At 32.4% G+C, this 60,948-nt stretch overlaps 1 protein-coding gene across 1 annotated transcript; it reads left to right on the plus strand.

Annotated features, from left to right (window-relative positions):
* Positions 1–21,976: 21,976 nt before the first annotated feature.
* Positions 21,977–56,425, plus strand: LOC142323244 (uncharacterized). The gene is made up of 2 exons (XM_075362626.1): positions 21,977–24,659; positions 56,216–56,425. Exon 1 carries the CDS (start codon positions 22,514–22,516, stop codon positions 24,647–24,649), a length of 2,136 nt encoding a protein of 711 aa, XP_075218741.1. The 5' UTR covers positions 21,977–22,513; the 3' UTR covers positions 24,650–24,659; positions 56,216–56,425.
* The last annotated feature ends 4,523 nt before the right edge of the window (positions 56,426–60,948 follow it).

Consider the following 60,948-nt stretch of genomic DNA (forward strand, 5'->3'; position numbering starts at 1 on the left):
GGATTAGCCTGTGGGTCTATCTACTTTTGTCAGTGGCATTCCACCTCGTCTGTCAATCATTCATCATGACCTCAAAAGATTTAAGGCCAAGGATTGGGATATTTTAATTTCCGGTCTGGACGACGACCCTTGAGGGGGGGGGGGTGCATATAAAATAGTAATGTATAGGTTCGGACGACCAGTCTCCCTTCTTCGGCGAGAATGCGCAGTCTATGATAGTTAAAATTATTAAAATCATAATGACCTAACTCTGGTATAGGTACAAAAGTTATTCAGGATTTTCACACACTGATTAATCAAATCTTTCTGTAAGATACATGCAATAAAAATTACTTGCACCTACTTTTCAAAAAATATGACCTTTGACAAAAAATATTAGCCATAGAGCACCTGTTACATATTTGCAATGAAGATATCTCTTACGAAGTTGATAAAGACTGTCCTCTGCCAAGTAGCAGAAATTCTGAAATTTTGTGTTCTTTTATCTAGAAAAATGAGAGTGAGCTTAATCAGTCACAATGATGATTAGTGATATGGAGGAAATCTAATCACAAGAAATAGATGCATAAATTATTTATTGATAATTTTGCTTACTGTGAATACTTAAAGCAAAAAATAATAAAATAAAAACTGCAATTAATGCTGTAAGGAAAACCCCAAAAAATTTATTCATTAAGACTCTAGGATATTAATGTATAAATTAATGTTGTAACAGAACCTGTGTTATGTTTGTAATGGTAATCTATGATTGTAATGGAGGTAATAAAAAGGATTTTAAAAAAATATTCTGTAGAAAGAACTATCATAATCATATCAAATTCTGTTTTACTGTATTTATGTAATTTCAGTGAACTGATAGTGTAGTCAGTCGCTGCTTACCAACTCTAAATAGTTTTTAAAAATGATTTTTGTCTGGTTTATTAAGAATGTAAAATCTCGCTACAAAAAATTCCTCTGCAGGAGTTTATTCATGTTATTTGCTGACCAGCAACTTTGTGTCAAACTAGGCTGAAGACAAACAATACTTTGGCAGTTTATACTGGGTGGTCCATTTAAATTGAGCACATCTATATCTCAAAAACTACACATTTTAGGAAAAAATATTTTCCGTTAAAGGTTTTCCAATTCAAGGGGAAAATACGTTCACAACCCATGTTGTCCTTGATAAGGTCAAATAAAGGGCATTTCAAGGTCAACTTAATTTTTTTTAATAGAAACCTATATTTTTTATTGCAGAATCGAATTCTTTGCAAAACAATTTAAAATTTCATTCCAGATCTTTTTTTCTAAGATTGATTTTTTTTTTAGTTATTCATCTTCAAAAATGCTGTAGGCCAATAAATTTCTATTTTTAGTTTCATTAGGTCTGGCCCAGCTGAGGAGTTACAGACAGCTGATGTTAAATTTTAAATAAAAGAAAATTAAATTTTAAATAAAAAACAATCAATGCTAACAATAATGAAGAAGAAGAAAAAGAAGTTGAGCATGTAAATACCAGGAAACTTTTTAAAATAGCCTAAAAGAGAAGTTCAAGTTGCAAATGACATTTGTCTAAGTGAACTTATTGTCAATGTCTTCAATTAATTTTTTGATTACTTTGTTATTCGTTAACTTTTAATAAATATTAATTTAATTAGTTTTTATTTATAGGAGATTATGGAATAATTTACAACTAAAGAAAAAAGCTGAGGTAATTTTACTTTACGGGAATGTCACCGAAATGTCGATCTTTGTGTGATTACGATTCCCAGGTAGAAATACTCGTGCTTCTGTGTACAGAATTATAAAACAGTTTAATGGTGCTGGAAGTGTGGGGGCCAAAAATTGGAACCGTCAGAATACTGTGACAGCAGAAAACAGTGTAGAAGAATTTCGCGTGACTCTCGAGATATCAAAAACCAGTGTTCTGAGAATATTAAAACGCCTAAAATTCCATCCGTACCATATTTCACTGCATCAGGAATTGCATGATTCGATGGAAATTTGAAATATGCAGATTTTCTAGAGAACCAGTTACCTTACTGCTTTACAACTTCGACGTCACTTTGGAGACGGGCAACTTGCTGCGAAGTAGAAGTAGTTTCTGACTGGTCCGAGGCCAGATTGAGCGATCATAGGCTTATAACCTACGAGATCGTTAACGGAGGCGGTCTAAGAGCTCCAGATTCGGGTCGCTATAACCTAAGGAGTCTGGATCAGCATAGGCTTCGGCGCGAGTGCGCAGCTGCCTTGCAGGGGATAGAATGACGCATTGAGCACAGAGAGGAAGTGGAAGTGATGGCTGAACAATTTGTCCGGGCTATCAAGACTGGCTGCGATAGGGTCCTATGGCGGCCTCGGCCAATGGACGGACACTTAGGTACTGGCCAATCCACTGATCGGGGAGTGCCTGGAGTCGTCATGACCACTGCTTCCGGGTAGCCATCTGTTAAACGCAGGCGGAAACCCGGCAAAAAGTGGCGGTCCTCTAACCTTAGTGTGCTGCGCGCAAGAGTTAGGTCCGCTAAGAAAAGATACCAGCGTCCACCCTAACGGGGATTATTGTTGATGACGTGCGCGCTGAGCGTCTGCGGATCTACCGGCGCGCCCATAATGAGTATGTTCATGCCATCAAGGAAGCCAGACACAAGTTATGGCAAGACTCCATGCACGAGTTGCAGCGCAACCCCCGGCAGTTTTCCCCCGGAAGCTTCCCGACTTGTTGGAAAGTGGCTTTGGTGAGGGTGCTCTTAAACCAGGAAAGGATCCTAGTGAGATTGACAGTTATTGACCCATCAGCCTCTTGCCGGTAACCGGCAAGTTGCTTGAAAGGCTGATTGTGGAACGGCTATGGGAAAGCATTGAGATGAACTGTTTTTTTAAATTGAGGCCGGTATGGCTTCACGAAAGGGGTTGGCAACGAGAATTGCATGTTAAATGCTCTTGCCGAGGTGGAAAGCGCCGACTGTAAATATATTTTGGCAATTTTTATAGACATACAGGCAGAATTTCCTTCCTTGTGTTGGAGTTCTGTCCTCTATGAGTTGGAATATCGCAATGTTCCCGTAGCCCTGCAGGCCGTAGTACGTGACTACTTGTCTAATCGTACGGCTCTGTTTAAAGATGTGTACCTAGCTCTGGAAAAATCCGTCACCAGGGGAAGCACGCAGGGTTCCGTTTTAGGTCCCCTGCTGTGGAACCTGGTATTTGACGGATTTCTGGGATTGAAATTCCCAGAAGGGGTCACAGCCCAGGCTTTCGACGTCGACTGTCTCATTTTAGTTCGTGGTAATTCACGACCGCAGCTGGAAGATTGAGCGCAAGTCACCTTGTCATCCGCGGTGGGCTGGATGGATATGCAAAATTTAAAGATTTTTGTGCCCAAGACGAAGTTTATGCTTCTCAAGGGTGCAGACAAATTATCGTACAGTCGGAACCCCCACATTAAGTATAAAGGCTGTGTAATAAGCCGAGTTACAGTTCATAAGTACCTAGGTGTTTTGTTTGATGAGAATTTACTGTTTAGCAACCACATTAAAGTGATGCACAAACTTAGGAGTATTGCTCGGAAAGACTATGGGTTGTCGGGCCGTCAAATGTACATGGTGTACCGAGGTGTCTTTGAAAGCATGACCTTTTACGCGGCGTTCGTTTGGGCGCATAGGTTGAATATGAATAGAGAATTTCTTCAAAATTTAAGGAGTCCCCAGTCCAGAACCTTAATAGTATGCACTGGTATTTTTTTTAACAACCTCCTATGAGGCTACCATTGTATTGGGAAAGGCTCTTCCAATCGATTTAGTGGTGAAAGTTCGGGCAGCCATGTGGAAATTGCGAAGAGGTCGAGAGGCCGAGGTGTTTAGGATGCGATTTTGAGCCGGGCCAGTACCGGAGCGGAATGGTGATCACAATGCAACGGATATAAATTTCATTCAATTACCCATCTCTCGCCTGCAGATGAGGCTGCAGAGCCTCGCGATGGATGCATGGCAGCTGGAATGGCACACCACCTCTAAGGGAAGATCCCTGTACAAGTTTATACCATCTGCTGATGGTATGCCTCGAGCTCGTTTTAAGTGCAACGCCTGCCCAGGTGCTCACCAACCATGTTAATTTGAACAAATATCTGTCTTGGTTCCTTTTGGCAGCTGATGAGCTTTGAGGAGGTCCAGTCAAATGAACACCTGATGTTTGACCACCAATTAAGGCTTCAAGCACTTTAAAATGGTGGACAGGTAGTTGCTACCATTCAGCGACCTAGGCATGGCAGCGAATTACTGTCTAGAGCTCTAGACTAAGTAAATTTTAATTTTTGGATGTCATATATATTTTTAGTAGTTGATGGGGTGCGCTACCCACTTTAATAAATATATGACAAATGAGCGGTTGGGACATGTAACCCGGTGGTGTATGGCACCGGCTTAGTCCGCTTCCGCTGTTAGGTAAGCTCTAGGAGCTATTTAGGACACTGGTCGCTAAACTGTTTTGACATCAGTCTTATTCAGTGGCAGGAGAAATGCCAAGCAAACCAAAATCTAACTGCAAAGACACCACAAATGCAGATCAAGACCTGGTGTACAAATTTGAAACGGCCATTTAGGAAGTTAAAACGCTGCAAAAGATAAGTTATCCTGAAACGAGCAAAATTGTTAGTAGTAGAACATCTCGATTGATAGCGATTTATGCAGAAGCAACTGCTGCCCCTTTGTCATCCAAAGTTAATGTGGAGCAAGTTGCTTACTATGCTTGCATCCAGTCTTATAACGATGATAGAGAAAATCATTGACACCAGGATTGAATCAAGTCAGCAAAAGGAAACAATTAAACGCATGAAGACTCATTCCCAGATGGCCATGGACATGGTTGACAACAGGATCGAATCTTCTCAATGGAAAGTAGCAGAAAAACCTGCAATGACAGAATCACCAATCGATGTTGTATATAAGGATAAGGAGACATCTGAAAAAGCCAAAAACATCACTCTTTCGACCAGTAATAAGGCAAAGGAGGGTGTGGCAAGAGTACAGAAAAAGTCTGAGATTAGTGCAATGGAAGTGCTATTATTAACAGAGAAAGTAAAGAGTGGATGTAAAGAGTATAGAACCTGCACCTATGGAACTTGCAAAAGCCTAGAGAACATGTAAGGATAGCGTGAGTACTTCAGCTGCCCATACTATACCTCTGATGATTGAATCATGTACTTCTGCCACTGAAAGTGTACCATTGGAAATGATTCAATAACAACTATGTTAACCGATTCATCTAAGATGTCATCATCTGATGTCAGCTGCAGAACATCACTGGTATCTGAAAGGGAGGAAGATGTCATGTCCGAGGCCTCAGACACTTTATCATCAGAAGTAGAGGCCGTAAGGAGAATGTAAATAAGATGCAAGAAAAGATGGCCGAAAGGAAAGCCCAGGAGGTAAACAAATGTGATATGTTTAAGATTCAAGATTATTAGTGATTGTTTTTCAGTATTTGAGTGTAAAATCGACAATGCATTATTTCATTGGAACTGCGAAATAAATTAAGTGTTACTTTCTTTCTTTTTTTTTGAAGTGGAAGGGCTGATGACCAAAGTAGTCAATGCCCCTAAAATCTCACAAAAAAAAAATAATGTAAATAATAATGCCTCGGACAAATTCAACCCCATGTCCATGCAATAAATCTACTCAGATGTCCGGGGCAGGCATATATCTCCACATTATACTATGAAGCGAGTTAAATCGTGCAAGGCAGAATGCCAAAGATTGTGTCTTATGCACAGGTTGCAACTGCTCCTGCAGCTCCATCTAAACCAGAAGACATAGTCTCTCAACTGGCTTTTTTGGTTAGTATGATCAAATGCATAATCAATAAAAAATTGAAGAGTCGACCATGACGCGAAAGTAGTCCACAACCAACAATAAAGGAAACCAGATGTCTGTAAATCAAAGATCATTAAAGAACTTAGCAAAGAACCTTTGACCACTCAAAAAAGAAAAGAATGTTAAGCCAAAGAAGTCAGAATGGGATATAACAAGAGTGAAAGTTGAATTATAGGAGATTCCCTCTCAGGGAACTACAAAGCCTGACGTAAAGGTGCTAGAAGAAAAGGATTCTGAAAGACCAATGATAGAGCCTTTGAAAGCATGGAGGCCTTTAAATGAAAGGGCGAGCACTTCGGCCACCCCTCATGCATTAGCGGGGAGTGCGTTGAGTCTTAACTCAGATGCACTGCTGGTTGCACCATCTGCGCTGGTGTCAGATACCAGCAGTAAGGCATCCTCCATAATTTACTGTGGAGGATTAGAAGATTTCATCTCCAAGGTCTCAGGTACCTTGGAATTTGACATTGAAGCTTTCAGGAAGATGGAAAAAAGAAGAAGAAAGGATAGCCTAAGGGCAAACCTAGGTAATAGGCAATATGAACTTGAAGAGTTTTATGAGATTATGATTAATTTAATGTAATGATGAGTTTTTAATAACTATGAGACTTTTATTTATTTTGATAGAATTGATGTTTCAATAGAAAAGTTCTGTATTTTTAAGTGGCAAGGGACCTTTATACCCTTGTCATGTTTTGTTTCATTTTGGAGTTTTAATAACTTTTGACAAGTCTATTATTAGATTATCTGTTTTGACAAAACTACTCTGCTGACTATGTTGCTAGCGATATATTGGGAAAGGAAAATAAATATTTTATTTTTTCTGTTTTGATCTGGAAAGGGGCTAATGACACAGTAGTAAATGCCCCTAAAACTTCAATAAAAAAAATAATAAGTTAAGTAAGAGGATACATACTTGACATACACAGAAACATGTGTGATTCAAAGTTACAATGATGGTCCTACTGAAAGAGCTAAATTGTTTTAATACTACATTCTGTTGGTAGGATTTAAAAATGTCTACTCATCTATGATGTAATCTTCTGCCAGTTCATAACAAAATGTGAATAGAATATAAACCAATGTATAGATTATAAAACAGTTACAAATAATCAGACAGAAATTAAGTTTATATTTAAAACTTTAAACTTTTAATCAATGAACCAAACCAAATCTATTAAATACACAGTTTGAAATTTTGGTTCAGTTTGTAATTTAAAAAGTTTATAGCTTTAAATAATTATCATCACTGACTACCATGTACAAATAATGGTAAATTACATGTCAAATAATTAAGAACTTAATTTCAATATTGCAGTATAATAACAGAGTAGAATTGATTGTTAAAAATAATAATACTATATGAGCTTAGTTTCTTAAACATTTAAAAATTTTATATTAATCAAATTATTACTGTTCCACTAGTAGTATTAAGTATTAATTTTTAATGACAAATTGAACCAATTTTTTTTTAATATAATATTTTCAAAACTCATATCCTAATTCTATTTGCTTTTATGGCCATCTTCTGTGGCTGTTGGTATTTATTATCTTCCACTCTGGTCTCATTTGGTGTTTTACAGGTCGTTTATTATTTTAGTTAGGCAGATATTTATTATAGAATATGAGGAAAAAGTGGGTTGAATGAATCACTGTTGTGTGTTTGTGTATTTCATAATGCTCACATGTATTCAAATAACATCCTTTTTTGTAAGTATTGAAAATTAAAGTTGTTGTTAATGTTAGTGGATTTGTGAGTTGCTTCTGTGAAGTGGGTCTCGATTGGTATAGAGTAGATTGGTGTAGAGTGGATTTGGTAAGAGTACTTTTACGTATTCTTTGTGCTGATATGACGATGTTTCCCATTTATCCATTCTGGAACTGAATGGATGTTGAAGTAGTTTAATTAATATATTTCAGGTGCAGAATGTTTGGTAATTCTGTTTTGTGTGATATGGTTTGCATTGTTTTTGTTTTGACTGTATCCAGCTTTTTATTGAGCTATTTTTTCTGAGTTCTTAGTACATTAATAAGGTGTATTTTTAGTTTTAATTATTTTTATTTCATTTTTGTTTCTTTTACATAGGAGTGAGTCAATGAGTAAATTGTATCCATTTGCTACATTAGTAATTAGTTTTGAGTTATTTATGATATTCAGATTATATGGTCATATTAAATAATTTGTGGATTATGCTTTTATAAGTTGAGTTTCTGTGAAGGTGGGTGTTTTGAGGAGTTGTGAATAAATGTGTTAATCATTGTTGGTTTTCCATATTGAAAAGCTGTATTTTGAAAATTTAATAAGTGTATAAATACTCATACTACTAATGCAAGTGATTTGATTCTTTCTTAATTCTTTACTATCCTGGTCCTTTCTGAGGACACATCTATGCATATACTTTGGTTAATTATTCCATCACTTATGTCAAGAAACCCATCAAATAGGCATTTTGTAATTGTTCAAAGCCCTACTCAATCATTGAAAACTATTTAGACCATTGAAAAATAAATAAATAAAACTAAATTAAGCCCTAGCAGCTTATGACTAATATATTAAATTAAAATTTATTTTTATTGATTTTTTCTAGTTGATCCCAGTGAAAAGTTTCATAATTGTCTATGGACAATTAAAAATTATAATAAAAAGATTAAGAGCTGAGAAATTGTAATATGTTTAAGGCAAAAATTTACTTAGTCTTAATAATTTTAAATTAAATGTTTTAATCTCAGTGTAAGTCATTTGAAATTGAATGTTTTAATCTAACATAAAAAAAAATTGTATGTGGTACCTGGAAGTTTTATAGTAGTTGTATGGCCATGATGATTACAACAATAAGCATAAAATTAATTAGGGCCAAGAATTTACAAGAAGGATACAACCTCTGTTATAGAGCTTAGATAACAATAGCCAAATGAAGGTAGCATTAATAAAGTTTTGTTAAAATTTTTTGGGATAAATGGAGTAGAAAAGTAAAATATGAGTGAGAAATGAATGGAATATGATTGGAAAGGTAAATTTGATGGAAATGAATTTCTAATGAAGATGCAATGAATCTAATGAAGATGAATCTAGTGTAGATGTTTTTTTATAGTGATGTGACAGCAACATGTGAGGATTGTTGATTTGAAAAGAAAAATTAAAGTGAAAAGCATAATTGGAAAGTGTTGACTGGAAGCAGGGGATTTGATATGGACATTTAGTGAGGGTCTTTTATTCAGGAAAGTTTTTCAAGGTCTCTAGTATGAAGTTCGAAGAGGTCAGAATAAACAGAGTTTGTGTATCAGTATAAAAAAGATAAATTTATATAAATACATATACTTAGAGAATATAATGCAAGAAACAATCTATACAGTTGCAAATACTTATAATAAATAAAAATGATAATAATTAACATTTTATAATTATGAAAAATTGCCTGAAGAAGCTGTCATAGTAGCAAAGCAAGTTTCAGTTTAATGTAATAACTGCATAGTGATTACTTTCCATGGTTAAATGAAGCCTTCATATTCCATCTGGAAGGTTCTAGGTTTGAACCCCAGTTAGGCTTATCATTATTCTACCCAAATGCCTTGAGATTATGGTGGATTATTAACAAATTGTAAAAACCAGAAATGAGGTGGTTTATGGTGACTTAATCATCTACCAAAAAAAGTTATTATTAGAATATATATGATAGGGAACTTTATACATCGTCGTAACTGTAAAATTTGTACATTAATTGAATTTCAAAATATTGCACACACAGAAAATAATATAAAGCAAATTCTGCTTATTAATAATTAAATTAGTTATCCATAACAAAACTTCTGTAAACTAACTCTTGAAGCAGTCTTATCATGAATTATTCATGGTAAAAATATACAGTAAGTATTATTTATAGTGACATCAGATATAATGACATATCGTATATAGTGACCAAAAACTTGTCTCTTGGTTGATTTGGTATGCTGTTAATACATAAATACAATATGTACGTTGTTTATAATTACATTGGTTGTAGTGACATATTGGTTATTATGACTTATTTTTTCTACTGCAATGCAACATTTTATCGCTTATGATGGACAGAAGTGATTCACAGTAATGTAGTAGGCCTATGAAAGGGTATCGGAAGAGAAGGGGCTATCTGACAAGAAGGATCCTCAACCCAAGGTATACATCCTGGACCTTACTGGAGATAAACAGACTCCCTTCGCGACTCATGTTTGTGGGGTCTGCCCTGGGGCGAGGCTGAAGCTTAACAAGAGTGCTTTAGCCCCTGGTTTTGTCATTCGTAAATTTCAGTTTGTAGAAGGAAAGTTGAAAACAAGAATGGCTTGACAGGGAATGTATGAGAGCAAGATCTCATATTTTTAGTTTATTGAATTGATTTAGAAAAAATAATAGCAATGTTATTGGACAAAATTATTTATGTGAAAGAAATAATTATAAATTACTATGTAAGCAGAAGAATAATATATATACAAAAAATGTTATATCAGAAATTGGTAAGAGATTAAGTAATGTGAGTGAGTTCTGCAATGTGTAATGAGTTTAAAATTAGAAAATTTAGGTGTGATGCAACAATTAAAGCAGTAGAATGGTCGGACCATTTTAATAGTTTACTTAACTCAAACAGATCAGTAGATCATATTCAGTATGTGATGCCATTAAACATTGATGACGATTTAGACCAGGAAGTTAGATTTGAGGAATTGTTATTTGTATTGAGAAAGTTGAAGGGTAATAAAGCCCCTGATTACATGCCTTGTAAATTTTATACGAATGTTCCTAATGAGTTCTTAAATAAACTGTTAGCTTTTTATAATAATATTTTAAACAGTGAAGATGTTCTACAGATATTATTCTTAATAGATTAATGACTTTGTAGATAAAAATAGGATTTTAAATGAATATCAGGTGGGCTTTAGAAGGAGTTATTCCACAATAGATAAGATTTTTGATTTACTTTGTACAATAAGGCTAAAGTTAATATGTCCAAATAGTAAAGTTTACTGTTTTTACATTGATTTTAAGGTTGCATTTTACTCTATAGACCAGGAGGCACTTTTCTGTGAATTACACAACTTTGGAATTCTAATAAATGTATTAATTTATTATGTGGTTTGTATAGAAGTACTTCATCACATGTGTGGTGTAATGGTGGGAGGTTGTCAGAGGGGTTTAAAGCCTTCAATGGATTGAAACAAGGTTGCCTGTTGTCACCAATTTTATTTCTTTTGAATATAAATGATATGTATGAAGAGTTAGGAGGGGTTTTTGCATAGATAATTTAAATATTTAAATTATAAATATTTAAATATTTCTAAATATTTATGTATACAGATGTTATTGTGATCATGTCTTCACGTCTGGTAGTGCTCCAAAAAATGATTACTAACCTAGAAAAGTATTTTCGGTTGGTGGAATCTAACAGTTAATTTAGATAAATCGAAAATAATGGTATTTAGAGAGGGAGGAAGGTTAAAGATCTCAGAAAAGTGGAAGTATGATGGTAAGTCAGTTCAAGTTGTAAGCATTTACAGGTATCTGGGACTAACATTGACACCTTTGCTTTCATTTAATCATCATTGTAGAGAGATCTACAATGGCTAAATTTATAATGAACAGATTATGAAATAATTTTCTAAGATAGAATGAGAAGCCAGTTTCTGTGAAATGGGCAGTATTTGAATTAATGCATATGTGGTGTACAGGTTTGGGGTTACAGGGCATGTGAGACTTTGGAGACTTTTCAGTGGTACCTTTTAAAGAAATTCTTTGTCATACCGAGAAATACTCTGAACTACATCATGTATTTAGATTCAACAATACATTTAATGTGGTAATATGCATTGAATCTACATTTGAATTATATTCTGAAGATTTTACAATTTTCAGAACATCGACTACTACCTTATAAATTGGCGAATGCAACTATTAGGCAAAAGGGTAGTTGGTTTCGGGATTGAATTGAGTTAGCTGAAAGGTACAGAATTAGACACCAGGTGCATAGAAGTCTAATGGTGGAAGATTCAGCTTGAACAGGTCTGTGGAAAAATAAGGGATATTACTTGACTCCATTGATTGAAAAAACGAGCACATCACAGTTTCATTATGTGAATTCAAGTCTGAATAAGAATCAGGAAGATGAAATCATACATAACTGAAAAGTATGAGTATCGGTTTATAAATATAATATTTATTATTAAAACAGGGCAACTTTGATTGAATAATGAGCTCAGTAAAGAGGAAAGACAACATATATGTTCTCTTTGTAACTCAGGAGAGATGGAGGATGTCAGACACTAGGTAGGTAGATCTCTCTGTAGTTATCTGAGTTTGACAGAGATAAAAGCAGTGTGGTTTGGGAAGGTTAGATTGTTAGATTTGTCTTCCCAAATCAGCTGATTTGGAAGTCGAGAGTTACAGCGTTCAAGTCCTAGTAAAAAGCCAGATATTTTTACATGGATATGAATACTAGATCGTGGATATCGTTGTTCTTTGGTGGTTGGGTTTTCAATTAACCACACATCTCAGGAATGGTCGAACTGAGAATGTACAAGATTACACTTCATTTACACTCATACATATCATCCTCATTCATCCTCTGAAGAATTATCTAAACGGTAGTTACCGGAGGCTAAACAGAAAATAAAAAAAAAAAAAAAAGATTGTTAGATTTGGGAAGGTTAGATTGAACACGGATGAAGTAATTGAATATCGACTGTTGAGCCTCATCAACAACATGGGGAAAGTCGTGGAAAGAATATTAGCTTCACGAATAGTAAACGATCTTAATGCCGGGGCAGGTATTCAGGCTAACCAATGCGGATTCTAGAAAGGCCAATCAACACTTCAGGAGCTGTCTTGGGTTGTAAGTTGGGCTGCTGAAGTAAAGCAAGGAACCTGGTGGACTAGGGGAATACCCCTCTTGATATCATTAGATGTACACAACGCATTTGGCTCCGTGCCTTGGATTGTGATAATGTCCGCTCTCGAGAACAAGGGCATAAGTGAATATTTACGCAGGCAAGTGCGGGAGTATTTGTTGGAACGCTGGAATATGGCGGATACGCAGGATGGGCGTATAAGGTTTCAATCTTTTGGTGGAGTTCCGCAAGGGTCGGTGCTGAGACCTTTACTCTGGGTCCTGGCATACGACGGAGTGCTTGGTTGCGATTGCTAGAGGGCACGGAGATTCTAGCGTATATCGATGACCTCGCCATTCTGGTCAGGCATGGATGGCATTTTCACATACGCTACAAATCATTCATCTCATCCTCTGAAGCACTACCTAACGGTGATCCCAGAGGTTAAACAAACAAAACAAAAAAAAAAAAAAGAAAAGAAAGGTAAAACCCATAAACCTGCAGATAGAGGACCAAAGAATACAGGCTAGTAATAAAGTAAATTACTTAGGGTTGTTGATTGACAAGGAATGCAAATCTAAGAATCATATACAAGCGAGTTGTACAAAAACTGAGAATACAATTAAAGCACTGAGAGTGTTGATGACATCGCAGCGAGCTCCAAGAGCTTCGAAGCGGCGATTAATTGTGTCGGCAGCTGTATCCCCGTTGCTGTATGCTGCCGCAGTTTGGGAAGCAGCGCTCAAGATAAAACGTAATCTGATCAGATTGCAGCGTGCACACAGGAGATCCCTGCTGGGAATAGCGTCGGATTACCGCAAGTATCATACGAGGCGCTGTGTATCATTATTTCTGTACCCCCAATAGGTGGCAGAGAAAACAGATATATACAGAGGTGTAAGTAAGACTGAGGCCCGAGAAAAATCTGTGAATAACTGGTGTGAAATGTGGAAAACACAAAAGTATATGTATACTTTTTTATGCGCTCCGTGTGCTTACAACGTATGCTGTATACGGTATTAAGAGGCTTGGTTTTTCAGATAGGCACCTTTCTTCAGATCGGACTTTCTATATAACCAACAAATAAGACAAAGACTCCCGGATAGATTACAGGGAGAGCTGTATCCTCTAAATCGCATAAACATGATTTTTATGATACCTAGATGTTGAATAAATCCGTACCAAACGGATATTAAGCGGAAACACACAAAACATGATCTGGGACGAAGGGTCGAAGATAAAGGACAAGGGTTAGAAAAAGGGAGTAGAGAAAAAGAGACTTTCACAGCAAAGCACTGTCCGAAGGAGGGCTTCAAGGCTTCATCAGATACCGAAAAGCCAACGTATATGAAAGCAAGCTGTAGCTTACTTAAAGGAAAAATGCTGCTTAGATTTTATTCAAAATTCATAGATTTTTAATTTTCAGAATCCTACTCCCATGTTTTAATCGTTGGAGCTATCCGTTACTTAGGTGATACGGTTTACTTCCTTATGCACGACCCGATATTTAATATCACTAATCAGGATTTATTATTTCCGAATTCGTATCGCTAAGAGGGGTTCATAATAACCGCTCTAAATTTCTAGTTCAAAGGTCGACTGTTTACACCCGTCTCAGAAACAGTAAAATAATTTAAATAACTGATCGTTTCTGAGTCGAATGAGCTCCATCGGTCGGAAACCATCACCCATGGGAAAATACAATTGCGGTCAAACATGAGACCGCCTGTATGGGTGTATCGAGTACGACTGTAGGGAATCGAACGATCCTCCTTGCTCCTTGTCAAAGCTCCTGCTCCGGACCGCAGGTCGATCGATCGGAGTACTGCGATCAGAGACGATCTGTCTGTAGACCGATAATTTTCTTCCTACTCTCTCTTCTTTTGTTATCCTTTTTTAGATGAGTTCGATGGAAGTCGAATCGTCTGTAGTCCTGATTCCGTTTGTGATGACATACCGACATCATCTTGTAGTCAGAAACCAGTCGAGCTATCACTCTGCCGGCAGGGCAGCTGTTTCCTTATCGGTGCTCAGGAGGGTAGTGACCCCTCTGTACCTATTGAAGCGACGAAGGATTCTGTTTGCTATTTGGGGATCGGACAAAAATCAGCCCAGCAGTCGAAGTGTGTACTAGGTAAAACTAGGCATCCTGCTTATCATAACATCTGGCTAATCTACCCCTTTACTGCTTTTTCAAGTAGATACCACGGTTTCTTCTTCTTCTTCGGTTAGCGACCCGCAGGTTGGTTTGTAGTGATTCTCCAGAGTTCTCTATCTAGTGCTAGTCCTTTAAGTTGTTTATACGATTATCAACCAAAATCTTGAATCATTTGACCAGTATATTCCAGCACCATCCGGGACCAGAAAAGGATAAAAATGTAGGGACAGTAGGGGGAAATTATTGGTCTACAGAGAGACCGATCGATCGCAGTATACCGATCCATCGATCTGTGGTCCGGAACAGGAGCTATGACAAGGAGTAAGGAGGATCGTTCGATTCCCTACAGTTGTACCCGATACACCGATACAGGTGGCCTCATGTTTGACCGCATTTATATTTTCCCGTCGGTGATGGTCATCCTCTACAACTCTTCCCCTCCGAATAACCTTCCACAATACTTAGTAACAAGCAGTCGTGCCTAAACACACGTCCAATGCGGTAATTTCTTCTCTTCCTCGTGTGATCGATCAAATATGTGGTTTTCCGATCTCTTTTCAAAACTTCTTCGTCGCTTACTTTCTCTGTCCACGATATCTTCAGCACGCTTCGGTAGCACCATAACTCAAAGGCTTCAAGCCTCCTTCTTTCCGTCTTTCCCAGTGACCGAGACTAACTTCTGTATAATAGTACGCTCCACACGTAAGATTTTAATGACTCTTTCCTTAATTTAGATTAATATTATTTGATGTCAACGATTTCTTTTTCATATTGAAAGCTGATTTTGCTTGATTTGCCCTACTGATTACATCCTTCCTGCTACGGCCATAAGGGTGTAAAATTTTAAGGTTTAGGAAAAGTTGAATTTTATTAACGTGTAACTCTTTGAAATCTATAAGTAGCTTCAACGATAAGAGTAATAATCACAGTGTTTTGTATTTATTCTATTTTGGTCCTGCCGCAAGGCCCTCGCTGAAAGCTGAGAAAAATTTGCTTTACATTTTGAAATGTTGTAATTCTTATGAATCGATTCTTTCGTTCATTTATTAATTAAATTCATAATTTAAAATCCCACTTGTTCATTAGTTACCCTTATTTCTATTTTATTGATAGTTTACAATACTAATATGTTTATGAACTTATAATTAAATAAGCGCTTACGAAACCACAATACTCTTTGAATTTTTATTCGGGTGTTAATAGTAATAATATTAGTATGTTTTATAACGTTAAGCGATTACATAACACACGATTAATAAAAATAGTTAAAAGATGCTGCTTTTTCTCAGTGATTATTTCGCTGAAGAAGGGCCCGAGTCGTAATATGAAAGACCATGTACTGATCCTACATCTCTTTTTACGTAAAATTTTAGATTACTTTAAGAAAAACTATTATTAATCTGTTATCCTGCGTTAATTTAAATTACACAAACCTTTTATGTTTTTTTAAGTCGTTCATCAGTTTTCTATTTCCTACATCTCATACATTTTTTATCTCTATAGAAATTCTCCCGATAGAATAATGTAGTTAGTAGATAAAAGATTAAATTGAATTTGAAACTGATCTCAGACGCTACTAAAATAAGAAGAAGGACGTAAAACAAGACTATACGAGTATAATCGATGTTAGGTAGATAGATGTCTACGGAAGGAAACATGGATCTTATTTCTCACCGGTGTAGTCGAGACAGAACGAACTACTTGGCAGGTGATTCAACCCCTACTCTTTAATTTCAAGGTCATTGTAATATAGACGCCTCAGCTACCCTGGAGCTTTGTGCTCAGATGTAGCGTAGTTTATACAGTTTATTTAACTAGAGGGGATAGCGTTTCTCGTTAAGAATTTGTCAGACAAGATCCGGTATTTTTTTCACTGACGCCGATCCATCAGACAGGGTCAAGGGCATCCACAACTAATAGATCGATCCCTGCTCTCATCGTTTCCCGATACCTAAAAGATAGTTTACCGATAATATTTTAAAATCGATTTTTATGTCGGGTCGAGAATCACATTTAATCATCAAAATGTAGGGTGCATGCTGTTTGTTCAATTACTTACTTCTGTAATTATTTTATATTACGCTGAAAAGTACGGAATATATCTATACGCCAGGCGTACGGTACAATTTTTCTGTGACGGTATTATCGTGTCTTTCCCGAGCGCTGTATAACTAGGGTTATTTCGAGTCGATTCAGTTTTCATTTACGATATTGATCGTTTTGTTTTTAAGACGTTAACTTTTTTACAGATACATATTTAATGTTTTTAAACGATAGGATGAAAGTTTTATTAAAATTGTTATTTTTTTTATTACTTATGTATCAGATCGAGAGAGTAGAATAATCAAAAGCAATCTTAAACCGGCTGAATAATATATAAAGTAAAAAAAATTCGGCCTAGAAGAATTTGAGTTTTATTATATCACATTATATTTGAAATATTAACGAATATTATCATATTTGAAAATATTTATGATGCAATAGTTTGTTTATTTTAGAAACTTTTTGACATAGAGACGGATAGCAAATTTTTTGCGAGCTCTTATCCACACACTTCTGTGATGAATAATTACTAAGAACTTTTTCAATAACCGTTATCAACTATCTATTGCCAAAGATAATTCTGTCCTCTACTGTGAATTTATGAGAATATTTTTTACAACAGTTTTACAGAATATGTCAGAAGTTTTACGTACGACTAGACATTCTTGACAGCCAAGCTTCCGAAATGGAAGTAACACTTCCATTTCGGAAGCTGCTGAAAGTGATCCGAAGACTCAGATCGATATCAAAAAAAATATCGATATAATTTAATAAAATATAAAAAATTTATAGTGTGAATTAAATTAGTAAAACTGAAACGATAGAATTTAAATGTTAAGTATCGGCTCAAACTGAACTTTCATAAAATTTTAAGCGATTTTAATACTTTACGTTCAAATCTAACTGTAGTAGTAAATAGTACTAAACGTATTATTTTCCATATACTAAAGAAACTCCTTTAGTATTCGGCATTATTTTTTTATATCCTGTACATTAAATTTTCATCGAATTATACTGAATTATAACATTGGTGTAAGCGAATCTTTTTTTAATTTAATTTTTTTTATTCATAAAAAAATAATGTATTTTTTATAAATAATAAATCTTTTAACCCTTAAACGCAGATTCGTTTGTTGCAGTGTTTCATAGATATTATTTGTTTATGTAGAAAGTAAAGTATTAATACTCATTTATATTTATTTTTTATTGTTGTTTATAAGTTTTGTATTTATATTTACCATAACTAATTCCCCTACATCTTCTGATGATCGTTTAGCGATCGAAATGCGTATCTAGTTTTAGAATTTTACTTGTCTGTAAACGGTTTTTGAGCGTTTTCTATTTTCGATTCTATTCTGATAACTGTTCAGGATACGTTTTTATTTGTATTCAAGCCTCGTTAGCCGCAAGCTATGGCACTAATTGATACAGAGCTTTCCTAGTTACGGAAGAGGGTTGTAGATGTAACTCTCTTAGGATGGGCCTCTAAGCCTCCATTACCACCAAAAGAGACTCGTCTCACGTCTCACGTCTAAGCCTATTCGCAAGTCTGTCGACTTATTACGACGACTAAACCGTTGACAATACGGCCCTCAGAGATGACTTTTATTTTATCAATCGATGAATTTTGGAGATAATACCGAATTACGGATAGTAATCGGTCTTACAAATCGTTTTGTCTTTTTTGTTATATCGATTATTACATTTCATATAATTTCAGTAATCTTCTTGGATACTACTAAAAGGACAGAGCCCCTTGATGTTTGTTCTTATTTTGATAATATCGTTTCTCTGTTTAAAATCTTTTAAAGACATTTAATGAAAAGAAAAGAGATAATCGTGACACCCGAATTACAATTTCACTTCATTTTCAGTCGTATCGAGTGCCAAATAAGAAGGGTTGAGGTCGTTAGGAATGGTTTAAGGCGAAAGGAAGGTATTTCTACCTATTCCTTGATACTGGCAATTGTTATAATAAAAGCGTCGACTTAAAAGAACAGTTCTCTCAAAAGAACTGTTGCAAATAGGTCCTTCTAAATATCATTAAAAACCCTTTACGCTATAATATTTTTTTTTGTTTTGTCGTATACCATTTTGTTGATATTGATCCGTTATTAATGAGGTAAAATGTTTATTTCGTGAAAAAACGAAGATAAACCTGGACGTTATACACTGTATACGATTAATCGTACCGTTAATTATCAATTAACACACATACCCGCACGCGTGCACAAACATTCACGGGATACGAATATTAACTGCTTAATCGCTGAATGAATTCAAAATTTCTATTAAATAATTAAACAAAAGATACTTTTATCGTGTAAACGAAATAAGTTGTGAGTAAGGATATTAATTTGCGATCGAAGAAAATGTTTCATACAGATTAAGGAAGCGAGCGAGCTTATGTAATAATAATTCAAAAAACGAGTGATGTAGTGCGATGCGATACAGATCTTATTTTAACGAGTTCTCAATAAATCTATGTCGTTTTCTCTATCTTTATCGCTGGGGTTATTGATTTTTCTTATATAGTCGTTCGGCCGGTTCGATGCAGTTTTATTCTCTAGTTAACCTATGCGGTAATAATTTTATTTAATTAGGAAAATACACCGAACTGTACCGACGCATCAGAAAACATCGACTAGAACTGTCGAAGGGTCCGTCGTTAAGTTACAATTATAAGTCTAGATTATCGGTTAATTATCTGCGTAGATATGAAGCTAAAAGGAAAGCTGAGAGAAGCTAAGCGGGATGTCAGATTAAATTTAAAATTAGAAATCGCTACATAAATCATAATTGTAATAAAATTTGTTTTCTTCATTATATCGCTTCTGATTTTGACATATCTAACTTATTTAAATTTTACTAAATATGTTTATTTTTCTAAAAAGTGTAGTTTAGTAAGTTAAAAATTAGATTACATCTCTTGTGGGAATCTGCTTAACGGTTCACGGTTCACCCATTATTATTTTCACTCGTCTTACAATTCTGTGCTGTCCTTTTGCTCTCTCTGTACCGACTTTTTATTTCTAAAGTAAAACAATTTTTGTTGCGGCATACGTTCAGGCCGGTCTATGTAAAATCATCGATCGGTCTGTTCCGAAGGGATGTAGGGCGAAACGGGGGCTCATGAAGCCCAGAGGGGTCGTTTTCACTATCTACTACCGCTTTCATAGGATGTAGGTAGTACATCGAGGTCTATTTTTAGGAAGGAGTCGAAAAAATCTTTTTTTAATTCTCCGAAGCTAGACAGTGCTTTTTTATCTCCTAATCTTTTTCCTTATCCTCGATTCTTTATCCTCCGTTTTCAGTTCTACGGATACAGCTCTTTTTACCTTATATATATATATATATATATATATATATATATATATATATATATATGTGTGTGTGTGTGTGTGTGTGTGTGTGTGTGTGTGTGTGTGTGTGTGTGTGTGTGTTTGTGTGAATGCAGTTAGAAGTTTAGGTTAATCTAGCTTAGGAATTTAGGCTAAATATTATTTATTAAGTTTTTGTAGTTGTAGTTTAGGAGTATTTAAAATAAGACGACAGTACAAAGCGGAATGTAGACTCCACTTAGAACGGTGGATAATATATTACGGATAACTATTAATTTATTCACCGACACATTTTTTTTGACATCTGGTGTCGTCTATTTAGGGCATTAGGGATACAAATTACAATCGTTTCCAGGTGTAGCGTATTCAGTACTCATAGAGGTGTATTATATTACAGTACGATGGTGACGATACGATCTACATCGTTTTGAAAAAAATTCCGTTAAATTTTAAACCGGTCACGATTACTAAGTATGGACGATTTAAAACATCTGAATATTTAAAGTATTCATAAGGAGCGTTTTTTCTAATCCGACCGCTAAAGTACTTGTAAATGTAAGGAAACGTTTTCCGATCTAAACAGAGTTTATATCTACATACCGTACTTAATTTCATATTTTGTTGTTATTACTTTACTTTTAAAAAAGAGTAATTCGAAGCGGTGTGCCGTAAATCGGTAACTGCCTCCTTTCTTAATTTTTATTGTAAAAAAATTAATTAATTGTTATAATTTTTATAAGTTTTTTAATATTATTTAAGGATTCCGAATTTGAGAATTTAAATCGAAAATAATAACACTTTTACTTTTTCTACGTTTCCTTATACTTCGGAAAACCACGTGCCGTAGTTACACCACCGACCAAAATTTGTACGGCATAAGTTCAGGGTATTATAATATAAAAGAAAAGACGCGATTAAATTTTCGATACGGTTAAATCTCTAAATTAAAGTAATATTTTCGAAAAAAAAGATAAATAAACAAGAAAAAATAAATTCTTGCACAAAATTTAAAATAACATTATTTAGTACGAGTATTATTCTAAAGCCACTAGAAACTGGAACGTATTTCGTTAAATATATGCATAGGGAAAAAAGAAACGGCTAAATGATATTCGGTCGTTTCGTTTTATAATTTTGTCTACTTTTGATATATATATAGTAGGAAAGATACCGTGCATTTTAGGGAACCGAGCACACTTTTTAAAGCGTAAAATAACAATTTAGCCTGTGGAAATTATTTTATAGATTTGCATTTTAAAATCCTTTTTTAGATTTGGTAAATACTAAATTAAAGCGTTTCGATACGTATTAAAAATATTAATAACCGTAATAATTATTTTTAAAACTATCGTATTAAATCACTGCTGTTAATGTTATTTATATGCATATATTTATTAATATCAAGTAGTTTTCAATTTGTAACGTAACGGTGATTATAACGCCATATAACGGGGCTTTGAAGATCATACATATCTGTTTCAACAGCCTGGTAGACAACGACTCGTAAAATATTTACAATTCTATCTTTTATGTACGAATAAAATTAATAAATATGAATACGTTCATCAGCTGTTAAGTTGATATTATGAAGAAACGTAGAAAAATTCCAGAACGATAATATGGTCACGATGCGTCGACGGCTGCTAGCGTAGTACACAGCGGCTACAGCGCATGCGTCTACCTGGAATATAACCGTGAAGAGAGAGTTTTAGGTGTAGTCAGGAGGGGGTACAGGTAGGTACGTAGTCGTATTCTTTCATAGAAGTTAGAGGTCACATTAGTGAGCCACTTGTTGTGTTGTTAGACAGCTTTACCTGAAGTAGTGCGACTTCGTGAAAATTAAAAAAAGTTACGTGTCGTTAAGTTTTTCAGTTATCGTAAAGTAGTTATTCGATATTTTATTAAAATAGTTTATCCAAAAGTGGTTATAAAAAGTAGTTGTTACGGTGTCGGGAGTCCGGATGCTCCAACAGGCCAGTTCAAGATGGCCTCATTACACACGGACATAAAACTCATCGGAGTGTGTGACTCTCGAGCGGTTAGAAAAAAATATTTTTAGAAGAATTTGTGTTGTGATCGTTGTGTAATCGAAGTAAATGTTTTATTTATAAGAAAAAACTGAGTAAGTAGATATTTTATTTAACTCTAATGTAATGTGTAGGAATGCAGTGACTTATTATGTTAGTTTACCTTGAAGTCGTTAAAAAAAATTATTTTAATAATTTTAATGTTCTAAAATAAGAACGATAACGTTATCGCATATCTACAAAATGGCAGCTACAAGGAGTGGAGGAGGATTAGGAGGTGGCGGAGGGGGAGATTCCACTCCTATTTGTCGTTGCAGAGTTTTGTATCTAGGTTCGGCAGTACCGCACGTTACAAAAGACGGTTTACAAGGTATACAAGAGCCGTTAAGAGAACTTTATCCCGAACAAGGCGCTATAGGAGCGAGGGGTATCGATTCGTGGTTAAGCGTTTGGAGTAACGGACTGCTACTCGAAAACGTGGATGAGAATCATAAAAAGGTTACTAGATTTTTTCCCATAGACACACTACACTATTGTGCGGCGGTCCGTTACGTATTGGTTCCTGAAAAGTCATCGGTGTCGTCTTCATCGCAACCGCGATTTCTTCCCCTGGATTCACCCTTTGCCCGTTCACCGAATCCGAGCCATCCTCCCTTGTTCGCGGCTATTTTACGAAGAACAACGGGTATCAAAGTTCTTGAATGTCATACTTTTATTTGTAAAAGGGAAATGGCCGCTAACGCTTTAGTTCGTTGTTGTTTCCACGCGTACGCCGATTCGTCGTACGCGAGGCATATAGATTCCGGCGGCGGGAATCCTAATAGCGTTTACGGTACGTCGCGTAATTATAATCGACAGGCTCCTTCATCGAGTATCGAAAAAGTCGAAGGCTGGAATAGAATTACGAGCGGTAGCGTGCTTACTCTAAGCAGCACGATACAAACGGCTGACCAGGCCGATCGTGCGGCGGTCGAAGCGGATGTCGAAAGCGAAAATTTAGTCGATGATTTATCTATTTATAACGGAGATGAAAATCATAAAATATGGGCGGGCAGTACGAGAGATATTTCTTCAACAGAAAGAGATTACGTATACGGTGAATGCGGTGGAAGTACGATGCGCAGCACTCGTTCGACAAGACCGCGGCAAGTTATGAACGCCCCGCCGCCGCCACCGCCACCCGTTAAAGAAGAAAAGAAAAAGGCTAATAAAGAGAAGTCGAGAAAGAAAAAAGGGACGGGTCGCAGAGAAGAAATGTATCCTTCGTTAAACGGAACTTTAATGAGACCGAGTACATCTCAAGGATTGGTAAACGGTATGAGATCACAGAGTTCGATGAGCGGTACGATGATGAAAGGACATCCTCCGAGTCACATATATTCAAACAGTACCATCTTACGCCCTGCTTCATCTCATCACGGTTACCACCCTCCGCCGCCACCACCACCGCCTGTGATCATGGTACCCGCAACGCTACCGCATCCTCGAAATTTCTCTCACCATCCTCCTAAAGGCAGCATTATGGTTCCGGTACGTCCTCATATGATGCCTCCAAACTTTGTGCCTTTACCTCCGCATCCTATGTACTTACAACCCGGAATGAAACCTCCAAAACATTACCAGATCGCGATGGAAGAACCTATTTACATGCCGTCGACCCGACCTCTAAGCCCGGTAGCATCCTATCAACCGAGTCATTTTCCTCACGAAGCGTATTTAATGCAGCAGTACGCTACCCTTGATGTTCACGCGAAGAAAAAAGATAAGTACGATAAGAAATCCATTGCCGTATCGTTAAACGGAGATTGCGGTGGTGACGACGATGACGATGACGAAGGAGAATCTCCATTTAATACAGAGGCTTATCGTAAAAAGGGGAAAGATTATAAAAAGGGTAAAGGTAGGGCGCAGAGTATAAACGGCGACATACACCGTGATGAAGATGAATCTCCATTTAATTCGCGAATTTATCGAAAGAAAAATAAAGAACTGAAAAACGGTAGAAAATCATCAGGTGATAACGACGGTCAAGATGAAGACGGCGAATCTCCTTTTAATACTGGAATTTACCGTCGAAAAGGTCATTTAAACGAAAGAGCATTTTCTTACTCGATACGACAAGAACATAGGTCTCGTTCTTACGGATCACTTGCTAATCTTAAATTTGCTCCTCCACCCATCATTTCAAACGGTAGCGGACAACCTCAAGAAATACAGTTTTACAACGGTTCCATGAACAAAGAAGAAATTAAAAAAGAACGTGAGATCGGCCAGATGATGCAAGACTTGGACCTGACCGGCGATGAATTAGAACGCTGCGAAGTGCCAGACAGTGTTTACCAACAACACCTACAGCGACCTTCAAAGATCAGAAGATGAACTAAATTTTGTAAGTTTTAATTCACTCATTTCTTTATATTTATAACATGTTTTCATTTTATAAATCTTTATGTTTTTCACTGTGAGTTTCTCTTTTAAGAAATAAATTATCTATGCGGTCAGACACGTAAAAGTTTACCTATTTTTCGATAAAGTATTAAATAATAGGTCGTGCGATCCTAAACCATACAATACAGTACCCTTTATTTTATTTGAATAGCTTATCGCGTATCATTTTTATTAGTTTTTCAAAAATTATTCCCTCGTTTGAATTTTGATGAATCTGTGATGACGATTTCCTTGTTTAAAGACTAAGCGTGTATTTTTTCTCTATATAATTTTGTTTTCAAGTTCTTAACCGATTAAACCTTTGTTAATTGTACAAAAAATAATCTTCCCTGACTACTCATTTTATTAAAACGGTTCCGTTAAATTTGTAGCTTAGAACAAAGATATGTTGTTTATTCGGTACTGTAAAAATCGGTATATTTTTTCTATAAAGTTAAAAATTTAAAGTGTAACTTATATAAAAATTAAATCACGATCGATGTGACCGTCTAGTGTAAAATTATAGATGAAAGATTTTAAGGATTTAATTCAAAGCAATCCGACTTGTATTTAATAACGTATTTTTAGATAAAAAAAGGTACGAAAACATAGACAAATCGATCGGCATGTAATTTTTTTTTTCTTATCGTTTTATATAAAAATCAATTTTTTTACTGTCACTTAGTGCCGTAAAAAAGATAAAATATCTATACAATTTAAACGTATTATATAAAGCGAAGACAAAAGGGTCCATAAAAATAATACTTCAGTGCTTCTGTTAACGTTGTAGAACTTTGTTCATCCATCAAAAATATAAAAAAAATCTGAAAAACGTATATTTCCCTATTAAAAGTGCGTAGGAGTGCCCTTAGACTAAACTACATTATTGTATATTTTCGTCGGTAACCTTTGAAATTCGATTGCAGAAATACAGGTCTTCTATTTTATATCCTTTTAATTCCTATAAGGACCAAACACCAAAATGAAAAATAAAAGTTTTGAGAAAGCAGAACGGTGAAAACGGCTCATTTTACAGACCTATTCTAACCACAGCAAAAAAATTAAACTATTTATCCCTAAAAAAAGAAACATATACGTCGACCGTAGAAAACTTAAGTTCGTACCACCATCGAATCCGATTAACCCCTGACTAATGCAAATGCTAATGCTAGTATTCACTTTTAAGTAGATTGACTTTTAAGTAATTTCTTTTTTAATCATTATAGACAACGCCCAAAAAAACAAAATATATACCTCTGCAGGAGAAGTAGAAAAATAGTCTTCTTTAAATTAAGCTCCTTTTCTTAACTAGAATTTCTTATAACTGGGCTATTTTATGATTTCCTCTACACGCGCTCACCCCTCCCCCCAACACACACACACACACGCGCGCGCGCGCGCAGAGAGAGTGAGAGAGAAAGAGTGAGGGGGGTTATAATAATTATTTTTATAAGTTCAGTTTACAATTGTTTATATACTCATGGAATACTTTTGTAGTGATTGCTACTTCAAAAATGTATATATTTAAAAATTCATTAAAATAAAGATTTAGATAGGAAACATTTGTTTCCTTCCGCCCATTTAATAAAACAGATCAGACATGCTTTAGCGAATTTAATTTTTTTTTGACAAATTTTTAATTACTTTTTTAATACTCATTAGTCTCGATTAAAAAAATAATTTTAATGTTATTTTTTTCCTAGAATGCTTTTTATCGTAAATTATTCAATAACAATGCGACTGATTACAAGATACAGGGTACGAATATAACAAATTAGATTAGCGAAATTAACTTAAGCATTAAATTCAATAAAACACGTGTAATGAGTTTTTTCTTTTAAATAAGCGGATGAAAAAATATAATTATGTTTCCTTCCTGCATTTTAAGTCTAATGATTTTTAATAGGCGTATTCTCATACGATGAAATAACGGTTACTATAAAAATGCTTGTGTGAGAATAATATAAATAATAATTAAAAACCATTAAGGTAAATCTCAATTAAAATAATAATTTTAAAATTAATCTACTATTATGATGCGTTACCACAATTATTCGTTAACAATATATTTTTTAACACGTACGATGATAACAAACACCACTTACTACGATCTAACAATAACGATTATCAAAAGAATATTCAATAAAATTTAGTTATATCAAACATTTTACGTGCGGCTCATCAAACTATGAAGCAACTGTTTTACATTTATTACGATCAGAAATATCTGAGTGGGGTGGCTGTTATATAAGAATGCCACCGCGGCCATTTTAATATGTGTTACTAATACCGTATATTCTGTACGGTAAATGGTACGATTAATGGTAGTAGTAAAAGATCATTGTTGTTGTCAAATGTCGCCGTTTTGCAAATAACTAATGGTCATATATATAAATACAACATTAACAAAAATTAGAAAAATTCTTGTCGTTTAATATTTTGGACCGTTCGTTTCTTTTTTCTTTTACTAATAATTTTCATTAATCGTTTTATCCTAAGATACTATTCTTTTCTACACGCTTCCGTAGATTTCCTGGATTGTTTTAGTACTTTGATTTCGAATTTCGTTACGACTGTATCATTGAACGTTTCGATCATTATTACGTTACTACGACACGATCCGAGTTTTGTACTCTTATAAAAATTATTTGAAATAAATTAAAATTCACTATCCTACTGCTTTTAAAAAATGTCGTTTAAAACCTTGAAAGAAAACACTTAAAAACATATCGAAGAGAATGTTAATTACGTTACTGTTTTTACAAAATGTATAATTTTTTAAAATTACAAAAAATTTAAAAAATACTGTACGTTTAACAGAATAAAACTTAGTGATAGTCAATAATCGAGACAAACCTTTAAAAAACTATGTTCTTAAAAATAAATTCTTAATCTGTACCCGCTTTAATGTTGAACTTCTTCAATGAGCTGCAAGATCAAGTAATCGTTTTAAACAAAGCATCTGTAGAGAGAATCGCACCCTTTCCGTCGCTCCGACCGTTCCGTAGCGATAGACAAACACATTCGTGTATTTTTTCGTGTGATGGCCCTGGATGCTAGTCGTCGCCTTCTTATTCAGCTGTTTGCTGATCATCTTCTCATATATCCTATAAGATCTCATCGTTGCTCGACATTTTTTACCCTGGATCGTTGTCATCGACACTCTCGAAGTCGGTCGTCTGTACAGCTCGGTATCTCTTCTGCGAACTTTCTTATACTTTCGACATCTTCACGTTGCTTTTCAACAGTTTCGCTGACCATTGTTTTATTTAAAATTTTATTCCACGCTTTTGACTGAATTCCGTGCATCAGTCACCGTATACTGCAACAACAGTCTTCGAATTAATGTCTTTGATCGTCTTTATCGTGCCGCTTACATCTTCATTATCAGCCAAAAGACGGTCAGCGTCATTAAATCCATTATCGGCGGTAAATGCGTTTCAGGGAAACGACAACCCTTTGATCCATCGGTTGTAAAACGAATGTGACATTAGAAGATAGAACTTTGATTTTCGGTCCTCTTTTTCTAAGCAGTCTGGTCTGAAGGATGATTAGCTGCATTTTCTAATACCAAAAGAACGTTCCTTTTTTACCCGTAATCTACTGGTAATTTTTTTAACCTTTGGTGTGAAATAATTATCGCACCGATCTGAAAAAATGACTCGAGTCATCCGTGCTTTCTTCGGTTGTTGTAAATAATTGGAAGATTTCGGACACCTTTAAAAGCAAGTGGGTTTTTTCATTTCCCAATAGCATAAGATTTAATCTGTGTTCCCACCGACACACGATATCACATGTTCTTAAGACATTTTGTAATTTGGAGCCGATTCTTCTTTGCGGGAAGCTAAAATTTTCTTAAGAGGAGCTTTTGATTCAAGGCCCCTTTCGTCAACGTTAAAAACAAAGTGTTCATTCATCATAAACTTTCAAAAAATCATCAAATCGTTGAATAAATTCGTTTGCGGCTGAAACCCATTGGTGATAATTTTTCTCCTTGAATTTCAAGTTGCCGAATTCCGTGACTATTTAAAATTTCGAAGCCGCTCCGTATTCGCTTTAAAATTTTCATCACGGTTTAGTTTCTCGTTAAAATTAATGGTTTTCTCCACTAGAATAGGTCAGAAATTGGCTCCCCAAACGATCATTTTTGAACAAATCACCAGAGAAGAGCCCGATCCACCTTCTCATTTGATATTTTCTTTATTGTCTTCCTGGAAGAACATCGTTCTTCTTTTTCGAATTGCTACACATAATTCGTAACGGCGACTATTTTTCTTAATGTCTGAAATAGTTCATTTTGTACGCCTTATTCATCTGCTAACGACTTATCCGATACACTTTTTTCAATTCTTCTAAGATTTCTACTTTTCCTTTTATCGGTAGAACAGTTCGTTTACGTTTTGATGCAGACATGGGAGTTAACGAACCGTATTGATATCGATATGTACGGTAACAACACTAAAGTTAAATTATCATATAGGACTCTTAAAATAAGTGAATTAGGTTTAACAGGTAGGCTTCAAATATCACAGTCAGTAAAACTGTGTGATTTCATCATAATGTCATGAAAATTACGCAGCCTAACCGGCGCAAAATAATGTAACTTATATAAGACAAAGAATATAGTGATAGCATTTGTTTTGACATACTGTATATATGCACATCGGAATAAAAACAAACATTATTACATCAGAGTTCCTGCTTGATCGATTAATATGTTTCCATCAATCTTTTCAAAAGATAGATTTTATAATTAATTTAACACCTGCCTAAATTTACGTAAGATTTAATTGATTTGAAAAGTCAATTAAAGATCCAGTAAAAACAAAGACTGAAAAAAAACTTTTAATCAGCAAGAACAGTTTGTGATATTTAGCTGCTAAAATTACAATAGACATCTACTGTTACTGTATAAATTACATACACAAAGATACATACTAAAAATTTAATATATCGTTGTAGACTTTTTCATAAAATTTGTGATAAAGTAATAATTATCGGTTTCTATGGAAAAAGAGTACCGTCTGAGCCTTTCATCCAGAGGTCTGCGGGTCAAAACCCGGTCAGGCTTAGCATTTTCGTGCGCTATACAATGTCTACACCGTATTTCAATGCAGGACAACTTTGAGCTTATACGGTAAATTATTCATTAAGAACATATAACAAATTTCATTTTTTTTGTTAATGAGAAATTTTAGAATTTGCGATTAAAATTTTGCACTGTGGTTAAACGTACTAAGGTTTTACGGAGTAAAACCAAATAAACTTTCAATTATTTGCTTACAAAATAGTCCGATAGAAGTGAAGTAAAAATATTATATACTATGTTAAATACTATGTGAAAATAATGTTGCTACAAAGTAACAATTAAATGTTTATAATTTATTTTTATTGTTTAGTAAGTATAAATATCTTATACTCGTGATACGATTATAAAAAAATAAATATCGATTCGTTTTGATCCGATTTAAAATTTGAATTTCAATTCAAATCAAAACAATTACATTGTGATATGTCAATAAATGCTATTCGGTTCGGTTTTTTTCAGTCGATTAGATTCATAATTGCGAATTGTAAATCATAATAAAAAATCGAACGAATCGATTTGAAAGTAAAATTTTTTAAGTACTTTATTCGAATCAGTTATTTTTTTAATATGAAAATTTTAGTATTTATTAGACATAAGTATAGCTGTCATTCGTCTAAAAATTGCATTTATTAAGGAATTCAAGAAGTGTCTTTTTATTCTACAGTTTACAGTCATATTACGTCTGAAAACTGAAAAAAGAATAATTTTGAAGCTGCCGAGGCATATAATCGAGCAGTATAACTGATTTCGTCTGATGCTTTAATCTGTATTTATTACCGCACACCGGAATAGGTAATGGTTTAGTTCGGTCGTAAAATTATACAAAAAAGTAAAAATTTCTAAAAATAAGACTAAAGAGTTCGATTTTTTCATAGGTGCTGTAAGATATAAATAATCATAAAAAATCGATAAACATATGCTGAATAAAATTCCACAAATAGATACATTCAATTAGTGAAATTTAAATATTTAATTTATGAGAGAACATAATTTAATTTGTTTCGCAGCACAATAACATATATTTCTTACGTTTACCGCAAAAAAATAACACCGCTCAATAAAAAATATGAATATATAAATAAATAAATAACACTGATCACTTATATTTATTTATTTTTTGTAACTTTTTTAGCACACGCAAGTATGTATGAATGTGCGCGCGAATTGTGTGTTAAGTATTTTAATATTTCTTCAATCCTCTTAAATTTCTTATTTTATTAACTTAGTTTTTTTATGAGTAAAGCCTGCTTAATGGTGGGACAAGCAAAATATTAAAAGGCTGCTTGATTCACGATATTGTTCTTTTAACACATTTTTATTTCATTATAAATGTTCATAAAAAAAATGTTTAATGAATTTTTTATCGGCAACTTAAAATAGGTTGGTCGTTTCTTCAAGCTATTTCTGAAAACCAGTTTTGAAGTCTGCTTATATAATAACTATCTTGGCCCAGGCTTCTCTTCTTTAACAATTTTCCATATTTACGTATTTTTGTAGATACTATTAATTATTTAAATTTTTTTAATAACAGAAAATATATTTTCTTATTTTTTATTTTTTTACACACACACACACACATACACTTGTTTTTCTATTATAATTTATTTACAATTTAAAATTATATCCTTGTTTAATAACATTCTCAAACATCAAAGATTATACAGTGAATAGTATGACATAAAGTTAAGTTTTAATTTTCGCGTTATTTTAATTATCTTTGTGAAAACTCTGTAAAGATTACGGTCGTAAAGGTTTTATTTTATTAAACATTTTTATTTAACCTAAATCTTATTCATATATATATATATATATATTTTAAAGATTTACCTTTAAATACTTTAAATTCTTAATACTGTAATCGTTGAGTTTTCTATTCATTTTTTTAACGATTAATTCACCCTATAACCTCGAAGCTTGCCCATGGAAATGCAGAATGGATATTTTGTAGCGTATGGAAAATACTATGCTTGACTGGGATTCCAACCCGACCCTCCGAGATTTTTGTTGATGAATTTCGAATTCAAAGAAATTAGTTATGCTAGATGATTTTTTAAAATGAACTATCAAAGATAGATATTTAAGAGCCTTTTTACATTTATTAATTTCTCTATTTCTAACGGTTGTGATGTTTTAACGATCGAAATACCCATGTAGTTTTAGTTATTTCGGTACGATTTTCCAGCCTTTCTCTTCGGCATTTTACTTCGGTTAAATTAACAGTTAATTTCTTTGTATTTATTATGAGTATCGAGTCTTAGCGTTTAATAAATATCTGAGCAAAATTACTTCATAAATTCAAAAAGATTCTTATTTACATCTGGTGACATTAATTTTTCGGGTAGATGTAAGGAAGGAAAGGGATAATATTTACACTATTAATATATAATTATGTACCGATAAATTATACGACGACCGGAAAAGTGATTTTAAGAGTCGGATAAAATTAACTGAATTTGGAGATAAAATCACTTTTCGCAAAGAAATCTATGCATTTTTTGCATTTATATTTATTCTTACTAGTCAGTCTCTCTGTATTTACAGATGATTTTTTATTTTTACACGATCTACATAATTTTTAACAATCGAGATTAGCATCTTGTTTAGGATTGTCTGCTATTTATCGACAATATGTCTTCGACAACCGCGGTGGACGAGGCTAGAGACAATTTTACACGTTTTTTAAAAGATAATTCGGTTTAATAAGAATATTCCGCTCGGAATTATACCGTGATTCAAGCTTCGAATTGTCTGAATCGTTACTAGGAAGTCTGCGACCGAGTCTGTGGGGCTGAGTGAAGAAGGCGTTAGAAAATCACCTAATTTATCACTTTCCTTTGTAAGCCGGGTCGAGAGATACTTATAAAATCCCTGCGGTGAATAGAGCGAACGTATCGCTTGCAGGGCTGAACATCACTTGCATTTCGGTTGGCTCGGCAAGTCGATATATTCGGCTCGATAAGAAACGACTTCATTCGTAACTCTATAGTAAGTCTTTCGTGGAATTTCAGTTATTCTTTGGAATAGGTATGTCGTTTACGGGAGTGACTTTGCGTGGTATAAGGTAGCCTAAAATTATTATCGTATATTTATAATTATTACTATTATAATAAATTACAAAAATATGTCGACGGTGAGATGTGAAAGCTGGGTAACTCCAAAAACATTGATTTTTCTGGGTAAACAAAAAACGTTTTTGTTATAATTTATCACATAACGTTAACCTTCTTTCGTGAATGCTATTAAAGAAAACATTTTTAATATCCTGGAAAATAACACTGATAGTCGAAACTTTTTTTAATATTTCTCTAAGTGTGATACCATTTTTTACTGAATTGCTTTTTTGCGTACATTATAGATCTGTAAATAGAATTTTCTATCACCCTTAGTTTTAAATAAATTACGCTTCAAAAAAATTAAGGGAAAATATAGTTAAAATCTGTAAAATTCTTAATGTTGCACGGCTATAGTTGTGTTAGAATGACTTCGCTGATGCTTTTCTTTTATAAATAGCCTCAGGCACATCCCGAAATAATGTTCAACATTAATTAATCGGCTAGCAACTTAGTATTCCATTTCCCTTTATAGCGGCTTTCCATCAACGAAATGTCTTGGTGGAAATGTTCACCGTGTTCATCACTTACGTCTCCGAGGTTATCCGTCCGGGAAAATGGCAAAGCTTTCTGCGTACCTTTCAGCCATCCTCTTAAATATACAAAACAATTAGTGCATGCTATATGAGGAGTCCACCTCTTATCCTGATCCAATTTTACACTGAAAGTTCAAATGATATGCTTTTTTAATTAAAGGTTTGATTTTACGGTAAACTCACCACATACATAACAAAAAGTATCCACATCATTTGCACAGTTTCGAGGCATTATGACATTGCACTGTTAACAAACTTAGGACAGCAATAAGACTGAACAAAATTAATTCATTCCTAAATCCAGTGCTTAATGCAAACAATAAGCTGTGTTTTCAGATACATGTTTTGACCTGCACATACATGATTAATCTTGTCCATGAAGGCTCACCTTCAATATTAGATGTGACGTCATAATATGTGACTATGATATGATATAATTCTTTGTTTAGTATTGTTTATTTATAGCTTACAAATTACGTTAACAAAGTTAAACAATAAAAAATGAGCTAACAAAATACAATATAGGAGCTTAAAATGCTAACCATACGTTGAAAAATGAAAAAAAATCCTTTAATAAAAATTTAAAAATTTTTCAAAAATGGTGGGAAAGAAAGATTTTGAGTTCATATTCGTTTTGAGCATCAAAAAAACATATTAAAATCATGCTACGCATGTTAGGAAACAAAAATTATGGTTATCAGTGTAATTTATAAAACAAATTTGTGATTTAATATAAAATCTGGAACTACACATTTTTCATTCGATGTTTCTGAAAGTTTTCTGGAGATACATTCTATTCCTACAGAAGTTTCGTTACTAAAGAGCCTTATTATTTTAGTACTATGGCGTTCAGCTCTTTATTACAGTTACTGTTTATTTTAATACTAAACGGGTAAATAAAAAAATTATCGGTAGCTACCAACATAATTTATTACGGACAATATTTTTAAAGATACACAAGTGTGATTATTCATCTTAATGTGGGGTTGTATCATAAAAATTATGATAATCCAATTCTAGGCTTTCCTTCAAACCTTGCAAACAAAAAATGTTTTCTAGTTTTAATGTTTCTTCTTTTTCGGTAAAGACTCGGCGAGTTAGAAGAGTAGAGTATTTCTGGTGTTTCCACTCTTCGTTTACTTATTAGAAGCCATTCGCCTGCTCTGTGATGAGGTTTGTAATATATATATATATATAACCATCGCAGTTGTATTTGATTTTCTTCAAATCTGCCACCAGTGGATCGCCTACTTTGTAACTGGTACTGATTGAAGTATAATACTTGAAGCCAGAGATTTTTAAAAAAATGAGAAATTCAAATATATAACGTCGAACGGTTTGGTTTCCGTCATTTTATAAAGATCGATGTGATCTACTGGTATACTAATTTATTTCTTATTTGCCTTTCGATTGCTGAACGTATAGAATCGCTTCCACATGCGTATGGTATTTTTGTAGGTATTTCTGAATTACGCTTAATTTTTATTTTCGTTATACGTAAAACAGAACAAATATTCCGGCTTTGACTTGGCCCATCACTCAAAAACCTTAAAATATTTTTGTTTCTTTTTTTTCATTTCCGATAAAAACTGTAGTAGAATTGAGGAAAAATTATTCTCTGTCGATGCACCATCTGTTTCATTCCGCAAAAAAACTCTCATGAGTCTTCAAGTTATTTAAGAAGGAAATTGTGGACGGCTAATTTAATCTTGTTATACATCGAACAAACAATTTTGAGGCGAGTAAAATATTGCAAATGTATTGTAAAAATAAAATCGGGTTCAGAAATTTTATCCTTCTCTTTTTTATTTCTACCTTCCTCCCCCTTTTACTTTCTTACGGTTCTTATATTCTTCCTCTGATACATTCTTAGTTTTAAATCCTTCAAAACAGTTTCAAAGGTCTTTCTCGAGTTTATACAGCGACAGATTTATTACTTTAAATAGTGTTTTAAATTTTGTATTACTAACTGAGAGTCCTTCTTCTGCAACAAACCACTCATTTTTGTAAAATCTATAAACCTATTCTTTTGTTCCCCACAAAGGTCGAGGTATAATTCAGACGATAAGGCTCGACAATAATGCGACTCTACCTTTGTAGGTGATCCCAAAAATCTTTTGACCAGTCGCATATTTTTACTTCTTCCATTTTATATTTGTAGTTTTCCCGTATTACAATTCTCGTGATCGTCCGGTTTTATTCGATTCAAAAGTACGTTTGTGCCACACCCCATCGTTTCTGCAAACGTTTTCTTACAAATTCTGAAGCGATCGAAATTACGCTTTACAAAATATTTTACTACAAACTTTTGCGCACGTGCATATTACGCGTGTACGTATTATCGTTACGGTTTATCCGTATATTTATAGCGATTGCGACGCATTAAATTCTTATTTTTTAATTTTTTTTTTGTCGATGATCACCGCATAAGCTTGAAGCTTGCGAACGGGAATACGAAAAGGAAATGTTGTAGCATATGAAAAACGTCACTACTAACCTTCATTTGAATCCACGACCTTCTGAATGATAACCTGAGACGTTACCGCTCCGCCACAGAGGTAATTTATCGAGATGTATTGTAATTAGTGTCCAAACGTATAACATAGTCCGTACGTACAATAATTTCCAGATTCCCTTTTAGTATCTAAAAAAAATTCAGATCCTAGATGAAATAAAAATTTTACCTAACCTATTCAGGTTTTATACTTAAGGATATCCTCTTTTCGTGAAAAAAGTTGTCATTTATTCCTAAAAAAAAAACGATATTCAATTTTATCAAAGATAGCAAAACTAATTCTTCAGTCGCAAACACTTCAGCCTACGAGAAAGCGACTTACTGCGCTTTTGTTGGGGTTTTTAATAAATTTATTACCATCTAAAAGATCTTTTAAACGATTTATTAATTGTAAAAATAAAAGATTATTTCCTTTTACACAAACAATATTATTCTGTCGATAAGTTTTTTATGTAGTAAATTACCGCTCGATCTTTTACACCTTTAACGAGTAATCAAGTCAGCATATATACTCAAATTAACACCTTTTTAAATTAACGCCTTCAAAATTGTTATTTTCTTCTGTATTGATCTTTTAATTTTATTATCTTCACGCATTTCCATTACTATTATTTCATAAATACAATTTTCCTTTTTATCTATCGGTTTTGTATTTATTTGTACCGATAAATATTTTCTTCGATTCTTGCATATAAATGCTATCGGTAATTCGTTGTAATCCAAGGTAATTTTCCACTTCTGACACGGTATACATCGTGCATAATTAAGTGCCAATTTTATTAAAATATTTATTTAAACTGCTAAAATAAAGAATGACGGTATGACAAACCTCTCTAAAAACGTGTTTCTAATGAACATCCGCGTATATTTTTAATTTTAATTGCTACAACTTTTGTAAATGGTAATTTAGAAAAAAATCATAGTAATAATAAAGCAGTAATTAGTTATAAGTTGTAGGTTAAATTATGTTTTAAGCCGTAGGTAATAAAACATAAGTTTAATAATTAATTATATTGTATATTTCTTGTGTTTTTCCTCAAGTTGTTTAAAAAACACTTATCAATGCTAAATATGTATTTAAATGTGTATTATCTGAAAAATAATAAATAAATAAATATCTATATATATCACAAATTACACAAATTCAGATGTTATATTACGGCTAAGCCATATTACACGAATTCAATATATTTTATAATATATCTTGGTTTTTCCCTGTTTCCTATTTTATATAAAATTAGGCTGTTATATTTGATATTCTTTTCCTTGTTATTTTTTTAAAAGCCGTATATTTATAGCGTAGTTACAAAAATTAAAAATAATTTTGGTTTAATTTGTCATTTTTACTATATGTTCATTACTCTTCGGGTTGTATTAACAGTAGTAACGGGTTACGTCAGAAGAATATTCAATTAAAAAGAGACAGTATTATAAAGGGGAAGTCGGTCCAGATTTATTTAAAAATGGTCTGTTACACGTTATTTGCGAACAATTATTATTAATGCGTTATTAATTAACGGTAGGCCGATTAAAAAAAATAAATAAAAAGTATATCGTAAAGGAATACGCAGGCTGCGTGCACGCACACGCGTTTGTATCGTTGTTTTTGTTAATTATTACTACTGATTAACAATTTAAGTAAGATTTCAACTTGAAATTACGGCATCGTTAAGTTGACGATAGACTTAAGAAAGTTTATCTTGTTTTAAATGAAAGATACAAGTGTCTTTTTTTTTGTAATGATTTTATGTTTTATAGAATAACACGCGAGCGATAATTAACTTCCTGATGTAACATATAAATGACATCAAATATAATAATGTCGCATTTAATTAATTTAACGTCTAAGTCGCTTAAATAAGACTCTAATGTTTACATTTTTACTGTTTCTCTTAATTTTTAAAAGGTCTCATTTTTAGACGATCGTTTAAAATTTAGTTACGATTAGCTATGAAAAATTCATTCAAATGTTTACTTTTTTAGGTACCGCTACTTAAAAAATTGCGCGCTAAAACACTTTTAGCAACAGTTGCGCGTTCGTCGGTCCAAAATAATTATAGCCCGGCTGCTCAGTCTTGAAGCTGGCATAAAAATAACCTTTACTATTTTACATTAATTCCGGAAAAATATGAAAAAAACCTCATCGGTATTTCGGTATAAAAACAGTTTCATATTTTTACTTGGTTTGTTTTATTATATACTTTTTAGCTTAAACCTGTAATTTTATGTGAAATTCTAAAATTAGTAGCAGTTGTTTTTCTTCAAATCCCGTATCAGCAACATATTTGTTGATAAAATACTTTATACGTAGTCTCATGCCAGTGTATCGCATCCGTCTACTGTGCACTCATATTTGTTTTTGTACTTCGAGAACGTATCCGGCGATTATTATCATCCGCAGCTTTACTTAGGTATCGATTCTTATTATGCTAAACATTTTTCTGAATAAAATTATTTTGTACTATTTCTATTACAAAATTAGTCTTCGATAACTTTAGCAAACGCATACGTAACTTTCCAACATTCTAAAATTAATATATAAACGGTATTAAACATCATTAATTTTGTATAAGAAGTTCATACTAGTTAAGCAAGTTAAATAAGCCAAAAAAAGAAAAAAAACAAGTTCATACTAATTGTTTCAAAAACTTTCCGGACGAAATTTTTCGAAAATATTATAAACAAAGTTGTTTTATTAAAAAATTTTCAAAACATCATAAGAGAGAAAATAATGATAAAAGAAATTCAGGGACTGGAGAATATTCTCTAGTAACATTTTGAAAATAATGTTCTAAAAAAACAACTTTTATAGGCTTTAACTTTTTAAAGCTTTTTTATGAAAAAAATTCATCCCGGGCGAAAAATCCTTCAGACAGAAAGGATATTACTGGAAAGAAATTTTAATTTCGTGTAAAGAATGATTCAGGAGGAAAGAGAAATAATATTGGAACTAATTTTAGAGCTTAAAATAAGGAAAAGGTTCACAAAAATATGTCTGAAAACGCTTTGCTATCGAATTACGGTTAGCGAAATATTTCGCCCGGATTTCAGTTCCCCCGGTGAAATGAGGTGGTACTGACATTTTTAAGGCGCTGTATATGGGGGTAAACTTGATGTTTTCTTATTGTTTTTGACCTGAAAATTTAATAAAACAGGTCCCAGGACTGCATCTCCCGTAGTTTTCTTGATATCCAACGTAAAACAGAAAAATTCGGTGACCAAAAACATTCTTTTTAATCGACTGGAGTATTATTTTCTGTCATTCCTAGCATTGTCACTCTAACATTCATAGTTTTGGAGTACTTCCAGTACTGAGGGCTGAAGGCGCTTTTAGCACTGAGTGCTGACTCGGTGCTAAAAGTAGTTTTGAGAACGGAGGTACTCCGAAATGCGTTAATTACGAATGCTAGAGTGACAATGCTAGGAATGGCAGAAAATAACACTCAAATCGATGATGATAATCCTAGCGGAAATATAAAATATTGTGAAAGAGTGTTTTTTTTTTAGGTTTTATATACAATAACTTTGTTAAAAGACTGATAGATGAGTAAATGTTATTATCAAATCTTGAATTCTTTATAAAACATAAAAATCAGAATCATCTAGGGGGTAAGTTCGATTCTATTTCGGATCTATCGTTCGGAGCGGTAAAGGTAGTCGGGTTCGGTTATTTAAAGTTCAGTTCATTTCTCAAAATGCAGTTCGATAAAGTCTAACCACACATCTCAGGTATGGTCGAACTGAGAATGTACAAGACTACACTTCATTCACACTCATACATATCATCCTCATTCATCCTCTGAAGTATTATCTAAACGGTAGTTACCGGAGGCTAAACAGGAAAAAGAAAGAAAAGAAAGAAAGTTTGATAAAGTCAGAAGAAACATTTAGAGGTCGATGAAATGTAACTGATCGATAAGATTTCAGTCAAATTCTATAAATATATTTTGTTTAATAATAAAGAAAGAAGTGCTTCAGTAGGCAGAATGTCGAAGTCTTTCATCATGTTGTTTATTCTCCCTTTCTTTAAGTTTGATTATAATAAATGAGAGGAAATTAGAAAAATATATAGAGAGTAATATATATAGAATAAATGAAATAGAAAATAATTTTAATAATTTTTTTCCTTCGTTTAATCGATGCGATCTAGAATAGATGTGTCCTTCAGTCGAAGTGACAAAGGCGGTCTTGAACTATTAGTAGTAACTCAGTTTATTTGTAAAAATGCAATAAGCGTATGATAAAATCTGTAAAAATGGCCGACTATATGCTATCGATTAAATACTATCAATCCTCTTACAGTAATAAGTAACGAACGATTCCACTCGATCGGAAGTCGAGGTCGACCGATTATCTTTATGTTTTATGTTTATCTACCTTATTTTTTAAACATTTTAAATATTATGAAAGGAAAGAATTATATCCATATGAAACCTATTGGGAATTTAAAAAGTAACAACTTCGAACAGATTCCTTTATATGACATTTTCCAGATAACCGGTCGATTCTTTGCGTCTAAGTTTATTTGACGCTGGTACGTGAGTCGGTGTGTACCACTAATGAATCTTGCTGATATTTATTTACAAACCGGTAAAATGCAGAGATCTGTTTAATTTTTGAGTATTATTAGCGGTTTTAAAGTTTTTGCTCGGTCGATGCCGTCTTGCTGTTACTCTCGTTGTACTCTTCCTTTTTTCCATAAAACGCCATAGAAATATCACTATTTTTACATCGAAACAGACAAAATTTATTAATATATATTTTTTAAATTGAACGTAACTTAAAGCGAGCGTTTCAGAAAACTTAGAAATTACTCAAAGCCGTCAGGTCGGTACCTCTTTTATTTCTTTTTTTGTCGAGTTAATCGATAAAATCGTATCGGTGCGATGATTAACGATGCAGTCGATGAATAAATTTTATACAGTGATAAGAGAGAAACTACTCGAGTCAAACGACTGTCGAGATCGACGGGGTTCTTTTGGATTATTTTTCCCCTCTTTATTGCTCAGCATATAAAAATGGTATAAATACAAACATGATATATAAATTAAAAAGAAAACCATTTTTGTGATATTTTTAGTACAGCTTACGTCTAATTCGATATAAGTTAAACGATTTCTTGGCGAACTGAATACGTTCTTATTAAGCTAAACGTTTAGTTTGTAGGCGAAGGCTTCCTTTCTAACAAAAACTTCTAAAGGTGTTCTTAAATATATCTTGTGTAGGAATTTTTAATCAGTGAAGAAATCGGTTATTGTAAGGGATGTTTCCAAGAGTAAATATTTTAGAAACGTGGAATTTTATTTTGGTTTTTGGTTCAACGGATTCGGGTTTTCCGTTTACACAGTACCGGAAGTAAATTTCTTTTTTACATTTTGAATGGTAAAATAAAATCCAGGAATTTAACAAAATGTATTCCGCTTCGCTTTATACAAAAATAAATAAAACGAGGGAAAACGGTAGTAAAAAGAGGACAAACTGCTTTTATAAAAATGCCACCATCATTTTTAGACATGACGAACGATTAGGGGTTACAGCCACCTGAATATTTGGGGTCGTCAAAATCATTTCTTCTTTTTTTTTAAAAATAATGTGACTAAAGACTCTCTCTTGTGGCATTAACCTTGTAAAAACTTATAAATGCAGCTTCTCTGATGCTTCTGCACACAAAGAGCATATTGTTTTCGGTGACATTTTATTATAATGATTATAGGAAAACCGATTTTTGAAACGCATCCTCGTTATCGTTGCCGTAAACAGTAAAAAATATATTAATTATAGAAATTTTTTTGTTCACACTCGCACGCGCGAAATACCAAGAAGCTGATATCGCTTCAGAGACTTTGCTGCACACTATCGATTATCATGTGTAATAGTAAAACAACAAATAACTAATAGTTTTGAAGAACGAAGAAAAAATGAACATTTTCAATGTTTACAAGAGTCAGGTATCAATGAAAAAAAAGGCTTCGCTACAGATTGTGCGAGATAAGAATTTATTTTATTTTCATTCAATTGCGTGCGTATAATGAAGAACAGAGAAATTTAAGGAACATTTTTTTAAGAGCGAGATAAAAATCGAACGATACAAAAAAGGATGTTACAATTTATTAATATAATTTTTTTTGCGACTGAAAATAAACGTAAACGTTAAACGTTTTTTAGAAACACTACTTAACGATATGAATTTATCGATAAGAGGGAAATTAATCGGGAAGTAAGAAAGATAAGTAAGAACCGAGTAAAAAAAAAGAGATGCGGCAAGATTTACCGTTATATAAGAAATAAGAGGTTTTTTAACCGAGAAGTAACATTACAAAGAATAGAAAAAACAACGAAGACTATTAAAGCAGACCGACACCGATAAAGAGAGCTTAAATGCATTTAAATATGAATTAGGATTTCTGGGAAAAAAATCTTAAATATAACTACTTGTAACGTAGTTAGCTCTTTACAGAATCGAAATGCTGATGATAGGTACGAAAATAATAGAGACATTTGAAATACAGCGTCGGAAAGAATGCTGAAAATAGGTCGACGAGTTTAAAACGGATAATCTTCTTAGGAGACTCGAAGTTTGTCAAAATCTAGTAAAAAGAAGTATGTTGACGGACCGTACATTGAGGTTTCTGAAGTTTTTCGACTTAATTTAGAGTTAACGCGGCACTACATCGGATTTAAAATTAGATAAAAAGGGTGATTTAAATCTATTGTATTAAATCACTAAAATAAATTGTACAGGTGACCAAGAATTCAGAATGTAATGAGCACGTTGAAATTAAAAGTTAAGAATAGAACAGAAAGGAATAGTACATTGAATCTGTCGATACAACGAAAGAAGTAAAAAAAAAAAGTCGTCGGTGCATTCAATTAATTTAGTGCTTTATGTATTTGTACTAGTTAAAAAAATTAAAAGAGTAAGCTTTGATGAAACGCATAACATGCTAACTTTTTATCTTTCTGACATAGATATTTTGCTTGCCCATGAGATTATAAAAGGTCGAAGAAATATAGAACTTAAATTTTTAACGGTTTCACACCTTATAAATAGAACTAACAACCGACTATCCTTAGCGAATAGAAATTCGTTTCGTTTATAGAACGTTCTACCACAACGACTTATAACGGTAACATCAGTCAGCACTAACGTTTTACAAATAACTTATATCCACCGTGTGTTAAATTTCACATTTTTTTATATTTCTTAATTCGTTTTAATTCTAACAATACCTTTTAATTAAATTATTTTTTTCTGTAATTTACTGGAAAAAAACGTTTATTATTGTATTCGGCTCGAGATGTAAAATTGTCATTAAAGCCTATTTTCATTCGATAATTCTTCAAAGAATATTTATCGTTAAAAATCTTTTGCTTCATTCCATCCGCTTCTTATAAGAAGTTAACCGGTCCGAAAACTCCTCTTTTCGGTTACAAAAAGACTTTCCATTCGCAATGGTATTTACAGTTATAACATGAAATTTATAACGAAACGATTACATGGTATTTACCTGGAGATTAATTTTGGTGTTTCGTTTATTATTACAAAATTTTATTAACCAATATTTTCGAAAAACCACTTTATTCTGGCACCAGGGTACCCCTGTTGACCGCTTAAATTATACGCTTTGACAAGAATTATTTTGAACAACGTACAAATAATTTGTTTTATACTATCCACCTCGGTCTTTCTTATGTGAATGTGATACGTATAAGGCCTCTGCGGTACAAGCTGCACCAGTCAAAGTCGTTATCTTTGAGAGTATTTTGTTCACTATACAGAGAAAATGTCTCTTGTAGGGCTTAATATCAACAGCATTTCGGTGGGCTTGCCAAACTAATATGCAATAGTATATTCGGCTCGATAAAGAAAACAATGGGAATTCTATCCGCTTCTCTCCTCGCTTTTCTTGTAACCTTGGCACAGGATGGTTATCATTCATTTCTGAGGATGTCTGAACCGTTTTTGGAAATTACTGATGTCAGATCGCGTATTGTGCAACGTACAGCTACGTGAATTCGGGTAGTGAGTATGCGTGATGTCATCGAGTAAAATTACCTTCAACGAGTAGTAGTGCGTTTGTGAAAACATGTTAGTTACTGTATAGTTGTATTTTATCGAACTGTTAGCAAGTACGTAACAAATGCTTTTAACTAGTATGTAGTGTATAGTAATCGTCGACTTCACTCTTGCCTACTCGATCGATGCTGTCGACCGCATTTACGTAGCCGATCGTCAGACAATACAACCGTTTGAATACGGTGACCAAGATAAACAATTAATTAGTTATATATATGTTGACTGCAAATTCTACAAATCATTTTGCATGGTACACAAGTTGAGATTTTTTTTTGTATAAACTGAATTTATATCTGCGGAAGGATTGCCATTTTTACCCTTCCTTTTCTTTTCCTTCTCAAAAATGTAATACCGTATCGTTTATTATCGGATACAAATCGGTCAATAAATCGTTAAAACTATTGGACTATGTCTGTCTGTTAGGTGCCAAAACTAAACAGTTGGTGAACAAAAAGAAATCACTTCAGAAATGGCATAGTTATTCTCAAGAATAAAAACACTTCATGTCAATCTTTCTAAGGGAAAGTGTGGAATGAAGTGGTTTTCTTCTCAGACCTAAATATAAACTACATTACTAGGTATGTTATACGTTCAATCCTCACCCTCTCTTCTGTTTTTATAATACATATATAGGAGACAGGGAGTGAGGGAGAACAACATAATATTAACATGATAATAATCAAAATGCACGTGATATTCATTTCTAAAAACAGCGTCTTTATTCAGTTAACCATAGCTTTATAATCAACATCTTTACTTCACTATTATTACACTATTATTATTATGATATATCAGATAATTTGCATGCATCATGCATTACAGCCATAAGAAAGCCGGGAACAGAACATCAAATCTCTAATCGATAGATAGTAAAGCAACAAATCACCTATGTTTTTAGTGGGAAAGAGTACAATTGATGTAGCCTACTGTTTCCATTAGATAGAGTGATGGAGCTGGATTAATTTCAATAATTTTTATTTTGTATGCTCTAGAATTTTATCTGCTTTTAATTTACATCTACTTGCTTTAATTTGTTGCCTGATATGCTGCCGTAAAATATGCATGTAATTAAATTCTAATGTGCTGACTACAATAAACAGTAAGCTATCCTATGTGTATAAATGAAAAAATATCAATACTCCAGTTATTAATTTCTGCAGTCATAAAAATATTTTCCCTAAAATTTAAATTAACAAAGAAAATTAGGATTAAATGTTCATAACATACCTTGTAAAGAGTACAGCCATTTTTTTGCAGTTGAACATATCTATGGGATTTCCCATTTTCTAAACGGTATGCTATCAGTCACTTTGATGTTACTAAAAAGCCTATTTTAATGGCCATTTCCTGTTATAAATTGAGCAGAGCCAGTCTTTTGTATATTATCTCTTGAAATTTAAATATCATTACCGTGCCTTAAATTGGATTTATGCAGTTCACAGGTTAACATAAAATCATGTGCTTTTTTTTAAACAATAATCCCTTAATTTAAAAACATCAAGGGAATTATACAGGATAAGTAGAAGAATCTATTTAATGTACCAGATTTTAAAGCAATTCATCACCGTAGGTATTCGAAACTCTGGATGAAATATCATTCTGACAAGATGAAACTTTATAACAGACGATTCTGCATAACAGACGTCAGTGGATAAAGATCTATGTCATGTAAGAAAATTGGATTAAAACTCAAGTTACTAGTTGAATGATTTTTACATGAAGGAATAATTTTAGTATCTTGAAAGAGGGAGACTCATTATAATTTTTATGTGATGGCTCTCTAAACGTTACATCTTCTATAAAGAGTTAAACCATTTTCCTTGAATCCGTTGCCATTCTGATACTACTACAAATGTTTACACTTATCTTAGACTTTTTCTCAGACCGCTGCATCAAATTACTGTAATAATTGGGTTAAAGTTTTCTAACTTTACTTCAATATTTATTTCTTAATTAATACTGCTTCATTTTAAATATAAATGTCTCAGAAAACAAATACAAGTTGTTAATACAAATACAAATACAAGTTAATACAAATACAAGTTGGCATTCACTTTTTTATTTCATTTAAATTAATCCAGCCTTCTTTCTAACTAATGGGTGAGCAGAATTGAAATGTTAAACATAAAAGTACTATAAAACAAATTCCCATTCTTTGTTTACATCAACAGAGTTTACTGTGTACTCCCGTGATTGAACAGCCAACAAAATGTTAGATTTGTTAATAATATTATTGTTTGATAACAATTTAACATTGTTGTATAAGAATTTCTCCAATCATATTTACAATTATTAATAAGCAGTGCACTGTGAGGTGATCAAACCAGTTACTATTTAAGTAATACAATTTACAATCATAACAAATATTAACTACAACATTCAGTTGATAAACACAAGTTGGCTAGTATTCTAGTAGTTCCAGCTGACAGTGAAGCCATACGATTGAAAAGTATTGTAAAATTTTTTGTAATTACTTATTTGGAACAGCATTAATTTTAAAGTTGCCTCAATGATTAGATTTTTATTGCCTTCTTCTGCAGAGTTAAGAGTAGCAATAATTTACGGCAAAGGATTGTAATGGCAGACGTCATAAAAAGTTTAGGAAATGTTGGAAAGTTTGTAATCAAATAATATACTTGATAGATATTGTGCTTATTTAATAAAACTTTTTCTCTTATTCAGTTTGTTATAAATCTCATGTTGTTCAAGTGCATTTTATGAGTGATTTTTATGTGATACATTTAAAATTTTGTTGTTACGATGTATGTATTTGCATGCATGTTGATGGGGTGATTTACTGATGCTGATTCCGTTGTTTTAAGTTTCCATGTGCTTTTCTGCATCTGTGGCTGAATGTGCATTTAATCTTTCAATATAGTGTCTAATGCAGACCTTATTATTTACTTTGTTAAGTTCTAGATCACTATGTCTGTCGCTGTACGTTTTTTCTAGTCTGCTGCATGACATTGTCCATTCTGTTTTTAATTTTGAAAGTGATACAGCAGCTTTCCTGAAAATGTTGGAAATCTTGTGCGACTGTTGTTGATATGCATTAATATTATTTATTTTCTCCCATCTGTTGCAGTTTTGATTTCATTCTGTATGTTTTGTAGTATATTGTCCATAAATGTGGTTACATAATCATTAACCTGCACCAATAAGTTTAAATCATTAAACCATTTTAATCAATAAGTTTAATCATTAAATATAAGTTTACTGAATTCTTCAGTTTAGTTGTTGTGTATTATAGGTGATGTTAATATGGGTATGAAAGCTGCATTTCTGTGTTTGGATGTATCAGATGTATTGTGAATATCTGTCCAATTATGGTAGGTTCTGTAAACATTTTTAAAGTGTTCTTGTTATCTGACTGGAATACGTTAAGTTCAAGAAATTTAAATGATTTATTGTGGTTTTATTTTACAGTGAATATAATGTAGACTAATTTGTTGATGGATTTCAGGAATATATGGCAGTGTATTATGTTACATTGTATATTATCAACATATTGATGTTGATATAATATTTTGTCTGAAATTAGCATGTTTTTTTATATTTTCTCATAGCATATGGAGATGTTTTCAAAGTGTAAAAATATTCAGTCATGAGAATTTTCATTAATTTTTAAACTATGTATGTAGTAGGCAGTTGTCTGTTTACTGTTGTTCACTAAAACACTAAGAAGTGTGGTAGGCTATTATGAAGTAATACTATTGACTCAAATAAGCTTTAAATATATTTAAATAAAAGTACTTTAAAGAGCTTCAATTAAATGAGAATTTGAGGTCTTAGTTGGCTGAAGTTGTAAGCTTAGTTATATATAATTACTTTCATGACAGAAAAAATCTGAAATTAATTACAAAGTGGTTACAATGTTGAAAAAGTTGCTATAAAATAAGATTTGTTTTAAAAATATGGTTTAGTTAAAAATCTTAGTTACGTGTAGTTTTATAAACATTACAAATAAATTTTGTAGCCTAAACCAGTTTCTAGATTTTTAGAAATTCGACCTTGAAAGGGGCGAAGAAAGCTAAAAAAATTTTGCAGAATGATTGCAACTTTCCCCCTTTTCCGACTATACCTAACGAGATAATCACTAGATTTGGGTTGCAAATACTTTCCAGAAAAACATCTAAAAACCATTTTCGGGTTTTTTGAATTTCAACTTTTCTAAGGGGTTAGATGGTGTTCAGAGCAGTGGCTCAACCAGCACAGCCACTGCCACTGTTTCTGGTGCAAAGCGACTGGCTGCATCTGCTTCCGGTTACATGACCAAAAACATAAAATAAAATTAAAAAATGTTTTTTAATTTAGAAACAAACTATGATCACCTTCTACTGGTGTTTGTCAGGTTATGCTAAGAACCGGGAAAAACACTTTTTTACCCATAGGAAAGACAGGTAACCAGCTACAATTAATATTTTTAAGATGGAGGGCAATATTTTGAAATCCGTATTCTTCAGATCACTCAAAGTTTCGGACCCTGTACTGACAAAACTGTTGCATACAGTATAGCAATACACTGATATTTTTTATAAATTGAGTAGGCTTTAATTTTTATTTATGATCATTATTCTCACAAGCACGAGTTTAATCAACACAGAGGAGTTCAGAGAACAGAATCCCCCTGGCTAGACAGAAAGGATGAGCAAAGCAAAGAGAAAAAAAGTAACCATACAGCACAGGCGCTTGGTCACCCTGTGCCTGTGCTGTATATATGTATATATATATGTTGAACTCTGTGAGGCTATATGGAAACACATCCAGAAACAAGTGCATCAGTTTAAAATGAAACAAGTGCAGAGAGAAACAAGTTCAGCAAGTCATAGAGAGACACAATGAGTATACCATGCCCCTATGTACGGCTTTTGTTGACTATAAAAAGGCATTTGATTTGGTAAGATGCAAGCCATAATCACTGCATTAATAACCAGAATGTAAACACAGTATACATGAACTTGCTACAATTGATACACAAAAAGCAAAAACTACCATGTGTGTCAACAAACAAAAAATGTACAAGTAGGTGTACAACAAGGTGAAACTCTACCACCCATGCTTTTCTCAGCCTACGTCAAGGAGGCATATAGAAAGCTGGAATGGGAAAAACGGCATACGAATAACTGGCACTTATCATAACTACCTGAGATTCACAAATTATTTATTCATATATCAATGGCATATGTCAGTTCACAAAAGATACAATATAATAGCACAATGCAACAATAATAGTATTAGTAAAAACAAATGCACAACAAAACAAGGATTAGATATAGTCAATAAATCACAAAAAAATAATAAATTCACAAAAAGAAAAGGGCATAATAACACATTTGCAAAAAAAAGCAGATTTCGGCAGCCGAAGAATCCAGGCTGTTGTTGAGGTATTAAATTGCAGTAGAACTTAAGGAATCTTTTATGCTAATAAAAAAACTCCAAAAAAATCTGATATTTTGAGGGATAGTGCTATTAAAGTGGGAGGTGTAATCAGCATAACTCTTACAGCTCAGCACCCTGCACAATGATTGCAGCTGATGAAATCCAAAGTAATCAATGGGATCAGATGAGGTTTTAAACATCTATGAACAATTTTTTTCCTAGCCACCAAATGTCTAAGTTCAGCAGAAAACCAGCAAGGAAATCAAGATTTACGGGTTTTCCTCATAGGAGTGTACTCAAGTATGATGTTGTGCAAAATGTCCATTAAGCAACTGAATTCCAAAACATTGGTTATATGCAACAAAAGAGGGCCAAGCTGATAATGTAGTGTGCTGCAAATCTTGTTGACATCGCAATGATGAAAATCAAGTACAGCAAGCTGAAGATTAGGCAGTGGTTTAGGAGCAAAAGGTCACAGTAGATTGCAGAGTAAGCAGGTTCTTTAGGAAGGACAGGATCCAAAGCAAGAAAAGCAAAAATAGAGGAGTTGAAGCTAAATACCAAATTAAGGGTAACATTACGTGATCTACAAATTTGAGATAACTCATAAGTAGAAGCCATATTTATGATGACCCGCAATCTACCACTCGTAGGAGTAAGTATAGGTGCAGTCCAGTCAATTCCATGTAGATAGAAGTTGCCTATAAAAAGTTTAGAACTAAGGCTGGGATAGGTAGACACTTCATCAACAGCGCCACAAAAACTATCATGTACATCAGCAGGTTGTTGAGGTGTATATATATATATATATATATATATGCCACAAATTAAAGTAGGAGAGGAATTGGTAACAACTGATACAAACACAGATTCAATATCAAGAACAGAAGTTTTAATAACTCAAGCATTTAACATAGATAATATGACAATGAGTACTCCATCTCTTAGAACTAAAGTTTAGAGATCTGTTTTTCCTAAAGACATCACAACCAGTGAGGCCCAACTCAGAGTAATTTATATCAGGAGTAAAATCTGCCTTTGCAAGAATCAATACGTCATACACACATGCAGAGATAACTTTTTGAAGTTCTTTAAGTTTGGTATGAAGCCTGTTGACAGTCTGGTAGTTGATATGTAGATTGCAGTATTTGAGAGTCAGTCATTTTTTGAGATCTTCTTGACAATTTTAGACACTCCATTCACAAATCTGATGGAGAGATTACTCTCCCCACTGTCAGATCTCTGCCTCAAAGAATAGTGCAAATCATTCAGGCGCTTTCTCTCAGTAAGTGTACAATCTTTTGAAAAGGTAACATTGCTGAGCAAGGGATCTAAAGTATTAAGGATAGTTGGATCATAATTCTTAGAAAGTTCCATAACAATACTTAGACTTTGAAAGACAACTTTAAGAGGCCTATGTTAATTGGCTGAGGACCTACCAATGCAGAAACACCTGAAGGTAGCATCTAAACCAGAGATACAGAAGGACCCAATCAGTAAGGAGATTAGATTGTTGTCATGATCAATGTAGCAAGTGTTATGCTGTTGCATTCAGGCAAGTTGTTAATAATAATGTTACAGGAACAGCGCTGACAATCAAATATATCTTCAACAATGGACTCAATATTAGCAGTATCATCATCCTTATGTCGTTTCAAGACCTTCATCTCATTCTCTGAGGAACTAATATGCTCTTCCAATCTGGTGATTCAAAGTTCAAGATTATATAACTTGTGATTTACAGACTTTCTCACATGAACCAGAAGAACTACAAAGACATGTACAGGAACTGCAGATGGCTGGTGAACCATATGGTCTAAGGATGAACCTTAAAAAGAGCCCCAGGTCATGTTCAACAAGTTTGCCATGGAAAGAAAGATTTTTGTTTCTGGAGAAGAACATAAATAGGTAGTTCATAACATATATCTAAGCCAATGGATGTCAATTGATGGGTGATACAATCAAAGAAGTTGAATGAGTTAAGCTGGGATGGCAGGCATTCAGGAGATTTAGCAGTGTTTTCAAGAATAACTTCCCTTTTTTCCTTAAAAAGAAGGTTTGCAGTCAATGCATCCTGCCAGTTCTTACATAGGAAGCGAAACTTGGAAAATAACCATTCAATCATTACAGAAGCTGCAGGAAGCAAAGAAATATGGAATGATGTATGCTTGGAGTTACCAGATGGGATAGGAAGACCTGTAAATGAATCAGAGGACAAATGAAAGTACGTGATATCATAATCAAAGATAAAGAATTAAAATGGTGGTGGATAGGTCATGTAGCAAGAAAAGCTGATGGCAAATGAACTACATTAGCACTTGAATGGATACCACCATTTCATTAAATCCTTAAATCATTAAAGACCAAAGGCTCGTTGAATTGATGATATTATCTAGTACAATGGACTGAATTGGCAGAAGATCACACAAGATCGTATTAGTTGGAAATGTTCTGAAGAGGCCTTCTCATCCTGCAGTGGATCAATAACGACTGAAATGACAATGCACCTACACAACAATGAGCATGTACAAGTATATGCACACATCTACACAATAATACACCACCTATAAAACTTTCTTTTTTTTTGCTTATAACCTGAGTATGGATTAATACATGACTGATTTGCAGTCATAAAGAAATTAGTAATAAAGTATTGTGTTTTGCCATAGTACAACCTCAACTTAACACAGTATGAAATCATGGCTATTTATTTCCAACAGAAGAAATTATGTACACACACAGCCTTCTTGCAGAAAAATAAATTAATTAAATTCATTATACATGTACTAATTTGACTTTTAGAGATTACAAAAAAAATTGAAATATGTCTCCCTTTCTAGATACATGAAAAAATGTTTCCAGATCTTTTTAGAATAATAAAGTTATTCCTTCGTCAGTAGTGTAAGAAAATGAATCATTTTAAAATTTGTCTTTTATAAAAGTTTAAATCACTCTTCATCCTACTAACTTACAAATATTTTAATTTTTTTTTACACAAAAGCAAATTCATTATTCTTAAGATGAAACCAACTTTTTACCTTTCTAAAGTTATTTATTAAATGAAATTAAAAAAAAATTGAAAATTTCATTCCTTAAAAGAATTCATTCTTTTCAAAAAATGAAGTATGCCACATAATCTTAAAACACATTAAATATTTATTGAAATACCTCTCCCTCAGAATTAACCCAATTTTACCTGAAATTTATAAACTCCATAAAGAAATGCATATGATCAAAATGGCAGTTTTATATTGTATTATCTCACTTATTAGTATAAACTGATTTATATATGCCTATATTACTAAAAAGAAAATAATAAATAAAAAAAGTTTGTTAAATGTCATAACTTTGACGGTTATAGGTGATGTGATGCGAGCCACAAGTCACTCCCAAAAATCACAATCATTCTTAGTAATTACAATCATTCCATTTTAGGCTTACTATGGAAAGTGAGAAGTGAAGTGGTTTCCTGTTGCCTTCTTAACTGAGCCAAATATACAGTTGCATGTCAGTATAACAAGCCCACCAAAATGCAGCTGATGTTCAGTCCTATAAATGACAACTTTATTCTGTACTTAACAGTGACTGGCTGCTGCATAATGAAGAACATTACTCTCAGAGAAAGTGCCTTTGACTGGTGCCTCTTACATCTCAGGTGCTTTTCATACGTCACAGTCATGAAAAAAACTGGGATAGATAGAGTAAAGCAGCATATTAATGCACCTCTTTCTACACTAAAATAATACATTATACATACTTACATTCAACTTAGCAGGAGAATAAGAACAACGCTATGAGAATAAAGAAAAACTTAATTTTTTTTTTAGAAAAAAATGCTTATAGTTTCTACATTCAACTTAGCAGGAGAATAAGAACAATGCTATGAGAATAAAGAAAAACTTAATTTTTTTTTTCAGAAAAAAATGCTTATAGTTTCTGCTTAAGAAGTTTCCCTCTTTTTTAATGTACATACATAGAAATTCTTAAATGTATTAATATAGTGTCAAGTAAAAAAAAAAATCATAAATTCAATAAAATGATAGTAAACTGAGAAAAATAAATGTGTGAGATTTTAAATCTGAATACTGCATTAGTAAAATTTTAGTCTTTCATCACTGAGTTGTCACAACTTAAAATATCAGTAAAAGGGAAATGCTTCATTGTTTCAGATTAAATTTTTGTTAGTTTTATTTTATCTTTAATTCATACATTGAATACTCAGGTAATGTGCATAACACTAACTTCCTCTCATAATCATGATAAAAAAGATATATTTGAATTATTTTTGCAATGATTTTATTAAGGTGTGTGAGCACTTGACTGGCAACCAGCAATTGCTGTACACATACTTTCTATAATATTGATTTTTTTTATCTATCATAAAACAAAAGCTTTCTGTGCAAGAAACCTATTGTCAAAAGTTACACAACCATGAAATTCTTTCCTTTTTTAACGGACTTCTCATTCCATTAGTTTTTCTGTATAAGAATAGTCTATTGCAGGTTAATCATAACTTGAATACCAGTGAACTAGTTTTTATTTTATTTGTACCAAATTACTTGTCATTCAAAGGGCCTTCCAATGATTTGACACAAGCTACATTGTCTCATTTAAAAAAATAAGTTTTCAACCCCTGAAAATTTAGAAAACATTTAAGGAATATTTCAAATGATTTAAGAAGTAATATTACGTAATATTATAGTTATTTTTGTTTGACTGAAATTTTGAAAAAATACTACCCCAAATGGTTTTTTACACCTATTGAGCGAAGGGATGGGCGAATTTTAATATTCTTTTCATCGAAATTCATTATTTATTTCAGGTTGTAAATTAATGGAATTAAATGTTACCATTGCCATTTAAGATTTTTGAATTGGGGTAGGTGTGATGGAGAGGGTGGGTTCACCCCTTTGAAAATAATTTTAAAAAGGTTCCCCTTGAGAATGATAGCTGTTGAATAATAAATATGGTAACTTTGCAAATGATCACTCAGTATGTGTTTAACCATGATTGACAGTAAAATGATGTAAGCATATTAATTATGATTAGAGACCGGATTAAATGCAACATAAAAAGCTTGAAATGTGCATGCTTAAAATATCCATGAAAATGCTTAAAATATGCATGAAAAGTGTCAAAATATGCAACTTTAAACAATATCAAAATAGTAATTTTTAGTTTTTTTTATTTCAAAATCGACATACATTTAGTAAGTAGTTACATTATCGATATGTAAGTAATTGGCCGGCTACAATGTAAGATTTCATTTATTAACAAGGTACCCTACTGAAAACTATTGTAAATATAGCAAAAATATGCTTCGTCACTAGATTTTAAGGAAAATAAGCAATAACCAGTAAGAATGGGCTTACTAATCGTCTCTAATTATGATGATATATTCATAATTTTACTTTATTAATCATTATTTTTTAAGTATTAACATTAGATGTAAAATTATAGTGAATACATTTATTGTTAGGTGAATGATAGTTATTCATTTTTAATTGCCAAGGAGGTGTAATTAGTTATATGTTTGTAAAATACAACAATAATATAAAACGATTTAGTTATCACTTAAAAAGCAATTTTACTATAACCAAGAACGTCTTCAAAAAACACTTGTTATTATACTAAAACTGTTTTTAACGGTGCATTTTCTTTCATCATTTATATATTTGACTTCAAATAATAAACTTGCATATAGTGTCAACAATATGATATTGATTGTACAAGTATGGTCACAATTGGATCCTGAGAAAGACTGTAAACTAGCCCGATCTATCCTAATCAGAAACATTTCTATTGTGGGTTAATGATCCCTTCCTCTTTCCACCTTCTTCAAATCCTTTATTCTTCTTCACGGGATGAGTGCCATAGGAATTGAGTCAACCACTATACAGTTTCATCTCATCTGTGGCATCATGTTGACACCTAATAGTAGCCCGAAGGGCAGTTGATTCTTTTATCTAGCACAGCAGGGTGATGACCTTCAGTTCCTGCAGAACTATACAAGAACTCCTATGTAATATAAGTCTCCTATATTAATGGCCAGGCTCCCTATTCCTTATAAAATGTAATCTGTATCTTATGGAAACTATTAATATTAGATTTCATGTTCTCATCATTGATCTGAAGTACTATAGAAAATGAGTACTGTGTTTTAAATAAGATGCCGATACCATCATATCATTGATATCATATTATCACTACCAATATCATTCTCTATCAAGATTATAAACATTATTTTATACATAACAAATTACAAAGTACATAGTACAAAGTAGAGATCAATTTTATGATGTTTAAGTTTTTTTAGCTAACTTTAAGTAGCACTGACTGTTAACAACATTAACATAAAATTGCAACTGTATGCTGAAACTTATCTGAAAGTAAATAGTTTATACTTTTGCTCAGAGACCTATGTGAATGGTTTCATCAGATGTAGCTTTGATTATAGGAATTTTAAATTAATCTGATACATTCTCTGAATTGTTCAAAATGTAGCATAATCATCAGTTTGTATATAATTGATGGATACAGGTTCTGAATGGCAGAAATGAGAAAGGAGACAAAGTGGGTTGTGTAAATATGAGTTGAAAAATAACTATTTCAAAAGTCTTAACATCCTCATTATTGTACAATAATGTAATGACCGTTTTATATTCTATGACTAAGGATGTACAATTATTAAATTATAAGTTTCAGCAAATAACATAATTATGAAATTATTTATTTAATAGGAGTGCATAATACTTATCAAAATAAATAAAGATTTGTATTATAAAAAAATAACATTATTTGTTTTGTTACAGATGATAAACTTCCACATTAGACTACAGCAATTTTGTTGTCTTTGCTTCAGCATCACAAGATTAGCTATATGAAAAAAATTAATTAGTAGACTGCAATATATAACTGTATAAATATAATTAAAACACTATATATAAATAAATTATGTTATTTCAGGCCTAATTTTAATCTTTAATTAAGCATGAGATATAATTAAATGGTTAAAAAAGATAATATGTTTAATTCGATTTTTAATTTTATTTAGGTTCTTTTTGAAACCAAGTAAAAGAAATTATTAATTTTTATATATCTATATCATTACCATAACATTATTCATAAAATAATATTATATATAATTATTTCATAAACTTTTTTAATATGATAGCTTAGATAATTAAATGATTAGTTATTTAATTAATTAAAGGAAGTGTAGTTGTGATTTTCCTGGTGAAGGTTAACGACTGCTATCTTATCTATTAGGATGTATTAAACTCAATTACCTGTAATATGTTATATAACATAAATTATATAATACTAGTACGTTATAATAAAAATACTCATTGTTTATTTATTTGTTTATTATTATTGTTACAAAAATAATGTTTAAGAAAGATATTTGATTATATCATGCTCAATATAATCATATTAATAATTTATAACTGATAGCAAGTTTAGATGATAATTTAAACTATAAAATTAAGTATTCATATTGAAAAACAAAGAAAGTTTTTGAATATAGTACAATTCAAATTCAACATAATGCAGTTTTCACTGCGCAGGATTACTGAAAAATGAAATACAGTGGAAAAACAGCAACAGGGTTAGATTTTTAGAACTGCCAAAATATAAAATTATTATGGAATACTGGAACTATTGTATCTATAAAAAAGAAAGCTTTATTTAAATTTTTTTACACATGATCCATATTATCAGAAAAAAGTTATTACGGATCATTTTTCAAGAACCACTTAATTGATTCTTGTTTTTAAGTACTCATCTTGTAAGAATAAGTAGTGAAAGACATACTTTAAACATGTTCTACTGTATGCAATTATTTTTCATTGTTACATTTTTTATATTTTTCACCTCAATAGCCCTAGTTTTGAAATTTACAAGCCATCTACCAGAAAATTTATAATCTTCTACAGGAATGTCCATATTGATATGAAATTGCTTTGACTTTTCATTTATCATTGTTTTAGTCAAGGATTTTCTTTGAGTCCATTTCAGACTGAAATATTTGTACAAAATACTTAACTACTGATCAAGTTCAGAATTATTATTGTTAGCTGTTTACCATATTTCCAGATTTAATTGGTTGATATAGGTAGAATTTCTGAGGTACTGTTTGTTATTCCACCTGTTGATATTAGAGTGAATTAAATAACATAAATTATCCAACAAATGTCTCAGAAAATTAGTGAAGATGAGAAATAAAATCAAAATGCTTTTGAAATACACTTAATACTGTATAAGGCATCTTGGTGAACACTAAGAGAGGGACAATTTTTTCTAAACTCATGTTCACATCTGACAGTCACATTGTATTGTAAAACTTTGGATCTGCTGGTATACTGTTTTTTTTTCTTGCACCAAAATGACTTCATAAAATAAAAAACATCGGAATTGCAGTTATGAATGCTGTTTATATTTTCAAAAATATATTAGTCATTTTAGATGACCCCTTTCAACTACTTTTGTTATTATTAGTTAATCTGTTACAAATCTTTATCTACTATAATTTATATCTATTTTCAAATCATACCTACCTTGTTTATAAATTTAATCAAGCCTCTGTCAGTATTTTAATCAAAGTATACCTGTTTATGAGGCAGATCATGCAAAAAAACTGAATTTAGATTCAAAGTTGCTATCAAACTAAATATCTATTTCTACCGATTCAATATTTTATATATTTTTTTGTTTTTCCATTTATTTATGCATCTATCATTGTGTTGATAGTTGTTCATTTCTATTCTGGTAAAATTTTACTTAATTTTTTTAAAAAGTAAATCAGGCCTGAATTAATAAAACCTTGGATCAGTGAAACTATACTGAAGCCATATTTCAGTGTCATGAACTATTTTTATTATTATTACTACTACAATTATTATATTTTATGGCTAATAATAACACAATGTCTCTTTTTATGCTAATTTAAGAAATATTTTACTGAATTTTTACAGTTCTGATTTTACTAACAAACATGAAGAATATTAAAATTACAAAGATTGTTTTTCCAGTAAAAAGAATAATAATCTCTCATAAGTCTACTTTATTAACCTGTTAATGAACAGTTTATTTAAGAAAATTAAAATAGAAGTTCTTTAACAGTCTTATATGAATGTGGAGTATTGAAACTGACTAATGTTCTCAATTAATACTGAAAACAAGTTATTGCTTCATTTTTGTCATTGTTCAATTGGCTGATTTTATGCACTATATTATTTTATATTTAGCTGTTGTCATTGTACTTTGGCAAGTTTTAATCATTTTAGATTTTTCTTTATAGATTTTCTTACATCATATTTCAAACTAAGCAAAAATTTATCAGTTATAGATTTGTATGTATAATAGTATATAAAACTGCATTTTATATATAATGATGGTAGATTTAAATATTTATGAGAATAAAATTTCAATCAAAATTAAGATAAATATGTTAAGTGCTTAAGTAAAGATTTGTTTAATCAGTACATATAGCTACATAATTATGATAAATTAGTTAAGCTAGTGTTTAAATTAAGTTATTAATTTTTAAGTAAACATATTTTGTTTATAGAATCTCATATTTATGAGCATCTGAGCAGTAAATTAGTGTTTAAAAATATAAATGATATATATACTATAAATTTATATATATATATATATAAAGTGTGTGTGTGTGTGGTATGTGCATGTGTGTGCATGCGAACATAAAATAAACAAGATGTATAGTATAATTGGCCACTCCACTGACACATACTAATTATACTCCAAGCTACTTTTAAACTAGTGATTTAATTTCTAAATTGTCAAAAGTAACATTTTATTAAAAAAACTATTTTACTGAAAAAAAATTTCTACAAAAAATATTATTTAATTGAACAGAACAATTAGTTAAGGATGTAATTCATAAAAATCTAGTATGCCAAAGTAAGAAAATTATGAAAAATTATAATATCTGGTGTTTTTGTTTCATTTTACACTGTTATTATTTTCCTGTAACAGAATATCTCAGTGAAAAATGAAAAAAAAAAAACAGAATTAAAACAGTAACTAGTTTTGTTCTTGCATATGACTGAGAAGTGGAGAAGTATTATTTAACTTGTTCAGAAAATTTTGTGTTGGCAAATATATACTTAGTATACAGATAAATGTAAAAAAATAAATTATTTTGAAAACTAATTCCTTTTCATCCAAGAAAAAACAGGAATGCATAAAATAAAAAAAATATTTATTTTATCAGTGTGTTGCAATGTAGGTGTAGTTTTTTTTTTGGTTGGTACCAGTTAATAATCATGAAATGAATATAGCAATTTTCTTCAAATGTAATAAAATATGGTGAAGAAAACAAATATTTTTGTTAAAAATATATTACTTGCCACTGATTTTCAGATTTATATAAAAAAAGCAGATGTTTATTAAAACAATTGTTACAGTTATAAATGTTCGGAAGCAAAGCTCATAATCAAGAAATAGAATTGATAAAATTTCAAAAAGATAAGCACTTTAATGCATCATTAGAAACCAAAATAAGACAAAATCAATTGCTCATTTATGTAAAATTCTGACAACCTTCTCTGGGTATGTCATTTCAGCTATGTGATAAAAAAGTTTAACACAATTTTTAGCAGAACAATACAAATGCTAAAGTTTTTTTGAGATATGATTATATTGAGGTATGAAAACAACCTCACATCATCTGAAGTCAGAAATGCAAAAAACATGGGTGATTTATTGGTACAGAAGACATAAATTTTCCTGTTTGTCTGCAAATAGCAGATAAACAAAAATTTACCATTTTGCTTCTCATTACAACAGATCAGTGAAGGCAGTTCGCTTACTAAATCTTAAAGCATACATCCCCATAAACAGGTTCCAAAATTTGCTTTGATAATGAGGTCATGCATTATACAGATTATTGCATTATTCAAAACAAAGTGACGTTCCCTTTTGAATGAGATTTTTAATTTTTTAAAAGGTTGTCCATTCAGACTTGATTCTTGGATCAGTCTTAGTGTGGTACAGAGATAGAATATGCCCAATCCATCTCATGGAAATATTAGTTGAATGTTTTAGTTTTTAATAATAAATTGAAATATTATCTCTTAGGAATGAATCTTTTCATTCATTTTTAAAATATCTCTATATCAGCAACTGATTTGATCAATAGAAAAATGAAATATTTCATAAGTAGCATATCTCTAGGAACTGGACATCCATTTTAATTTTTCATTATAATTTTTGCTTCTAATAACCATGCAAATCATTTATTTTTAAAAATGGATTTTATGAAAAATTAAGTTATTTAAAAAAATCTTTGTGATGAGGAGCAAAGATCATTTTGAGAAAGTACCTTTCACCGAGGGTGATACCTGTAATCACCCTTGAAAATCCATGCTCCACCTCTAAATCAGATTTTAAATAAACCGAAGAACTGTGATTTCTTAACAAAAAGTTTCATGTTATGGTTGCTTGACAATATAATTTGTTCTCTTTTATCAAAATAACTTGCTTTTAATCAAAGTTCTAGAATTTTAGACTAGAGGATAAT

Source organism: Lycorma delicatula, chromosome 4 (genome assembly GCF_047948215.1).
Source record: "Lycorma delicatula isolate Av1 chromosome 4, ASM4794821v1, whole genome shotgun sequence".
Classification (NCBI taxonomy): domain Eukaryota; kingdom Metazoa; phylum Arthropoda; class Insecta; order Hemiptera; family Fulgoridae; genus Lycorma; species Lycorma delicatula.

What these genes read in the sequence shown, in the direction of transcription:
- LOC142323244 (XM_075362626.1), top strand. Translation starts at nt 22,514, where the DNA reads ATGGCAGCTACAAGGAGTGGAGGAGGATTAGGAGGTGGCGGAGGGGGA.